Source organism: Globicephala melas, chromosome 3 (assembly GCF_963455315.2).
Source record: "Globicephala melas chromosome 3, mGloMel1.2, whole genome shotgun sequence".
Taxonomy (NCBI): Eukaryota; Metazoa; Chordata; class Mammalia; order Artiodactyla; family Delphinidae; genus Globicephala; species Globicephala melas.
Genome location: NC_083316.1, coordinates 53704487 through 53776575, shown reverse-complemented (window position 1 = coordinate 53776575; position 72089 = coordinate 53704487). Strand labels below are relative to the sequence as shown.

Below are 72089 nucleotides of genomic sequence, written 5' to 3'. Positions count from 1 at the left end.
ATTTCAATGTGCGATATACTTAAAAAAATTTAAAAGGAAGCATGTTTGAAATAAAACAAAGAAATTATATAGAAAATAATATACATACACCTACAGGCCCAAGATTAAAAGGATTCTATCATTTTAAAAATTTTATTTTCTATATTTGTAATAAATGTTTATAGTAAATGTTTTGGATATAGCCAGAGCTCTACCCCCACCTGTGTTTCCCCCATCCTTAGAGGAAACACCATAGTGAATTTGGTACACCATTCTTAATGCATGGATTTGTACTTTTTCTATACATATAGTAAACATAAAGAATCTAGTCTAATACTTTGGGTTTTAAGTTTCGTATGGAATATCACTATCTTTTGCTATGAGGACTTATCACTCCATATTGTTTTTGAGATTTATCCATGTTGAAATGCATAGATCAAATTTATTCATTTAGACACCTATATATAACTTTAGTGTATAGATAAGCCAATTTATTATTCATTCCCCTATACATTTGCTATTACAAACATTGCTGCAACAAACATCACTGTACATGTCTCTTTGTTCTCATGCTTGAGAGCTCCCCTTTAGGTGACACCTAGAAAGGAAAAGACAGGGTCCTAGGGCATACATATCTTCAACCTGAACACATATTGTCAGATTGCTCTCCAGAAGGGTATCGTAATGCAACTTCCAAGAGCACATTTCCCCACATTCTTGCCAGTACTTGGTATTATCAGGCTAGTTATTATGTTATGTTTTGGGGAGTTTAAAATGCTATCTCAATGTTGTTTTACTTCATCTGCTCCTGACTACTGGTGAGGTTGATCACATTTTCCTTATGTTCACTGGCCATTATTTTTTTCTCTTTGTGAATTGCATGCTAAAAATGAACCATTTTTTTCTATTGGGTTCATTGCATTTTTCTTACTGATTTTTAGAAGATTTTAAAATGTATTCTGTGGGAAGAAGTGAGAGAGTGGCATTGACATATATACACTACCAAATGTAAAATAGATAGCTAGTGGGAAGCAGCTGCATAGTACAGAGAGATCAGCTCGGTGCTCTGTGACCACCTAGAGGGGTGGGATAGGGAGGGTGGCAGGGAGATGCAAGTGGGAGGGGATATGGGGATATATGTATACATATAGTTGATTCACTTTGTTGTACAGCAGAAACTAACACAACATTGTAAAGCAATTATACTCCAATAAAGATGTTAAAAATAAAGATATGTAAAAAGCAAATAAAAATAAACATTATATTTGTTTTCCAAAAAAATGAAATAAAATGTATTCTGAAACTTTATTCTTTGCCTGATAAATGAGTTGCCAGTATCTTCTCCCAATATGTGACACATCTTTTTGTCACAATGAAGCTTTATTATTAAAAGTTTTTATTTATTATTAATGACAATGTAGTTCAAATTTGTCATTCTTAAATTTTTGTTTGTGTTTTTTTCTATCTTAATTAAGAAACAACTACTTATTCCAATGACATTACTTTTTATTCTAATAATTTAAAAGTTTTGTTTTTCAAATTTGAGTCTTCAATCCATCTGGAGTTGTTTATGTATAATATGAGGCACGTATGTAACTTAGTATTATATATAGAACATCACAGTAGTAGCAGAAGTTCCATCCTTTCCCCAGCTAACTGAAATGTCATCTCTGTTACAGGCCTATCTCAAATATGTATGTGTGTCTTTTTAGAATACGCACTGTGTTCATCCCTGAATGAAGGTCTCAGTGTCCATCTGGTATCATTTCTCACCAGCTTTATGGAATTCCTTTAATGTTTCATGTAGTGAAGCTGAAGCTGTGCCACTGACACATTCTTTCGCTCTTTTTTATACTAAAATGTCTTTATTTGCCTTTTTCTTAAAGGATATTTTCACTGGATATAGAATTCTAGGTTGATAGGTATTTTGTTTTATGTTTTTGTTTTTCCTTTCAGCACTTTTAAATGTTGTTCTTTTATCTTCTCTACATTATTTCTCTTGAGATGGTAGCAGGTTTTTTTTTTAAGATTATTTTTCTCTTCATTTTCCCTCTGCCTGCTTTTAAGATATTCTATTAATCTTTGCTTTTCAGCCACTTGATTATGATGTGCCTAGGTGTGGTTTTCTTTGTGTTTATTCTGCTAGAAATTTTAAAGACTTTCAGAAATGTGAGTTTAAAATTTTCATTGAATTTGGAAATTTTTTCTTTATTATTTTTTTCTAAAAAGAGATTTATTTATTTATTTTTGGCTGTGTTGGGTCTTCGTTGCTCTGTGCAAGCTTTCTCTAGTTGCAGTGAGCAGGGGCTACTCTTTGTTGTGGTGTGCCGGCTTCTCATTGCGGTGGCTTCTCTTATTGCGGAACACGGGCTCTAGGTGCAGGGGCTTCAGCAGTTGTGGCTCGTGGGCTCTAGAGTGCAGGCTCAGTAGTTGTGGCACACAGGCTTAGTTGCTCTGCAGCATGTGGGATCTTCCCGGACCAGGGCTCACACCTCTGTGCCCTGCATTGGCAGGTGGATTCTTGACCACTGTGCCACCACAGAAACGCCCGTTATTATTTCTTCAAAAATTTTTTTTCCACCCCACTCTCTCCTTTTTTTTTCTGTGTATCTAATGATACATATATTTTCTTCTTGTCCCATAGGTCACTAAGGCCTTGTTTATTATTTTCACTTTTTTCCCTCTGTATGTCTAAATTTGAATCGTTTCTATTGACCTATTTTCAGATTCACTAATATTTTCTTCCGTAGTTCTCAAGCTACTTTTAAGCCCAGCTAAGAATTTTTTAACACTTTAGAGACTATTATTTTAGTTTTAGAATTTCTGTGTGGCTCTTTTCTGTAGTCTTTGCTTTTCTGCTGAGCCTGCCTGCCCACCCTCTCATTATGGCCAGCTTTTCCTTTAAGTCCTTGAACATACTTCTAATCATTGTTTTAATGCCTTTGTGTGCTAATTGCAACAACTGCCTCATCTATGGCTGCTTTTATTGACTGTTTTCTATCCAAGTTTGGGTCACATTTTCTAGCTTCTTGATATATATGTCTAACAAATTTTTATCATATGGTCAACTTTATGGAGGCTCCATTGTGAGAGTTTGGCTTATATTGTCTTTCTTTAAGGAGTGTAGAATTTTATGGTGGATCAGCTTGATCCTACTGAAGCTTGATTTTAGACATTTTAGGAAGAGTCTAGATAGCCCTTACTGTGGGGCCAGAGCAGCTCTGCTAAAGGCAAAGTATTTTTGAAGCTTCAGTTGAATGCCTGGGTTGTTCATGAGGTCTCTCCACTCTGGCTTGTCAGAACACTAATGTTTTAATGTGTCACTCTTGGAATCCCTGATCTCTTCACTGTCTCCTAGAAACTGTTCTCTGCAGGCATCCTTGAGTCTTGCTTTGTGCATTCACAGCTTACTGTTCGGCTTAAGAGTCCAGAGGACCCTTATAGAGATTTTGGGGGTTCTTCCTCTGCACAACTCTATCCTCCTGGTACCCTACTCCCATAAATTCCAGCTCTCTCAGCAGTCCCAAACTCCATATTGCATTCTCCATCCAGGCCTATCATTGCTGTCTAACAGGTTTCTACTTCCTGTTTGAATGGAAAGTGTCCTAGTCTGGAAAGTGCCCTCAGGCAGAGAGCTGGGTGAATGTGGGCCTCACAGCATCCCTTCACTAGAGGATCAGAGCCCAGTGCTGCTTGTTATCCAATGTCTGGGAACAGCTTCTTCATATATTTTGTTTTATATGTATTTACAGTGGGAAGATGATTGTGATCCTCATTACTCCATTACTGCCAGAATCAAAGGTGTCTACTTATGAATTTTTACATCTATTATATCTAAATTCCAGTCCCTTCTTTTATTCTCAGCATTATAATTTGTGCTACCTCACCTTTTTTCTTCAGCAATTTAAGCAGAGTCTGCCCTTCAGACTCAGACTGGAGCTATACCATTGGCTCTCCTGGTCTCCAGCTGAAGATCCTGGGACATCTCAGTCTTCATAGCCCCATGAGCCAATTCCTTATAATAAGTCTATCTATCTATCTGTCTACCTACCTACCTACCTACCTACCTACCTACATACCTATCTATCTGTCGTGGTTTGTCTTTTCATTCTCTTAACCATGTCTTAGAGCAGAAGTGTTTTAATCATAATAAAATTCTGCTTATCAATTTTTTTTCTTTTATCAGTCATGGTTTTAGTGTTGTAGTTAAAAGTTCATCTCTAAACCAAAGTTCACAGATTTTTCTTCCATGTTTTCTTCTAGAAGCTTTATAGCTTTGCATTTTACATTTATCTCTATGACCCATCTTGAGTTATCTTTTGAGGAAGGTGTAAGGTCTTACCCAGGTTTTTACCATGCATGTCAATATCCAGTTGTTGACATACAGCACCATTTGTTGAGAAGACTATGCTTTCTCCACTGAATTGCCTTTTCTCCTTGGTCAAAGATCCATTGGATATATTTGTGTGGATCTCTTTCTGGGCTCTCTATTTTGGTTCATTAGCCTGTTTGTCTATTCTTTTATCAAGACCACATTACCTTGATTACTGTAGCTTTATAGTAAATCTCGAAATCAGGTATTGTGGGTCCTCCACCTGCGTTCTTTTTCATCAATGCTTTACTTCCTTTTTTTCCTCTCACCCTCCTTCTCTGTTCATCCCCTACCACATTCCAATTAGCATCGGAATCTTCGCCTTGTGTTCTACTTATGGAAGACCAATGTTATGGACTGAATGTTTTTGTCCCCACAAAAGTCATATATTGAAGCCCTAACCCCAGTGTGTCTGTATTTGGAGATAAGGCCTCTAAGGAAGTAATTAAGTTTAAATGAGGTCATGAGGGTAGAACTCTGATCCAACAGGATTAGTGCCCTTATGAGAAGAGACACCAGAGCCTTCTCTCTCTCTCCCTCTCCATGCATGCACCAATAAAAGTCCATGTGAAGATATAGCAAGAAGGCAGCCATCTACAACCCAGGAAGAAAAGTCTTAAAAGAAATAAAACCTGACAGCTTTTTAACCTTGGAGTTTCAGCCTCCAGAACTGTGAGAAAAGATATTTCTGTTGTTTAAGCCACCCAGTCTGCTATTTTGTTATGGCAGCCAGAACAGACTAATACAACAAGAACAAGACAAAGTACAACTTTTATAAATATCAAGTAGCTGGATTCTATTTCCTTAATCCAATCTGGTAATCCTTGTCTTTTAACTGATGAGGTTCATTCATTTAAAGTTATTCTATCCCTGATGGTTTTCATTTCTATCACTTTATTTTATGCTTTCTATATCACATATTTTTCTTTTTTTCCCTCTTTTCAAAACAAGTATTAGACTGATATATTCCTTAATTCATTCTTTCCTTTCATTGGTTAGGAAATTATACACTTAATCTTTATGATGTTATGGTTTATGGTTTGATTTTAAAAATGCATGCCTTCTGAACAAAGTTCAAAGTGGATCAAGAATTTTACCACATTTCCAAATATTACAAGGACTTTAGAAACTTTAACTCTGATGGCTCCCCTTCTCTTACATGTCATTTTCTCAGATTTTTATTTTGACTTTGTTTTTATGAATCTCACATTGTTCATAATTATTTTCATTTTTATATTGTTAACATGTGTTTAGGTTTACCCTATGTTTGCCAATTATTTTGCCCACTATTGCTTTTGGAAACCTCTCTTCCTTCTGGGTCCAATTTTCTTTTATCTGAGGTAAATACTTTAATAATTGCTTTAGCAAGGGTATGTGGGTGGTAAAGTCTCTATGTCATTTTGTTTAAAATTGCCTTTATTATGCTTTCACTCTTGATTGATAGTTTGTCTGATTTATAATTCTAGGTTGACAGCTATTTTTTTCAGCAATACGAAGATATTAGCCAATGGTACTCTGGCTCTATTGTTACCACAAGGGGGTCTATTGTCAGTAGTTTTTCCTTTATTTATCTTACTTAAAACTTTTTATTCTGGGACCTAAATATTCACGCTTTTCATCAATTTTATAAAATTCTCAGCCATCCTCTTGTTACTGTTTGACTCTTCATTATTCTTTTTCTTTTCCCTCTTGAACTTTTAGTAGACATATATTAGAACTTCTCATTCTCTCTTCATGTCACTGAATCTCACTTTCATATTTTTAATTTATCTTCCTCAATTGAGCTTTACTTAATTTCCTTAGATCTATCTTCTAGTTCAATATTTTTGCTTCAGCTGTTTCTAATATGCTCCATAAGCCAGTTGGTTATTGCTTAATTTTAAAAGTTCCATTTAATTTATTTTAATCTTCTTGATATTTGTTTCTTGTGTATTTCTTACAGTTTTGATTCTTTTCATTACCTTTAATTATTTGAACTCAATAATTTTATATTCTCCATTAGAATATGCTGTAACGTGAAAATATTGATCTTCTAACGCTGCTACCTGTTCCATCTTTAGTTTCTTACCCATCTTGGATTGTTTACTTGTGAAAGTTGAACTTGAGAAGCATTTCATCGGTGGGAGTCATGGCGCATGTATGCTTTGGAGTGATGGGGTCTCTGTGTCTGGCAAGTGCCCCAGAATTATCATTGGTACAGGGGCACATTGGCGTTCATTTCTCATTGTGAGGATTCCTAAACCTTGAGGACCTTGAGGGTAGTGTAAACTCAAACCCCACATCTATGCCTGCAGCAGACCCAAAATATAAATTGCCCAGGAACTCAGGCAGAGACAGATAAACTTTCCTGTTGCCTTCCTGTGTCACTGCGCACAGCATTTTCAGTCCTGTATTTTACTCAGGAACAGCCCTTTAAAGTTTCTAGTTCTCTCTTCATGGGCTTAAGGATTTATTCTGCAACCCTGAAGATCTTAAAATAAAAGCTCTTAGGGTGCTTGAACCAGCAAAGTCCTAACATCCTATTTCCCCCACACTCACTTCCACCTGGGGTTAACGGCCAAGGGAAGCCTCAGCTGTGCCTCATGGGATTGTGCTCTGCTTTTCAGATTACCTGCCACCTGAGAATTGTTCTTACTTTTCCTGTTATCTCAACTACACATTTCGAATAATGTTATACTTTGTGTACTTGGGGGAAGGGGTTCAGGTAAACGAATTCACATTATTTAGGGAACAAGAAGCCCTGAATTTGCTTCTTTAAATGTCTCAAATTTTGAAGTTTGATGAAAATTATATGCCAGATCTGAAGTTACTTTATTATTTTGCCCACCTAAATGACACTCAAGGAAAAGTAACATACATTTAGTTAATTATTATTCTGCTGTGTTGTAATGATCACAGAGTCAGGGCTTGATGTTTCCCTAGAGTCTATTTTGTAGGAAGTATTTTCCTATATTCAGTAACCCTGTTAGTAGCTTGAATCACTGCACAAACACTCATGTTTCATTGAAAACTCAAGTTTTCATGTATGTAAAGAAACTACATCCCAATTGAGGGTTCAAATTAACATGTGGAATACGTTAATTAAGTATATTTTATGTTCACTAACTGTATCATACATTAATTTGAATTTGTGCTTTTTACCCTGAGAATGTGAAACAAGATGGGGTTTCACAGCTGTTTAAATCTCCTTTAAAGAAGCAGAATTGTATTAATGAAACAAAAAGGAATATATTGGCAAGAGAAGACTCACCTTGAGTTGATAACACATGGATCAGATGCCTCTCTTTGTTGGTTTATGAGCGTCTTTAAGGCAGGCAAAGTGATGTACAAATTATCTTAGAACCTCTGAAGTAGAGCATCAAGCTTGCCACATGATAGGTGGTAAATAGCTGTGGAAAGAAGAGAGGAGAGAGAGTGTGAGGATGGCAGGAAAGGAGGAAAAGATGTAAGGAAGTAAAGAAGAAAGGGAGGAAGGGAGGCAGGGAGGGAAGAAGGAGGCAGCTTTTGCCCATGATACCTATACCATGATACTATGATACCTATAAAGAAAGAGGAAACCTAACCCACTTCTAGAACCTGGGTGTCTGGGGCATAAATGCAGATGTCCTTAAGTGTTACTTCAAATGTCTCAGTTCAGTGAAATCTTACATATTCCATCAACATGATTAAAGATTTTAGCTCCTTGCAGCACAGGTTACACAAGAATCTCTTAGGCTACATGCCTGAACCGGAATTTGTGTTTTCAGTGGCGTATGGCACTTGAAAGTCTCTGTGAAGTTGAGGAGCACGCAGCCCATGTCAGCAAGTCTTATCACTCCGATGAGTCAAATATTTCTGAGCTGCACCCATGTTTTGAGAGGACTGTTTCTTCCTTTCTTAATGAACTAAACTTCATTTTTATCCTGACCCATTTCTTAAAAACTCCCATGTCTTTTCTTTCAGCAAAAACTAAATTTCATAGACAGGATAGGATGGTAGAAAGCTCTTGTATCCTTCCTGCTCTTGCAGAGACCTCATCAACTCTGTAAATGTTTCTCTTCAAGGGGAGGAGGTATTGTGACTGAACTGTACCTTCAATAAACCTCTTTCCAGCTCAGGGGGGAAATTTCCTTGGCTTGGTCAGGGCAGTTTAGCCACACCCAGATGAAATAATGAATGTGAAAGCACTTAGAAAGTCAAGTGTCTTGTCAAGCTGTATTAACGTGGCGAGTGTTATACTCTGCACTAGGATATGGGGTGAGGATGGCCAGCCATGGGTAGACACACAGCCAAAAGCTAGTGCAGCACAAAAAGGTAGTATCCATTCTGCTCCAATTGTTCCCTCCATTAGTCCAGGCTGCCATAGAAAAATATCATAGATTGCATGGCTTATAAACGACAGAAATTTATTTCTCACAGTTCTGGTGGCTGGAAGTCTAAGATCAAGGCTCCAGCAGTTTTGGTGCCTGGTGAGAAATCACTTCCTGGTTCATAGATGGCTATCTTCTTGCTGTGTCCTCACATGGTAGAAGGGGGCAGGGAGCTCTCTAGGGTCTCTTTTATAAGGTAACTAATACCATTCGTGAGGGCTCTACCCTCATGACCTAATCACCCAAAAGGCCCCATTTCCAAACACCATCACATTGGGGATTGGATTTCAACATATGAATTTGGGGGAGACAATCTCTAGCCCTCCCAAATGTGCAAATCACTGCCCAAGAATTTCAATATGGGAGAACTACCAACAATAGAAAAGAAGAGGAATGTACCGTGTTCTGAGAGGAATCTCAAACAAGGAAAGATTGGGGCCATAGACCTGAGTGGACTTGGTTCTCCATTTCTTATGTTCCCTCTGGAGGAGAGGGTGGGAGGAGTAGGGTCCCCTGGTCATAGGACTCTGGTTGCTGTTGATGTCACTTCCTGCCTTGGCAAATTTGACTGGGAGAATGAGTGTATAAAAGAACATGCTCTCTATTTCCCTCCTCCCACCATTACTCTTTCTTTCCTCATTTGCCCTACTCATATTTCCTTTAAATATATTTAAAAAAATAATCTTTAATACAATTTTATTGGCTCCCCATTGAGGTAACAGTGTTTCTTCAAGTGTGATCCATAAACCTCTGGTGATTCCAGGGAATGTAGAGACAATTTGACAGTTTCAGAAGCTACAGCATTGATAATAAAATACTAATAATATAACAGCATAAAACGTTTAAGAGCTTATATAGTTGATAGCATACATTTTGCTTCATATTTGGCTAAAACCACTGATGTACAGAACTTGAATAATTTCTCAGCATAAGTGGAGCATATATGAAGAAGAAATGATCAACATATTTTTATTATGTTAATATTGAAAAGTCACGGTATAGAAAGATAACATTTTAAAATAGTTAGCAAAGAGTTAAATACAAAAAAAAAAGAGTTAAATACAATTCATGAGATAGGTGTATGGGGTCAGTACTAAAGGACACCATTTATATATGCTGCTGTGAACATTAAAGGAGACTAAAGTACTTGAGCATTAGAACCCTACTGTTTGCAAAGAGAACAGTTGGCAGAATATTTCCTGATCTTGATCTAATATTGAAATAAATGAGGAAAACTGAATACTACTATGTTCTAGCCAATAAGCATATATCTTTTTGGTTCATGAGCAAATACATAGGCATCTTGTATCAAAACCTTGCTTTTTTCCATTAAAGTATGAGGAAGCCAAGGGGAAATTTGTCATAAGAGTTTTTGAAATGAGGAAAGTGAAAACAATCATTTCTCCATGACACTAATGATGTCAATAAACACCATTTCAATGATTTCAAGGGTTTTTCTCAAGAGGGATATCTCAAAATACAGTCAATATCTTGAATAGCTGAAATTCATTACTTGTGAACTGAAATAGCATAATTTGTAAGGCTAAGTAAATGATACCAAGATTTCTGATACAGATCAAATTGAGCTAAATGTTTGACTCTCTACTGATACTTTTTTTTTTCAAGATAGGCCTGGTGTTGACTATATTATTATAATTATATTATAACATATATACAAATTATATATATAATATATAATATTTATATTATGGTAGACTGTTAGGGTCTTGATGATAACGTGATATTTTAGTTAAGACTTGAAGGAAGTCCAAGAGAAGAGCAAGCCATTTGGATGTCTGGGGAAGAAAACTACACTCAGAGGGAACAGCAAGTACAAACTTTCTGAAGCAGAAACATGCTTGGTGTCCTCAGGGGATATCAAGGAGGTCACTATAGATGAAGTACAGTGAGGAAGGGAGAGAGTAAGAGTGATAAAATCAGAGGTAGCAAAAGATTTGGATAAAGGGAGGACTTTGGATTTTACTCTGAGATGAGAAGTTATTGGAGAATTTTGAGCAGAGAAGTGTTTATCTCCTTTTTAATGAGTTCACTCTGACTGCTGTGTTGGGAATAGACTGAGGGAGGCAAAAGCAGAAGTAGGGAAATCAATTAGGAGGCTATTTCAGTAACTGAGGCAAGAGAACACAGTGGCTTATACCAGAGCAGAAGCAGTTGAGGTGGTAGGAAATGGCTGGATTCTGGGCATATTTCCAGTCACTTATTCAATAAATGCTTATGGAACATTTACATACCTGGTGCTATCTTGAGTACTGGAAATGCCATGCTGAGCCAAACAAACAAGCAAAAACGAACACAAACCACCATGGTCTCTATTCTCTTGAGTTATGGTCTATTTGGTGATGGGAGGTTGGGAGTAAAAACAGGCAATATAGATGTAAACAAATCAGCAAGAATACATACTGTGAAACAAGTAAACCAGTATAACGTGAAAGAGTGTCTGGGTGGGTGGGTGGACTTTGCTACTTTGAATTGTGTGTCCGGAAAAGGCCACTGAGGAAGCAGTGACCTATCCACTTGGACCTGAGTGAGGAGAAGGAGGAAATCAAGTGACGATCTGGAGGATGATCATCCAGGTACAATGAACTACAAGTTCACAATCAGAGAGCTTGCTCAACCAACAGACATACATTTGGTAGTGTGGCTGGAGCATAGTGAAAGAACAGGAAAATGATAGGAAGTGAGATTAGGGAGGAAAATTATGTAGAACCTTGAGGGCCATAAAAAGGAATTTGGATTTTTTAAAAAATTAATTAATTAATTAATTAATTTCTGGCTGTGTTGGGTCTTCGTTTCTGTGCGAGGGCTTTCTCCAGTTGCGGCAAGTGGGGGCCACTCTTCATCGCGGTGCGTGGGCCTCTCACTATCGCGGCCTCTCTTGTTGCGGAGCACAGGCTCCAGACGCACAGGCTCAGGAGTTGTGGCTCATGGGCCTAGTTGCTCCCCGGCATGTGGGATCTTCCCAGACCAGGGCTCGAACCCATGTCCCCTGCATCGGCAGGCAGATTCTCAGCCACTGCGCCACCAGGGAAGCCCAGGAATTTGGATTTTATTCTAAGTATTTTAGAAAGCCATTGGAAGCCTTTAAGTAAGAAAATGGCATGATCTACTTTACAGTTTTAGAAGATCCCTCTGGCAACTTTGCAGGGGATGGATTCTGTTGGAGACATACAAAGGCAGAGCTCAAGTAAGCAGTCGGAAGCATGAGTCTGAGGCTTAGGAGAGAAGTCAGGTTTGAAGGTACAAGTTGAGGAGTAATCAGTGTGTGGATGGCATTGAAAGGGAAGGATATAAGTGAAATGACTTCAAAGTGAGTGTGGGCGGTGAAGAGTCAGGACCCTGAGGACTGCCCGGGCTCTTTCAGAGACCACTCGTTCAACCGCTTCCTGTCACAGCAAGACTCTCTAGTTCTTACCTCCCACCCCCTCCTCAGTCCACTCGGACATCTCTCCCCACTGCTTTACTGCATCTGCCCCCGTGACGATCACCTTTCCCTCCCTGAAACACACAGCAGAAGGGTTTTAGTGAATGAATAACAAGCAGGAGAACCGGGGAGAATGAGAGCATTAGAGTGACAGGACGCCAACAGAGAAAGAGCAACGCCTCCAAAAACTGAGGAGTGACAAATTCAAGTGTTGAGGAGGGTCTCCACCATATCTGAGAGAAGATTCCTACCAGAAGCATTGTGGCTTGGGTCTGACCTCTCAAATTTCAACTGCTTGCCTGTGTTTCTGATCACCATCTGCTCCCGAATTTCCCAAGGCCAAGATTTACCACCCATCTCTGTGACTCCAAGTTGGGAGTGCCAGCCTGGCATGCCACCTGCTATCTGTTATCAGGCCTCTCCTGCTACATTATTCTGCCTGCTAGACTGAACTTCTCTCTCACACCTACTAGTACATGTCCCCTTCCCACCAACTCTTGTGTGGCTCTAGTCCTAATCCCTGATTTTGGTAGTCTGTGCATCTTGCAACAATTAATGAGGTCCTGATCAGCCATGTCTCTGAATGTGACATTTCCTATAACCATTCCAACTTAGTATCCTTTTACAGTATTCTTTAGGGTCTGGAAGATAGCTTACGATGCTGAGTTTTAAGTTCCTAACTTATTACGCCGTAAGAATTTGCAAACCTTAAAAGGTCTCTGGGCTCAGTTTAATACCTACGCTGTGATTAAGCTTGACTCCCAGTGAAGGCTGCCCCTTCCCTTTACAAAGCATGTACTCTCATATGTTTATCAAAATTAATAGAAACACGGAGGGAAACAGTGACTGAAATGAGGAGCACTTGGTAATAAGGTCTTTTTAATATCTTGTAATGGGAAAGGCTGGACCGAAATTCGGTGGACAGTAAGGGCTTTGCTGCAAATTATAACTCTTCTTTCTGCTGCTTGGTAAAGGAAGACACAAGAGTCCTGAGGGAGTTACTAGAAGTTGAAAAGCAAATGTCACACTAATCTTGAAGAATCAACTTACAATTTAATATCTGTTCATTGAATTACATAGTCTATTATTTATTTGAAGCTTGTTATGGGTTGAATTGTATCCCCTACAAGTTCATATGTTGAAATCCTAACCCTCAGGATCTCAGAATGGGAAAACAGGTTTGTTGCAGTTGTAATTAGTTAAGATGAGGTCATACTGGAGTAGGGTGGGCTCCTAATCCAATATGACTGGTACCTTAAAGGAGAAATTTGGACACACACACAGGGAGGGTGTCATGTGAAGATGAAGGTGGAGATCTTCAAGCCAAGGAACACCAAAGATTGGCAGCAAACCACCTGAAGCCAGGAGAGAAGAATGGAAAAGATTCTCCTTCAGAGCCCTCAGAAGGAGCCAACCTTGCCAACACCTTGATCTCAGACTTCCAGCCTCCAGAACTGTGAGACAATAAGCTTCTGTTGTTGAAGGCACCCGGTTTGAGGTACTTTGTTACGGCAACCCCAGCAAACTAATACAAAGCTTGAGCAGACATAAATTAGATTTTCTACAATATTTTGGTCACATTTTCCATCTTGCATTAATAAAAGTGCAGCACAGTTTGTCCGCACTCCAGAATTTTGCTAGCACAAACACTCACCTCATCACGATCACCACAGGGAGGAAGAAAAAACAAGCCAAGCCGAGGTGTGTGTGCAAACACGTGCTTGCTCTTCTGAAGAAACTGAAGGCACGTTTCTTAATTTAGGCATATTTCCAAAGAGGCTGAAGAAAGGAAATCACATTTAAAACAAACGTTTACCCCTGTTGCTAAGTAAATGCCTCACAACATTACTATAGTATCAGACATGAAAAATAAACCAGAATTATGCAGCTGGGTCTAATGCTGTCTATTCAGGCGCTAGTGACTGACAAAGAGAAACAGTTGCATTTTGTATGATAATTGGTTGGGGATGTGCAGCATGCATTTAAAAACTGTGTCAGAACACTTTTGCATATCAGAAAACAATCTCATTAACACATCTCATGAGACGCTTGTGTAGTCAAGGAATTTTAATAATTCCCGAGGCCTTGGACAAGGAATACAATTCAAACCATTTCAGTAATAGAAAAAAAAAAAATCGATAATCTTTATATTGCCATCGGTAATGTCAAACTCATAATTCCACCTTTATTAATATTTCATCGTTTTATCGGCATAATTACTACTTTGTAGTATAAGTAATATTATGTGCTTATGGAAACATGGACATGAGCCGCCTATTTCTTCCATTCAGCTGACACAGTAGAATCTACTGAAATCGAGACTAGGATGACAGAGCGTATGCAAGAAAAATGCTCACGTCTTATTTGTTGTTTTCAAATTTATACAAAACCCAAAGGGTAAAAACCAGCCCGAACGACAGGTAACCTCCCCAAGCCTGATCTGGTGGTTTGACTTCATGAAACTTGCACTAAACGAGACATTAGGCTTCGCACAGCTGACCAAGGACTCAGGAAATCACTGCTTCTATTCTGATGCCACATTCTTGATCTGCCCCACTCCCATCCCGCCTAGACACACAGGGCTCGAGACTCCTTCTGAGCAATTCAGACAGGACGGAGCAGCACATGGAATCCACCTAGCAGACCCTAACCAGCCTGGTTTCCAAAGCCTGTCTGTTAGAACTAAGGTAAGGGTGAGTCATGGGGCCCATGTTCACCACCCAACCTGTTTGGGAGCATTGCTCTGTCATTTTCCCAGCTAGACCTGCAGGCAACATGTGCTCTGTTATGATAGGGCAAGGAATGCTCAACTTATCAGGGACCTGATTGGGAGAGCAGCCTTAGTACTTATAACAGTTGTTAGAACTGTTTACAGAACACTGTTTTTTGCACCTCAGGGTAAATCATGTGGCGTGAAGCCATGCCCCATCCCATGTGGAGCTGGGGGCCAGTGGGAAACTTCAGTTTTCCCAGGAAGGGGGAGCCTCTCTCTTTACTCTAAGCACTACAGAGGAGGCACTAAATTTAAATGGAAACAAGAGAGATGTAGATGAGATCTGAAGAGCTTAGGCTCCTACAGGAAGAAGAATGGTTTGTCTTTCTAACAGAATTCAGAGTCTCCTTGGAGGGGTTTTAAACAATGACAAGGAAGATTTCTCTTTCACCCATTTTGGAATACCTATATTCCATGTACCTTGGAAGATATCGAAGAAATATGTCAGACAAAATGGTGCCTCATGGTTTTAAAGGACTAGGACTCTGTTCTTTTCTGTTGCTATGAAATCCCTTGGAACTATAGGAAAGAAATTAGTTTTTCCAACTCTTAATCAATGAACACCTCCCATTCCACCCACGGGTGCTCTTCTTTTAGGTGTCTTTGCTGCTAATCCTCTTTCTTCTCTATGTTTGGTCTTCCAAAACTGGCCCTGCATTATACATTCAGAGAGTCCTCCTGCGGAAAAAGAACTAAAATAAAAAATACAACGTGCTCTCAAAAACGGTTTAACGCTTTGTGCCTTCAAGCTTAGTATACTCACATACAGAGAAAGATCTAAGAACCCACTCATTGCTATACTTTACCTTGGTTTGTTGGACTTGTCAATGAAAGGAAGTATTTTCATGTTCAGACATACCCAGGGAATAGTGAAGGAAAAAGAAATGTGGATTTAAATAAAGGCTCCCTAAGAAGGAAACGTTAATGGATGGATGGAAAAATCAGCTTAGTATAGAAATAATGTTAGTCTCAAGTCCAAATTCAGATGGGTGATACAATGCTCTAATGATCTGGAAGTTAAGCTTTGAAATGCCTGAAGTCTCATGTTCCCGATAAGTTTCAGATTATTTCAGCTTGACTAAAAGTAGGGAGAAAGGGAAATGACATTTCTGCTCTCATTTTTCCCCTCTTTGTGAGTGTCAGTGATGAATCGTGGGTGAATGAGAGCAACTGGGGGTTTTGACCAATGGAAGAAAATTTGGAAACCTTGCTGCCATCTATATCCAGTTTTTAAATTATTTCACTCAATGGGCAAGATTCGGTGATGAGAGTTCAGAGAGACAATGCTTTTCCATCCCAGCTGTGCCAGTAGCTCCCACAAGCATAGTTTCCTTTATTTAAGTGCAATTATTAAATCATTCTTTCATTGGTTCAACAAAAATTTATTGAGCACATGCTATGTGCCAGATATCATTCTAGATCCAGGGTTACAGCCATGAAATATCTGATAGATGTTCCTACCTTCAGTGAGATGGAGGAAGTGGACATTAGACAAGTAAGTGAAACTGTAGGGTATCCGATGGCTGAAAAGGCTATGGAGGAAAATAAAGCAAGGAAGGGCAATGGGGACTAACGGGGATTGAGTTGAGTACTCAAGTTCAAAGTAGGGAAGGCAGGCAAGACTTGGCTGAGAAGAAAATATCTGAGCAAAGATCTGAAGAAGTGGGAGGACCACATGTGGATATTTGTAGGAAGAGCATTCCAGGCAGAGAGAATAGCAAATACAAAAGCCTGAACATGCACCAGACAGAACATTTGTCAACGCATGCCATATCCCTTTTCCTACCAAAGTAAATGTCACATAGAATGTAACTCTGCTCTAACAAAGGTAGCCAACAGCATGTGAATTCTGCATTCATAGTATAGTGTATTCTGATCAGTAAGATTATTACATCAATTTGATGAAGTGCCTTGGGACTTGGTCCATGTGTTACATCCATCTTATGTAGCTTTCTATTTGTTTTTGTCTTATACTGGGAATACATAAATACTAAATTATTGAAAAGATAGAAACAAAACAGACCTTTATACAGTGAAATGTGACAGTTCCCTCATCCCACTTCCTCTGTTCTAGTACCCATCCACCTACTGACCTCCTCATCCCAGAAGAAACTACTGTTAATAGTTTGATATATGTTCATATAGTAACTTCATGGTTAACCTTTTAAGAAACTATCAGACTGTTTTCCAAAGTGGCTGTGCCATTTTAAAATCCTACCAGCAGGGCTTCCCTGGTGGTGCAGTGGTTGAGAGTCCGCCTGCCGATGCAGGGGACATGGGTTCGTGCCCCGGCCCGGGAGGATCCCACATGCCGCAGAGCGGCTGGGCCCGTGGGCCATGGCCGCTGAGCCTGCACGTCCAGAGCCTGTCCTCCGCGCGGGAGAGGCCACAGCAGTGAGAGGCCTGCATACCGCAAAAAAAAAAAAAAAAAAAAAAAAAAAATCTTACCAGCAGTGTCTGAGGTATCCATTCTTTCTACCTCCTTACCAACACTTGTTATTATCTTTTTGATTAGAGTCATCCTAGTGGGTGTCAAGTGGCATCTCATAATATGATTTGCATTTCCCTAAAGAAAATGATGTTAAGCACCCTTTCCTGTGTTTGTTAGACATTTGTATATATTCTTTGGGTAAATTTCTATTCAGATCCTTTGCCTATTTTTAATCATTATATTATTGATTTGTGAGAGTTCTTTATATATTTTAGATATAAATTCCTTGTTAGATACATGATTTAAAATATCTTCTCCCATTCAGTCTTTCCACTTTCTCTGTGGTGACCTTGAAGCACAAAAGTTTTTAATTTTGATGAAATCTAGTTTAACTATTTTCTCTTTCACTTTTGCTTTTAACATTATATATAAGAAGCCATTGCCAAAGCCAAGGTCATGAAAATTTACCTCCATGTTTTCCTCTAACAGTTTATAATTTTGACTTACATTTAGATTTCTGATCCATTTTGAGTTAATTTTTGTATATAGGGTAAGGTAGAGGTCCAACTTCATTCTTTTGCATGTGAATTTCCAGTTGTCCTAGCACCATTTGCTGAAAAGACTCTTCATTCTCCATTCAATTGTTTTGGCACCCTCTTCAAAAATCAATTTACTGTAAATGTGGGGATTTGTTTCTGGATTCTATATTCTAGTCCACTGATCTATCCTTAATCACTATGACATGGTATTGCTTACATTTGCTTAGCAGTAAGTCTTGCAGTCAGGAAGTGTAAATCCTTCAACTTAGTTCCTTTCCAATACAGTTTTGCAATTTTGGGTCCCTTGTATATTCATACAAATTTTAGGATCAGCTTGTCATTTTCTGCAAAGAAGCCAGCTGGGATTTTGACAGAGATTGTACTGAGTATGTAGATCAATGGGGAGAGTATTGCTATCTTAATAATACTGCCTTCTAATCCATGGACATAGGATGTCTTTTCATTTACTTACATCCTTTAAATTCTATTCCAACAATATGTTTTCAATGTACAAGTCTTGTACTTCTTTTGTTATAGTTATTCATAAGTATTATTCTTTTTTGATATTATTGTAAATGAAGTTGTTTTCTTAATTTTATTTTTGGATTGTAAGTATATAGAAAAACAATTGATTTTGTATATTGATCTTGTATCCTGAAAAATTGCTGAACTTGTTTATTACCTCTAAGTATTTTGGGGGATTCTTTTATATTTTCTAGCTACAAGATCATGTCAACTATAAATAAGTATAATGTTAGTTGTAGGGATTTTTGTAAATAGCATTTATCAGGATGAGGAAGTGACCTTCTATTCCTAGTTTTTTGAATATTTTTACATGAAGCGGTGTTGGATTTTTGTCAAATGCCTCTTCTGCATCTATCGAGAAGACCACGTTGTTTTTGTCCTTTATTCTATTGATATAGTATATTACATTAATTGATTTCAGGTGTTAAACTGACCTTCTATTCCTGAGATAAATCCCACTTGGCCATGGTGTATATCCTTTTAATATGTTGGTAGATTCAGTTTGCTACTATTTTTTGCGTGTGTGGGGAATTTTGTGTTTATATTTATGAGAGATACTGGGCTGTAGAATCCTGGGTTTTTGTTGGGTTTTTTTTGGTGATGTCTTTGGTTTTGACATCAGAGTAATACTGGATTCAGAGAATGATTTGGAAAGTGTTCCCTCCTCTTCCATTTTTTGGAAGAATCTGTGAATAATTACTAATAATTCTTTAAATATTTGGTAGAATTCATCAGTAAAGCTGTTTTGGCCTGGGTTTTTCCTTGTGAGGAGTTTTTTGATTACTCATTCAATCTCTTTTGTTATGATCTATTTAGATTGTCTATTTCTTCTTGATTATTTAGCTGGTTGTGTTTTTCTGGGAATTCATCCATTACATTTAAGTTTTCCAATTTATAGTATAGTATTTATGGTATTTTCATAGTATTCTTTTAGGACCCTTTTTATTTCTGTAAAGTTGGTAATAATATCATCTCATTTATTTCTGACTTTAGTAATTTGAGTTTTCTCTCTGCTGTTTTTTTGGTCAGTCTAGGTATAGGTTTGTCAATTTTGTTGATCTTTTCAAAGAATCAAACTTTTATTTTGTTGATTTTCTCTATTGTTTGTGATTCTCTATTTCATAATTTCCACTCTACTCTTTATTATTTCCTTCATTCCACTTGTTTTAGGTTTAGTTTGTTCTTTTTCCATTGTCTTATGGTAGGTGTTTAGGTTATTGATTTGAGATATTTCTTATTTTTTAATATAGGTATTTACAGCTATAAATTTCCCTCTTAAGTATTTTTTTAACAGCATTTTATAAATTTTTGTTTTGTGTCTTCATTTTCATTCTTTTCAGTCTATTTTCTATTACTTTTTCTGATTTCTTCATTGATTAATTTGTTATTTAGGAATATGTTGTTTAATTTCCACATGGTCATGAATTTCTCACATTCCTTTCTGTGTTTTGATTTCTACTTTCATTCTATTGTGGCTGGGGAGAATACTTTGTATAATTTCAATCCTTTTAAATTTTTTGAGGCTTTATATGAGATTTTTAGAAATATTTTTAATAGATATTGTCAAATAGTCCTCCCAAACCAGTACATATCTTCCCACTATGTGATTGATTAAAATATTCAAAGGATTTGTCAAAAACCAGAGTGAAAATAAAATCTTTTGTAATTCCCTTTCTGAATTTATTTAGTTAATCACTAAAATTAGCTGAAATTATGTTACTCTTCAGGAGATAACAGAATGATAATTAAAGTGCCCACTTAACACTATCGTTCGCGCTAATGCTGCATATTTAAAATACATTATCTGTAATCTTCACTATAAAATAGGTATTAATATTCCCATATTACAAATGAAGAAACTGAGTGCCAGATCATTTAAGTAACTTGTCCAAAATCACATAGAAAATGAAGAAGTATTGGAATTAAGACTCAAATTTATTTCTACCATCATACTCTTCTTCTAAGGCCAAGGAAAAATGATCACACAGAGATCATGCTTTTCCCTCATCTTTCCTTGTTTCTGAAATACCCTAAGACCTATCAGGAGTCATGTTCCGACTATTCTCAGCAGCCACAAATCTACATTTTCCATTTTTACTTTTACCTTTTTCCTATTCCAGAGGTCAACTGCATCTTATAATTGGACAACATGCTTATTGGCTTCTTCCCAACTGAATTAGATCTGCATAGTGGATTTTGCATTTTAAAATACTGAATCATTCATAACTTTAGATGGGGCATGAGCTCTCCAGTAATCTACTGTGCTCACAGCCTTATTCTAACTGGTATTGGCCTAAGCAAAAATGTGTGTTATCTGCCTGGTCCTTGCAGATCTCTGAATATGTGAGTATTGATGTAGAACCTTGGCTTTTATTTTTTTTTTAACTCAATCTATGGTAGGAAATGTATTTTACATTTTGATCCAGTACACACTCATTTCCTACATATGTATGTAAAAGAACACACCCTTACTACTGATACATTCTATTATTTAAAAAACTCTGGTCATGATTCAATAAGTTTATTTCATGAGATAATAATGGGCTATAACCTATAACTTAAAAATAACTTATAGTTTGAGAACCCAGAGAAAAGGCTAAACTAGGCCAGTTGTTCATTGTGCACTAAATAATAATTACTCATCATTAAGAATAAAGACACATCTTTCTTCCCACCCCACCTCCCAAATTCCAAGGTCATACCTTCTATAATTACTGTCCTCGACAGCCAAGTCCCCAAATGCTTGACTACTTTGACCCCTAGAAAGCCACAGTAAATGATAAGCAGAGACTAGACAAATTACACTACTCAACTGCACGTAACCTTTTTGAAGGCTCCTTTGACTGGATTTCCAGCACTCCCACATTCGTATTGCAAGACCAAGTTTAGAAGAAGGTAAAATAAGGAAAATGGAAGGCTTGGCAGGAGGGGAGGAACCATACAATGAGCTACTTGGTTGGGGCTTTGGGCCAGCAGGCCCTGCCCAGTAAAGGAGTTCATTCTATAGCTTCTAAAAGGACCAGCCTGAGCTTCCCTGGAAGCTGAAGTAGAGGCAAAGGCATGGATGGTGACATGAGTGAGGTGGGTCTAAAGTCCAGAGACAAAGACTTTGTGAGAGGCGACAGGGCCCAGATGTCCATCAAGGGTTACTTTCAGGCAATGCCAAGGCAAAAATCAGCCTGTGATTCCCTCTTTGGGAGAGGCCATAATGATCGACTTCCACTATGAGGATGTGGACACCTTTTTCATATATCTGCCCCCCTGCATTCTCCTGCCACCCCACCCACCCCCCTATGATTGCATTATTTAATGGGATTAAGAAGGTTGATCTAACAATGAGGCATCATTCAACATACTCTACTCTGAATAAAAATTTAAAAGAACAATATTTGGAAGGGACACTTTCTGGGCAGCTTTAAACAAACAAAATTACTTAATAACCCTTGTGGAAAAAATTACAGTAGGTTACAAGAGGGGAGGAAGCCATGGTAATTTGAAAAAATGTGTGCTCCTTTGGAACGACTTAACTAATAGAAGACACTTGGTTTTGTTAGTAATAATTGCAACAGATTTCTATGATGAAGTAGGTGAAATGCTCCCATGCTTGGAATTTAGTAGAGAATTGTTTTAACATGTTGCCTTTTCCTTTGCTGGCATTCTAGAGTCAAAACACAGAGCTTCTCTATAACCCTAGCAATACTTGTATGGAATTCGGGATTGTTGAGGCTAACTTAGATCTTTTCCCAAAGAGTCAGTTACTGCAAGTATCAGAAGGATCTTGATACACAGTCACATCCATGGCACAGCAATACATCCTCCAGAAAAAATGGTTTCTATCAGTTTCTGCTTAGCTGACTATACACACACATACACACACACACGCACACACAATCTCAGAGTTTTCCCTGGAACATGCATGAGTTCCTACTTGACCTATTTATATGGCTATAGCAATCTGTTCAATTAGGCTCTCTGGAAGCTTTCCTTGGTTTTCTGAAGTTAAGTCCATCTGTTTTCCTGCAATTTAGTGCATTAGTATGACTTGGAAATATAAGTTCAAAACCCAGTCTAGTTGTCCCACTTATATCCAGGGGCACATACCCTTTTTGTGGCTTTGTCATAACCCTCCTATAGGTGATGTGCTTTGCTGAATACAGCTTGAGACTTACCCATCATTGTTCTCAGGCAATTTCTGTGCCTCATTAGTCAGGATAATTGAGAATCAGCTGGATTTGTCAAACAAAGTCTACTGGCTTAGCTTCAAATTCTTCTTGCTTTTGTCCTACACTAGATGACATTAGGAAAATAGTGTTGGTAGCAGATCAACTCTTGTACCCAATCTTGTACCTAATGGCTTAGCTGCTTGACATAATAATATATATGACTCTGCAGTGATGTCTACTGGCATGGGGTGAGACAAAATGCTGTCTGGCTGGGACAGATAGGGTCCCCATTCCTGGAAAATAAACATATTTGCTGGGTTATTCTTGGAAGAGCTGTTTGAAAATTCTTAAAGCAAGGGGTAGAGAGTGGTGATGAATTCCAGACATAATGCCAAATGAGTCCCCACCTCCCCAGCTCATAATTCCCACAATTGGCTACAGATGAAAGTCCATAGGGATAGAAGCAGAGATTAAAAGTGCTGGCAGCTTGGACCACCCCTTCCTGTGAGCTCATTCTATGCATAAAGTGAGAGAAAACCTTATGTAAACCCCAGACTTTGAGAACCTCAGCAACCTGGACATTCAGAGTCAAGGATGACCTGCACCTAGGACCACAGCTGTACTTCACAAACCTCCCATTCATTCCCCCAACCTTCTCAGCCACAGAATAGAACATCCTATAGAGAGCAGTAGCTAGAGATGTGAAGCCAGAACCCATGAGAGACCATGACTACTGACAGGCAGATTCTTCATGTCCAAAGTCAGAGGGCGAGCACCTATGCCAAGTCCAGCACAGCCATCTTACTAAGCCTCTGCCTGGCTGCACCCCCCCTCTCCTGCACTTCTAGGTCTCTAGCCCTTGTTTAGACTCTCCTTGTTGAGCCTGCTCAGCTACTCTCTTTCTCTCTCTTATTGCACATTAATACTACTCTTTGAGTGGCTGCTGCTGACTTATAACTTCAATCTTTCTTCAGCTTCTAGCACAAACCATGAGTATAGAATTCATGGGTTTTGTAATGAGGCAGATCTGGATTTGATTTTTAGCTTTTTTTTTTTTTTTTTTGGCCTATTTGCAGTGGCACCTTGAGCAAGATGCTTAACTTCCCATCTGTAATCCCTGCAGGATGGCTGGAAGAATTAACTCGCCCTTTCATTCAGCAAATGTTCATTAAACATCCTAAAATAGGAAAAGCAGAAAGCACAGCGCCTGGCATATAATAAGTTCATGATAAAGAATAATTATGCTTAGTGTGATGAAAATAATAATAGAGACAGAAGTAATATTAAGCACCAATCTGACCTCGTCCCACATCCTTAGCTACTTCAATCTGAGATCAGTAAATATTGATCCATTGCCCATAGTTTCTATGGCTTTGGTTGGGCCTCTAACTTCTAGTTCATTATCACTATACATAGCATTTCTTTCTTGGCTTGGCTCTTGCAAAGCTCTCAGGTTGTAGTCTTGCCTTTTTATCTGGATAATATAATCATCTACGAGAATTTGAACTCCTTCACAAGCTTCGTGTACCAAGTGACGCTCACTAGAAGAGTTCCTGTGCGGAGGAGCCGTTGGATGGCATCCTGAGATATCTCCACCTGCCATATGGTGTGGCAAATGTCATGATGTAATTGCTTCCTTCATTCCAGGCCAGCTTGCCAGGAACCTGATGCTACCCCTGTAACACATGATACCAGTGGCTTAACTGTTCTAAGGCCTTCAAAAGCAACTACTTTGCATGTTCTAACCCCATGGATTCCCTAAAGTCTCCACCATCCTACAGAGCTGCGTTTTCTGAGTTCCTCCTCCTAAGAACAGCTCTCTAGTTTTATGTTAATTGTGCTTGTTCCTACTACTCATTCCTGGAATTGATCTAAGTTAATAAGAGTGTTCTAAATACAATTACCAAGTGACTGCTCCCTTAGAATTTATGGTTCATACGCCCCAGCTAATAATCTCGTAACTTGAAAGAACTTGTTTGTAATTGTTCATGAATGTTCTATTTTATTTTCTTTACTTAGAACAAAATACTAATTATGTTTTTTTCTTGTTCTACAGCTTGTTTATGTCATTATATGACATCTACAACATGGGTGTCTAGAGGGCATTGTCTTTCTTTAGGTGAACATATTGTCTAATTTATTAAACACATGTAATGGATAATGATCAAATTAGTGACTTTACATAAGAGGCCTTGTACAACAAGGTTTTTATTTAGTTATTTCTCTTGGTCACATCCTTAGGCTTCGGTAAGCAACAACATAATTCATCCTTAACTTCTTGCAACCTGTGTTTACTAATTGCCTTGTTAGCTGTTTTGATATTTTTTCTTAGGGTTGCATTCAAGTCTCTCAATAGAGTGAAAAGGGCACATGGGAGAGAGCTGGAAAGAAATGGGGAAGCCATGGTTCATATAGGCAAGCTCAGTGTTGCTGAGGTTTCTGATTTTTCAGAATATTAATAGATACTAGAAACCAAAAGAAAAATCAGTGGATCAGACTTAATTGATGGAATGGCAGTTTACAACCCCTGATTTACTATCCTTGGGTTCTTGCTTCCTTGAGTATTCTTCACATAATAAAGGCCAAGGTACTTAACAATGAGATCTATGCTGTCAGAGGCTGAGGACATTACATTATGCTAAGAATAGTAATTATTCTTAGGATTTAAAACATATTTTAGAGGTTTTTGGCTGTCAGTGGTTGATCTGTCAACTTTTCAATTGATTCTGGAGAATATGTGTATGTATGTTTGTGTGTGTGTGTGTGTGTGTGTGTAAAAGAAATGACCCTCCTCAGTTCTACATCTAGGTATTTTCTTATTAGCATAAGGTACTGTAGGACTTTGTTTCTACATTCATATAATGTCTCAGAGGGTTTTCTCCCACCGTAAAGTCATGGAGATACAATTCAGATTTTTCTCTCAAATCTTCAAGAATTTGGCAAAAGAAGCATCTAACCAACATTTTGGTTGATAGACCCAGAGGTGAGTTGCTGAGTGTTCGATAGGGCTTTCTCCTATGGTTGGCATATCATGTTCCCTGGACTTTCGTAGAGTGTGAAAATGTTAGTAAAATCTAAATTCTCAACTTCCTTAATCATCTGTTTAAGGAACTACTTAAAGCCCACGCCACAACTACTGAAGTCCGCATGCCTAGAGCCTGTGCTCCACAACAAGAGAAGCCACCGCAATGAGAAGGCTGCGCACCACAACAAAGAGTAGCCCCCGCTCGCCGCAACTAGAGAAAGCCCACGCGCAGCAACCAAGACCCAATGCAGCCAAAAATTTTAAAAAATAAATAAAATAAATTTAAATAAGTAAATAAAGTTTATTTATTTATTTAAATGAATAAATTTAAAGTTTATTATTTATTCCTTATAATTTCTTGATAGGCTCTTAATTTTTCTGTGTCCACCCTAGAAAGCATCTTAATAGACTCACACAGAGATAAATGCTGATGGAGCAGGGAGAACTGAAGGGGAAAGCAGAAGCGAAGGGAAAAGAAGATTTCATCATTCAAAGAAACTTTATACCTTTGACAAGTACAACTGGAACTTCTGTTGAAGAATAACTAGAGGAGTGCACAATTAACCCCCCAAAATCTCTAGCACTTTCTAGTAGCCTTTACCCTCACAGCCTGCAGATAGTTTATTTAATATTTCAAACACATGCTTCCCTTTTCAAAAGCCTGGGATAATTCTTAGATAAAACAGAAGAAATGTGACTTATCCCTAAACAAAGATTTTGCTTATACTGTCCCAGCAGGATATTTTCTTGCTCCATTAGATTTCTGGTTCTTTGTCTTTCACTGATTGTTTTTTTTTTTTTTTTTTTTGCGGTACGCAGGCCTCTCACTGCTGTGGCCTCTCCCGTTGTGGAGCACAGGCTCTGGACACGCAGGCTCAGCGGCCATGGCTCACGGGCCCAGCCGCTCTGCGGCACATGGGATCCTCCTGGACCAGGGCACGAACCCGTGTCCCCCGCATCGGCAGGCGGACTCTCAACCACTGCGCCACCAGGGAAGCCCTGTCTTTCGGTGATTTTTAAAATAAATTTTGCAATCTTAAAATGCAACAGAAGACTAAAATTGCAGTAGCATTCATTGGGATCTTTATAGTTGGATCACGATGTAGTGTATACTGTCCTGTACCATTCAGATGCCCTCTTCAGGACCAAGGTACTCATCACCTCAGTTGCCAGAAATGTTGGCTGCTGATGGCTCGCAGCTGTCTCAGCTCCATACAGTATTTGCTTGTGGACAAAGCGACCTGACTCACCCAAGTTAACATACCTTCCCTGGAGGCGGCCAGAATCCAGTGACTGGTTCTGGCGACCTCCTAGCCTGAATTTGGGAAATCCCTGACATATCATCACAGTGCCATAGATCCCAGAGAGACCTGCTAAGTCCTCTATTGCAACTACATTGGAGTTCAATTTCTCCTTCTCACAGTCTTACTTCTCTCATTTCCCCTGCAAACTTCTTGCATACAAATCTTTATCTCTGAGTCTATTTTCTGGGGAATTGACAAAAGAGAGTTGATACCAAAAGTGGTCCTAGGAAGCAGCCTCTAAACTGGAATTTTTGAGCTAGATTATTTGCCAGCCAGCTGCCAATGAGAACCCCATCACTAGTGACAGGCTGAGGACTCAGAGCCCCCAGTGTGTGTGGGTAGTACTGGTGCAGTTATTAATGCTATTACCAGTGGCAAACTGGAATGAGATACCAGCTAAAAAGAGTGCACTGGTTGGTGCAAGATCTGAGGAGAGTTTGAGAAGTATGGGGGAAGTAGAAATCATGGAGATTATGAAATTGGATGGCTGCTCTTGTGCTATGTATTAGGATAAAGACAGCAAATTGCTGAGGAAGATTAATCCCCAACATAAGACAAAATGTGAAAGTCAGAGGGTCTTACTGGCAGCATAGAAAGAGACTCATTTCTAATAACTGAGGACAGAAAAATCCGAGAACCAGGCCCAGAACTTAATTATCAGGATAGTAGAGCTCAGAGAAGGTTGAATACTCAATCCCAATCAGTCTGCTTCACCAACATCAATTTCTAAACTTGGGCCTATATCTCAGATTTGAACTCACTGACAGAAATGGAAGCCATGTTCTGATCAGAAAGGACCCTGCAGTATCAATAGCAAGAGTGTACAGGAATGAGTCTCCCAACTGGAATGGAACAACATCTACCTTGGGTAACAACACACTGAGGAAAGGGGATAACCAGACATTCTGAGAACTCCTTGGGAAATGTTCTGTGTTACTGTTGCTAGCCTAGGACTTAAAGCATCATCATAGTCCCTGTTAGAGAGCTGGCATCTGACTGCCAGGTAATAAACGGGATCATGTCCCATGTTTGGCTCAGAGGGTCCAGTTGGTGGACCCTTCAGCATGGATGGTCATGCTTAGAAGTTGGCAGAAACCCTACATTGGTTCCTTGGCCTGTGGTGAAATAGCTATTATAGTGGGTGAGGCAAAGTAGAAGTTTATGAAACTGCCCCTTCCTCTATCCAAGAGAGTGAATCAAAAAGAGTTTTGCATCCTGAGTAGATTGTAAGAGGTTAGTGTTACCCTTAAAGACCTAGAGGATGGTCACCTTCGCTTCTCCATTGAATTTACCAGTCTGGCCTCTACAAAAAGCAGATGGATTCCCACTGATGATACTGGACTTCCACTAATTCAGCCAAGCATTAGCCCTAACTGAAGATGCTATGTCAGTTGTGGTATTTCTACTCAAACAGATCGACATATCCTCAGGAACATAATTGGGCAGATGACTTCTTTTCCAACCTTATCAAAGAAGGAGGATCAGAAGCAATTCCCATTCATGCAGGAACGACAATATTTAAGATCTTGCCTCAGGGCTCCATCAATTCTCTAACCCTCTGTCATAGTGTGGTATGAAGGGACCAGAACCATCTGGATATTCCACAGAATATCACGTTGGTTCACTGAATACATGGCATGTTAATTGGACTTGAAGGCTATTGCAAAATACCTTTGTTCCTGAGAGTGCGAGGTAAACTCTATAAAGATTTGAGTTTCCTCTACATCAGTGAGGTTTTTAAGTGTCCAGAGGTCCAGGGCATGCTTAGACATTCCTCTAAGGGACAGATTGTTCCATCTTGCTTCTTCTGTCACTATGAAGGAAACACAGGTTCCAGAGGCAGCATATTTCACACCTGGGAATACTGCTCCAATCCATTTACTAAGTGACACTAAGGCTGAGAGCATTAACTGGAAAATAAAGTAGCAAATGCAGTCCATGGGATAATCATCCCTGTACCCTGGACCACAAAATCCAGCAGATGCTATGGTACTAGAGGCACTGGTATCAAAAAGAAATATTCTGTGGAGCTCATCGCCAGCCCTTACAGGGAAATCACAATGTAGACCATTACGGTTCTGGAGCAAGGCCCTGCCATCTAAAGTCTAGAACCACATACACCATTCAAAATACAGCTCCTGCTATGCTACCGGGCCCTGGTAAAGACTGAGCTTCTAACCAGACCATGAAGTGACTATGAAGCCACAGCTGTCCGTTATAGATAGGTTTTGCTTACCAAGCCATAGATCATGCAGTCTCAAAAGCAATCGTAAGATGGAAATGGTACATCTAGGATCAGAGATGAGCAAGGCCACAGAGACAAGTAAGCTGCACAATCAACTGGTCAAGATTGCCATGTCATCAACCACTATTTAACTGGCTTCTCTCTCTCAGCTTACATCTATGACCACATGGGAGTCCTTCAGACCAGCTGAAGGAGGAAGAAAAAGACTGAGATTATTCAGAGATGAGTCAGTTCAAATGTGGGCACACATGAAAATGGACTGTTATTGTAGTACAGTCTTACTCAGGGATGATCCAGGGAAAGGACAGTGAGGAAAAATCCTGCTAGTGGGCAGAGTTTGGGGCAATGCACCTGGTCATCCACTTTGTGTGGAAAGGGAAATGGTTGAGGGAAAAATAGACATGGATACTTGGGCAGTAGTGAATGGTTTCACTGGTGGTTCAGGGGTCGCGAGGAATAATATTGAAAGATAAAGAAGACAGAGGGCAAAACGTGGTGATGGGCACAAAGGGTGAAGACCTTTATTTTGCCTGTCAACACTCCCCAGAGAGCATCCACCCAGGAGAGTGCTTGCCAGGGTTCTAGGCAGAGAGTAAGTCCTCAACAAAGATGCATTAACTGGGAAATAACAGGTAATGGTAGTTGTCCCCAGGAGAATGCAATGGATAAAACTAAATATTTGCATCATACAGAGGAACAAAAACCCAAAAAATTCTCGGTTGAGATAGGTTTTTAAATATGAATAACTAGAAGCAAAAATGAATAACAAAGCAACATCAAGTGACACTTAAATCTTACATTGTTCTGATGAAGAGGATGTTTTAACTTGGAGTCAATGAATGGGCCTCAGCATTTCAAGGGAGATTTTTGTGAAGCTGAGTGGATGTTTGTGTGTAGGTATATTAAATGGGAAGTGTTTCACTACCTTAAACACTGGCTAGTTCAAAGAGCAGTGGTTGAAGAGTCAAAGGACCTGCATTCAAGCCTCCTCTTTCTACAAACAAGCTTTAAGACTTGAATCTTTCTAGACCTCGATTTCTGCATCTATAAATAAGGGGGGGCAGCCTAGATCAGAAGCTTTTTAAATTTTTCCTGCTGTAGCATGTACGTGTCTTTGTGCAACCCAGGATCATACGTGATACCTAGACATGTACACTCGGACTTTGACCATAGGCAGCAGCCCCGATAAACTGACCACTTTAGAAATGCCCATGCCTCAACCACTACAAATAGGAGAAATCTTGGTCAATAATGTATTTAAATTACTGTTCAATTATGAAGTTCTATCTTTTTTATATAGCTTCTAGAAATAGAAATTGTTATGTAAGAGGCAAACACTAGGCTTTTTTTTTGGGGGGGAGTCTCTTTTCTTGAGCTTCTAGAATACTCCAGGACCCACACATTTGTTTTTCAATTGCCAGTCACCTTTTAGTAAGTGTGTCTTCATCTTGGCCCAAAAACACAAATAGGAATTTAAAAAAGAAATTTATAATGTTCTAATGCCACTTTTATGCACTCTATGCTTTTCCTGTGAACACATGAAACATTTCCTATGTGACTACAAGTCTACAGAAAAACAAAAAGAGCAAATAAAAGTGAATTTGAAAATATTCATTCCATAGGGAGGGTGTTAAGTAATTAAGAAGACGTCTCAAGTGGCTTAAATACATGAATTAGATTAGAATAAACTGCAAAATATGACCCCACCCCATAAAAGGGCATTTTGGCCCATAAAAGTATTTTTCTAAAAAAAATTACTTCTGGCTACACTTTAGCAAAATTAAACAGTAATAAAAGATTAGCCATCAGGAAAATGCAAATCAAAATAACAATGTAATACCACTGTATACCTACTGGGATGGCTATAATAAAAAAGATAGATCATAGGTTTTGATGAGGATGTGGAGAAACTGGAAATCTTATACACTGCTGGTGGGATTTTTACATGATATAGCCACTTTGCAAAACAGTGACAGTTCCTTAAAGATTAAACATAGATATACCCAGACTTACCATATGCTCCACCAATCCTACTCCTAGGTATATACCCAAGAAAAATGAAAATATATGTTCACACAAAAGCTTGTACATGAATATTCATAGTAACGTTATCCATAATAGGCAAAAAAGTGGAAACAACTCAAATTTCTATCAACCGATGAACGGATAAATAAAATATGGTATATCTATATAATAGGATATTATTTGGCAATAAAAAATTGTGAAGTATTGATACATGCTACAACATGGATGAACCTTGAAAACATTGTCAAGTGAAAGATACCAGATGCAAAAAGTCACAAAGTGTATGATTCTATTCAAATCAAATATGCAAAATAAGCAAATATATAGAGACAGAATATAGATTAGTGGTTACCTAGGGCTGGGGTGGGGGGTGGGTGGGAAGAAATGGGGAATGACTACTAATGGGTATGAAGTTTCTTTTGTGGTGATGAAAATCTTCTAAAATTGATTGTGGTGATGGTTGCATCATGTGACCATATGACCATAATATGTGACCATATATGTGACCATAATAAACATCATTGAATGGGTGAATTGTATGATATGTGAATTATATATCAATGAAACTGTTGTAAAACATGATAGAAGAAAGACAGACATTCAGAACATAAGATATAGCACACAGTGCAATGAAGAAGTGAATGCAAGAAATCCTACTATGACAGCTAGGCAGCTGACTCACAGAAGTTGATACATATTAGAGCAAACAAGGCTACAGGAAGAATATCTTCAATAAGAAAACAAGTGTCATTACACACTTATACAATTTAGAAGTACAATAGAGTATTGATAAAGTAAAGACATACATGTCTTCTGATAAATAAGAACAAAGAAAGGCAATTAGAAGAAATACATACACAAAAATCACCCAAACACAGCATGAGATTTAGCAAATGATGTCCAAGGAAAAGTACTGTCTGAAACACTAAGCTACAACCCCGCAGGCTGAGTAATTCAGGAGTGAGGAGATGACCAATGTCACTCAGAATTCATAGGTAATGTACTTGGGCCAATAGCAAAACAGCTAGAATTATTTTGTTGTGATGAATTTGTATTTTTCCTGAAAGTGAGTTGTCACTTTGACAGCATATTTGTTCACAGAACATTCTTTCCCTTTTAATCATTTATGGAAAATCATTCAAAAATATGTTTGCATCTTAAAATTTGTTTTTCTTTTATAAAAATAAAAGGGCTTACATAAAGGATATTTTCGGATTTTTACTTGTGAATATTTTTTAGAAACGACTAAATTTTATCTTCTGGAAAATTTAAACTTATTCCCATGTAAGAAACATGTAGCTTAAAAAAATAACCCCAATATCTTAAAGATTTCATAACCTCTTTTTAATTTATAATGAATTTTTAGGAACCAACAGTTCTAGTTTTGCTCTAGCTTCAGAGAACTTTTGGCTGAAGTTTAGCAGCTTTTAAAATTTCAACTCAATTTCTTTTCTTTCTATGTAATTCAAATATAACTACCAGATTATTCCTATTTAAAAAGTAAAATAATTACTTATAGCTTATGTAATTTATAATAATTATAATTTTCTACTTTTTTTGTTTTTTCAAAGTCTTTCTAACATGGCCATATGTTACTTTTAAAATAAGAAAAGTGTTATTTAAAAATTTAAGCTTGTCTTGTTCTAGTTCTAGTTCTAGTTCTAGTTCTTCCTGGTTCAATCTTGGGAGATTGTACCTTTCTAAGAATTTGTCCATTTCTTCTAGGTTGTCCATTTTATTGGCATATAGTTTCCTGTAGTAGTCTCTTATTATGGTCCTTTGTATTTCTGTGGTGTTGGGTGTAACTTTTTCATTTCTAATTATGTTGATTTGAACCCTCTCCCTTTCATTCTTGATGAGTTTGGCTAAAGGCTTATCAATTTTGTTTATCTTTTCAAAGAACAAGCTTTTAGTTTCATTGATCTTTTCAATTGTTTCCTTAGTCTTTATTTTATTTATTTCTGCTCTGATCTTTATGATTTCTTTCCTTCTACTAACTGTGGGCTTTGTTCTTTTTTCTCTAGTTGATTTAGGTGTAATATTATGTTGTTTATTTGAGATTTTCCTTGTTTCCTGAGGTAAGCTTGTATCGCTATAAACTTCCCTCTTAGAACTGCTTTTGCTGTGTCCCATAGGTTTTGGATTGTTGTGTTTTCCTGTTAATTTGTCTCTAGGTATTTTCTGATTTCCTCTTTGATTTCTTCAGTGATCCATTGGTTGTTTAATAGCATACTGTTTAGCCATATTGTTTGTATTTTTTGCAGCTGTTTTCTTGGGTTGATTTCTAATCTCATAGTGTTGTGGTTGGAAAAGATGCTTGATATGATTTCAATTTTCTTTTCTTTTTTTAAAAATTTTAATTTTTTTTAAAGTCTTTATTGAATTTGTTACAATATTGCTTCTGTTTTACGTTTTGGTTTTTTGGCCACAAGGCATGTGGGATCTTAGCTCCCCTACAGGGACTGAACCCACACCACCTGCATTGGAAGGCAAAGTCTTAACCACTGGACCCCCAGGGAAGCCCCAATTTCAATTTTTTTTAATTTACCAAGTCTTGCTTTGTGGCACAGCATGAGATCTATCCTGGATAGATAGATGTTTCATGTGCACTTGAAAAGAATGTGTATTCTGCTGCTTTCAGATGGAATGCTCTATAAATAGCAATTAAGTCCATCTGATCTAATGTGTCATTTAAGTCCTGCATTTCCATATGATTCTATGATTCCTTATGATCTATGACTTTCTGTCTGGATGATCCGTCCGTTGATGTAAGTGGAGTGTTAAAGTCCCCCACTATTACTGTGTTACTGTCAATTTCTCCTTTATGTCTGTTAACATTTGCCTTATGTATTGAGGTGCTCCTATGTTGGGTGCATATATATTTACAATTGTTCTATCTTATTCTTGGATTGATCCCTTGATCATTATATAGTGTCCTTCTTTGTCTCTTGTAATAGTCTTTATTTTAAAGTCTATTTTGTCTGATATGAGTATTGCTATTCCAGCTTTCTTTTGATTTCCATGTGCATTGAATACCTTGTTGCAGCCCTTTACTTTCAGTCTGTATGTGTCTCTAGATCGGAAGTGGGTCTCTTGTAAACAGCATATATACAGGTCTTGTTTTGGTATCCATTCAGTCAGTCTCTGTATTTTGGTTGGAGCATTTAATCTGTTTACATTTAGGGTAATTATCGATATATATATGTTCTTATTGCCATTTTGTTAATTGTTTTGGATTTGTTTTTGTAGGTCTTTTTTTCCCTTTTTTTTTCTTTTGTTCTCTTCTCATGTAATTTGATGACTATCTTTAGTGTTACGTTTAGATTCTCTTTTCTTTTTTTGTGAATATTTATATAGATATTTGGTTTGCAGTTACCATGACATTTTGATATGGCAGTTTATATAGACAGGTAATTGTTTTAAGTTGATGATCACTTAATTTCAAATACATTTCAAATATCCTTACTCTCCTCCTCTTATGATTATTGGTTTAGAGGTCATATTTGTGTGTGGATGATTTCTTGCCTTTAGAAATATGAACAGACTAATTACAAGTACTGAAATTGAATGTGTGATTTAAAAAAACCCAACAAACAAAAGTCCAGGACCAGATGGCTTCATAGGTGAATTCTACCAAACATTTAGAGAAGATTTAACACCTATCTTTCTGAAACTATTACAAAAAATTGCAGAGGAAGAAACACTTCCAAATTCATTCTATGAAACCATCATCACCCTGATACCAAAACTGGACAAAGATACCACAAAAAAGGAAAATTACAGGCCAATATTGCTGATGAACATAGATGCAAAAGTCCTCAACAAAATATTAGCAAACCAAATCCAACAATACATTAAAAGGATTATACACCATGATCAAGTGGGATTTATCCCAGGGATGCAAGGAATTTTCAAATATCCACAAATCAATCAGTGTGATACACCACATTAACAGACTGGAGAATAAAAACCATATGATCATCTCAACAGATGCAGGAAAAGCTTTTGATAAAATTCAACATCCATATATGGGAAGAACTCTCTAGAAAGTGGGCATAGAGGGGACATACCTCAACATAATAAAGGCCACATATGACAAACCTACAGCTAACACTCAATGGTGAAAAAAGCTGAAAGCATTTCCTCTAAGGTCAGGAACAGGACAAGGATGTCCACTTTTACCACTTCTATACAACATAGTTTTGGAAGTCCTAGCCACAGCAATCAGAGAAGAAAAAATAAAAGTTAAAGGGATCCAAATTGGAAAAGAAGAAGTAAAACTATCACTTTTTGCAGATAACATGATACTATACATAGAAAATCCTAAAGATGCTACCAGGAAACTACTGGAGATCATTAATGAATTTGGTAAAGTTTCAGGATACAACATTAATACACAGAAATCAGTCGCATTTCTACACACGAACAATGACAGATCAGGAAGAGAATTAAGGAAACAATCCCACTTACCGTCACATCAAAAAGAATAAAATATCTAGGAATAAATGTACCTAAGGAGGCAAAAGAACTGTACTCTAAAAACTATAAGAAAGACACTGATGAAAGAAATCAAAGATGATACAAACAGATGGAGAGATATACCATGTTCTTATATTGGAAGAATCAGTATTGACAAAATGACTATACTACCCAAGGCAATTTATAGATTCAATGCAATCCCTATCAAACTACCACTGGCATTTTTCACAGTATTAGAACAAAATTTTTTTCAATTTGTATGGAAACACAAAAGACCCTGAATAGCCAAAGCAATCTTGAGAAAGAAAAACAGAGCTGGAGGAATCAGGCTCCCTGACTTCAGACTATATTACAAAGCTATGGTCATCAAAAGAGTACGGTACTGACACAAAAACAGAAATAAAGATCAATGGAACAGGATAGAAAGCCCAGAAATAAACCCACACAACTATGGTCAATTAAATCTATGACAAAGCAGGCAAGAATATACAATGGAGGAAAAACAGTCTCTTCAATAAGTGGTGCTGGGAAAACTGGACAGCTACATGTAAAAGAGTGAAATTTGAACATTCCCTAACACAATACACAAAAATAAACTCAAAATGTATTAAAGACCTAAATTAAGACCAGATATCATAAAACTAGAGGAAAACAAAGGCAGAACATTCTTTGACATAAATCGCAGCAATACTTTTTGAGTAATGGAAATAAAAACAAAAATAAACAAATGGGACTTAATTAAACTTAAAAGCTTTTGCACAGCAAAGGAAACCATAAATCAACATAAAGACAACATACAGAATGGGAGAAAATATTTGCAAATGATGCAACCAACAGGGGATTAATCTCCAAATATATAAACAGCCAATACAGCTCAATATCAAAAAAACAAACAACCCAATCCAAAAATGGGCAGAAGATCTAAATAGACATTTCTCCAAAGAAGACATACAAATGGTCAAAAGGCACATAAAAAGATGCTCAACATCGCTAATTATTAGAGAAATGCAAATCAAAACTACAATGAGGTATCACCTCACACCAGTCAGAACGGCCATCATTGAAAAAATCTACAGGCAATGCTGGAGAGGGTGTGGAGAAAAAGCGACCCTCTTACACTGTTGGTGGGAATGTAAACTGGTACAGCCACTATAGAGAACAGTATGGAGGTTCCTTAAAAAAACTAAAAATAGAGTTACCATATGATCCTGCAATCCTACTGCTAGGCATATATCTGGAGAAAGCTATAATTTGAAAAGATACATGCACTCCAATGTTCACTGCAGGACTATTTACAATAGCCAAGACATGGAGACAACCTAGATGTCCATCAACAGATGAATGGTTAAAGAAGATGTGGTGTATTTATACAATGGAGTATTAGTCATAAAAAAGAATGAAATAATGCCATTTACAGCAACATGGATGGACCTAGAGATTATCATACTAAGTGAATTAAACTAGACAGAGAAAGGCAAATATCATATGATACTGCTTATATGTGGAACATTAAAAAAAAATTAATACAAATGAATTTATATACCAGAAAAAAACAGACCCACAGACATAGAAAACTTACGGTTACCAACGGGGAAAGGAGGTGGGTGGAAGGGAAAAATTAGGAGTTGTTTGGGATTAACATAAACACATTACTATATATAACGTAGATAACCAACGAGAACCTACTATATAGCACAGGGAACTATAATCAATATTTTGTAATAACCTATAAGGGAAAAGAATCTGAAAGATATACATAAATATGTATAACTGAATCACTTTGCTGTATGCCTGAAACTAACACAACATTGTAAATCGACTACAATTAAACAAAGAAACAAAAATTAAACTCATCAAAATTATCTTTGAAAATGTTAACTTATAATGTTATATTATTCAATAAATACTATCAGGCTGACTGGCTAATTAAAAAAATAATAATTTTCTCTTCATCATACCATACCTCAAAATATATTAAAGATAGATTAACAGCACACGTCAAAAAAAACCCTTACAGTAAGAAAAAAAAAAAAACCACAAACACTTGTTTATTATATACTAGTATATACTGGAAGAGGGAAGTTTTTAAAAGCCTCACATTCAAGGCAAAGCCAAAGAAGGAAAAATAATAGATTGGCCAACATAAAAATTATGTTTGTACATAAAGGCATACCTCAGAGATACTGCAAGCTCAGTTCCAAACCACTGCAGTAAAGCAGATATCAGGAAAAAGTCACAGGAATTTTTTGGTTTCATAGTGTATACATAATTTATGTTTACAGTATGCTGTAGTCCATTCTGTGCAATAGCATTCTGTCTTTAAATTGTACATACCTTAATTAAAAAATACTTTCGTTGGGGGCTTCCCTGGTGGTGCAGTGGTTGAGAGTCCGCCTGCCGATGCAGGGGACACGGGTTGGTGCCCCGGTCCGGGAAGATCCCACATGCTGCAGAGCGGCTGGATCCGTGAGCCATGGCCGCTGAGCCTGCACATCCAGAGCCTGTGCTCCACAACGGAGGAGGCCACAGCAGTGAGAGGCCCGCGTACCGCAAAAAAAAAAAAAAAAAAAAAAAAATTTCATGCTAAAACAAATGCTAACCATCATCTGACAATGCAGGGTTGCCACAAACCTTCAATTTGTAAAAAATGCAGTATCTGTGAAGCATGAGAAAACAAAGTCCAATAAAACAAGGTATGCCTGTACATGCGAAATGACGTTAGGATAAATGAAAGACAAAAAGAAAACAAAAAGGGCATATTTATAACATGTAACATAAAATGAAGTTATTTTTTTACTTAAAAAATGAGATGTCGGGCTTCCCTGGTGGCAAAGTGGTTAAGAATCTGCCTGGCAATGCAGGGACACGGGTTTGATCCCTGGTCCAGGAAGAGCCTACATGCCATGGAACTAAGCCCACGAGCCACAACTACTGAGCCTGCGTGCCACAACTACTGAAGCCTGCGCACCTAGAGCCTGTGCTCCACAGTAAGAGAAGCCACTGCAGAGAGAAGCCCGTGCACCACAATGAAGAGTAGCCCCCGCTCGCCGTAACTAGAGAAAACCCGCATGCAGCAACAAAGACCCAACGGAGCCAAAAGAAAAAAAAAAAAAAGAGAGATGGCAATAAAAATTAAAGGGCAAAAAAACCAATAAATTCAAAAAAGAAGAATTACAAAGGGACAATAAAATATTAACTCTCACTAGTAACCAAGGAATGCAAAGTAAATCACAAATGAGATACTCTTTTTCCTGAGCAAAGGAATGAAGATATTTTATAACAGTAGAAGTTTTATATATAATGTAACAATATATGACATAATATAAAATTTTGTATATTAGCAGGCCATGAATTTGCTGAAAGAAAAGATCTTTGTATGAAAATAAAGAATGAAAAGCTCTTACCTCTTTTTCTAAATTAAAAATTCTTTTTAGAATATGTTCTGGGGATGTAATGTACGGCATGATGATTATAGTTAATAATACCATATTACATACTTGAAAGTTGCTAAGAGAATAGATCTTAAATGTGTCCATCAGAAAAAAGAAATGATAATTATGTGATGTGATGGTGGTAATCATTTTGCAATATATAACTGTATCAAATCAACCTGTGTACACCTTAAACTTACACAGTGTTATATATCAATTATAAACTCAATAAAGCTAGAGAATAAATAAACTTTTTAATTAGGGACTTTCTTTCATGTATCATTGAAAAACTATCCATCTTCCTGTCACTGAACTTAAAAATCTAACACAGTGGCTGGCAACTAAACAGTTAATATTTATCTGAATGAATTCATAATGATATATCAGTTTAATGAAACAGTTTTCCCAGAGTTCTTTTTTGTGCATGGCTGAGTCTTCACCCACAGAGCCTCATGAGGCTGCTGATCCTGCAGAAGTGGTGGGTGGAGCTCTTTGGACAGCCTACAGGGCCCCAAGGAAATAAGGCTCCATTGTGTCCATTGTGTCCAGTCCAGGAAGGAGCAGCAATTCCTTAGGCAGGCAGGTCTCAGCAAGCCCAACCACAGGGAAACCATTCAGGTCAGCTATCTACAGGCTCATCTGTTGAGCATGTCACCCATGAATAATTAAAAACTAATGCTAAAAGATTTTCCATTTTTACATTCTAACAAAAAATAATGTTGGAAGCTAAATTTAAGCTCCTATATTATAATTTACTTTTGTCAGTCAGCTTATTTAAAGCCTACAGGTTTCCACTTATTTAAAAATGAGGTTGCATTTGTTTAGGGGCCTGGCCCCCTAAACAGGATTGTCCCAGAGACTGCTACCAAAACATCTAAGAAATTAATATTTAATAAGAGCTAACATTTATTAAGCACATACTAAATTCCAAGTGTTGTTCTAAGTATTCTACATATTTTAATTCGTTTAGTCCAATGAGAACAGTTGAGGAAAATGAGGCTCACACAAAAGATAACTGACTTGCCCAAGGTCACACAACTACAAATGGCAAGGCCAGAATTTAAACTCTGGTGACAGCGTGCCTGAGACTCTGTTCTTAACTACCAAGATATCTGACAAAGATAAAAGAGAAAAAAGGACTGACTATGGGAGAATAGTTGGCTATTTTTCTAATTATAAATTGTTCTAGCAAATATAGAGTTGGAAATTTATGATGTGACTAAAGAAACAAAATTACTATCTCAAAATTTAAAGGAGAACAAAAAGGTTTCAAAGGCAGGTAGCGCTGGCTGGGATGGTGGGTTAAACATGGAACTGTGGTTGCCAGCGATTTGCGTCTTTTAACGTGTACCAAGCCAACACATTAAGCCTCATTACCTCAGTCATATTGAATTACATTTTATAGTTTAATAAAATGTGAAGTTAGACCATGAAGTGCAGTCATCAGCTCAAAGTGCTGATGTGTTCTCTGGCAAAGGATCAACTGGACAGACCTGATTCCCAATCTTCCCCACTGATGCAGGTGATCAGATCATGATACTTCGGCCAAAGCGCCAAATGCTTCTTTTTCTGCATCTTTTCTCAAGGTGGTTATGTTAGAATTAAAATAGACAAATTATATTTTTACCTTTTATCATTATTTCTCTTTTCCTTTTGATAAGAAGGCCATGAGTAGAGAGACTGCTGGAAAAGTGTAGCCCAAGATTGTGAAGAGACACAGCCTTGCTTAGATTGACTCCAGTGTCAATAGAGTAGAGACCATTAAGCGTGCTCTTGGGGATTTTAGAAAGATCCTGGTACTTTGGTAATTAGATCCTATTAGCTGAGCTGCAGGAAGAACTTGCCTCATGCCCAAGTTGTTTTGTTTGTTTTGTTTTTTAATCTTTATTTTTATACAGGAAGAGGAGGGTGTTACAGTGAGGTTTCAGAGCACGTATGTTGAACTGATGCTGTAAAGGTCCCTCAAAGTAAAATAAAGATAGAATGTCAGAAGAGAGGAGGAGGTAAGAATGGCTTATGCCCTCGAGTCTCTTTCTATTTTGTCTCTAGTCAGTTACTCCATGAATAAACAGAAAGAGTCAGCAGGCTTCTCTTACAGCAGTGGTTCACAGAATGTGGTCCTTGGTCTATCAACATCAGCAACACCTGGAAGTTTGTCAGAACTGCAAATTCTCAGGTCTACTAAATCAGAAACTCTGGGGGTGGGTCCCAGCAATCTGTGGTTCAACAAGCCCTCCAGGTGATTCTGATGCACATGCTAATTTGAGAGCCAGTAGCTCAGGTTACTCCTAAGTGTTTCCCATCTGTTGAAAATTAATAGTCAACAATTAGTATTTTGGAAGCAAATAACTGATGTTAACCCAAATGCACAAAAATAGAAGATTTTGTCATTAGGAGTTGTCTCCTGATTCATGGAGCTGTGTCAGATCCTCACCTTAAGTCCAATTTAATGACCTAACTCAGGTATCACATCCAGAGTTGGGAGTGACAGGAAATAAAAGCCAATATTTCCTCACCTAAAAAGACCATTTGAAAAATAAATATTTTTACAGATGGTATTTGTACCCTTGTCCAATTATTTACTTAAAACATACTCTTAGAAATGGACTTTCTGAGATGAAGACCACAATTATTTAAAATTGTAATCTGTTTTGCTAAATCCCCCTTGAGAATATTGTGATAATCTACACCCTCATCTCATGGGTGCAACATCATTGCTTGGTACAATTTTTCCTATTTTTCCCAATTTAATTGGCCAAAAAATACAGTATTTTAAATTTGTTTCCGTCTGATTATCAGTGAGATTAATTTATCAGATGGATTTACTTGTCACCCGTATTTCTTCTCTGAATAGCTTTTCTTTATTCTTTTTTTTGCTTTCTCACTTAGCGTCTTAGAATACATTGATACTGATAGATTTCCTATTGTATCCCAGGGATAAATACCAGCTAGGCATGATACATATGCACGCGAACACACACATTCACACACTCACATGCACACGCTGGATTCAATTGACTAGTGTTTTTAGTATTTTTTATCTACCTTCATAAGGGTAATGGGACTAGGTATTTTTTTCTTAAATTTGTCTCATCTGATTTTGAAAGCAAGATTATACTACCCTTACAAAATTAGTTGGGCATTTTTCCTTTTTTTTTAATGCTCTTAACAACTTTTATAGTATTTGGATTATCTATTTCTTTACGTTTTGTAAAAGTTGCCTGAAAATTTGTCTGGGTAGGTGGGTGTTTTTTGTGAGAAAACTATTTTTGCTATAATTTCAAACTGAGATTGTCTACTTATTCTTGAGTCAATTTTGATAATTCATATTTGCTAGAAGAATATTTTATAAATATAGATGCAAAAACATGAATAAAATCTGATTAATTACAATAGAGAAATTCAAAGGCTACTGAGGTCTCCACAACTTAATAGTCTGATTTTTAAAAAATCTTTTTATTTTGAAATAATTTTAGACTTATAGAATAGTTGCAAAAATAGTACAGAATTCCCATCTTTCTCTAGTGTTAACATCCTATGTAACCACAGTAACATTACAAAAACCAGGAAATTAACATTGCTGTAATACTATTAACTAAACTATAGACTTCATTCAGATTTCACCAGTTTTTTCACTAATCCTGTTCCAGGATCCAATTCAGGATCCTGATCATTGTACTTAATTGTCATGTTTCTTCCAGTTTGTGATAGTTCCTTGGTTTCTCCTTGTCTTGTATGAACTTGACACTTTTGCAGAGTACTGGACAGGTATCTTATAGAATAGCCTTCAGTTTGGCTTTCTCTGACATTTTCTCAGAATGGATTAAGGTTATGTATTGGGTTGGCCAAAAAGGTCATTTGGGTTTATCATAAGATGTTATGGAAAAACCCGAATGACCTTTTTGGGCAACCCAACATATTGGGAAGAACACCCGAGAGATTTGCCCTTCACAGGGTATCCTATCAGGATTTAAATGATGTCAGTAAGTCTTACTATTGATGATGTTAACTGTTCTCATTTGGTTAAGGTATTATTTGCCAGGTTTCTCCACTGTATCTTGAGGGAGGTGATACTTTGAGGTTATACAATGTCCTGTTACTCTTAAACTTTTACTCACTAATTTTAGCAATCATTGGTGGATCGTACCTGTAACAATTACTATGGTATTCTATGGTGATTTTCTGTTTTCCTCATTTCTTCTATATTTATTAATTGGACTTCTTTGGCAAGGAAGAGTAGTCCTTTCTTCATCCTTATTCATTCAATTATTTATTTATACCATCACAAACTTACAGATATTTAATTATCCTTTCCTAATTCTGAAATCAACCACTTCTCCAAGTAGCCTTGGTTACTTTTATTGGAAATGGTATTTTGAAACTAAGATCTGAGCATGGATATTTTAATCTTATTTTATATTATCTGTCTTTTAGAAAGTGAGTTAAATTCATTTATATTTTGTTATGGAGACTGACATATTTAGAGTAACTTCTATCACCTTTTTAAAAATAAGTTTCTGTTTACTATGCATTTTCTTTCATTTTTTTACATCTGTCCTACCTTCTATTAACTTGATGAAATTTACTTTATTCTCTATGTTTTTTCTTCCACTGACTTGGAAGCTGCAGAGTGTATTATGTATTTAGTTATGACCATTAAATTTTTATTGTAAGTATTTATCTAAACATTTTTCTAGCAAAGTCCAATGTTATTCAGTATTCCTAGGCCCCTCCTATACAAGGCATCTATCCATGGCATCTATACACTGAATCCTCTTCATCTCTAATAACTGCTCTAATTTTACTTCAACATTTAAAAAACTTTTTATTTGAGTATACATATAACATGTGTACAATTGGATTAATTTTCCTAAAATGGACAATTAAACACACTGTATAAAATGCATGCAGATCAAGAAACAGAATATTATCAGTACTCACAGAAGTCCTCACTAATCCGCTCATCCTGGAATCACAGCCTCCCCCAACCCCTTCTGCATAACCATTACGTGACTTTTAGCAGTATAGATTTGTTTTACCTTATTTTGTACTTTTATGTAAATGAGTTTTTGTAGCATTTACTCTTTCATTTTTAGCTTCTTTCATTCAATATTATTTTTGTGAGATTATATTTTTGCATATAGTAAGTAGTTTAGTCTTACTGCTATATACTATTTTGTTGTGTGAATATAAAACTTATTTATACATTCTCCCGTTAATAGGCATTTGAATAGTTTCCAGTCTTGGGCTACTTCTGCTGCCTTTGCATGAACATGTACAGAAGTCTGAAGCCTGCATGACTTTTTCTCCCATTTTAGGTGATCTGTGACTTCTGTCTCAATCCTTTTAGAACTATTTGCCTTTGAATTTCAAAATGTCATAAGAAATTGTTGACAGCATTCCAATAATTTCACCTAGTAATTATTTTTACTCTGCACAGTTTAATTCAATTACAGTTTTTTCTTTTGTATTTTTAACTTATTTTTAAGTACTTCATTCACACTCATTATTCATATGCAGGATCTCTGTTTTTGCATTTTATGTCTATTACTTTCTCTTTTATTATTTCCAGCTTTCTGCCCTTCCCCTCTGCATGCTTTAGAATTTCCTCCTATTCATCTTTCAGGCTACGGATTTATCTTTCTGCATTTTTGATTCTCTTCTCTATATCTAGATCTCTGTCTCTTTGACTTACACTACCATTAAAAATTTGAAATAACTTATTTGTTTTTATAACAAAGCTGGTACTTTTTAATTTCCAGTCTCTTATTTCATCTCTTCTCTTTTTTTCTTAGTTCATGTTTTTCTCTTTTTTTTATATTTCCTTTAAAATGAAAATATTTATTACCTACTTTTTTTTCAGTTTCCCAGAATAAATATTTTCTAAAACGATGTTCTTTCTCGGAATGTAGTATTTATTTTCCTTTTTTATTACAGATGTTTTTCAGAAGTCTCGTTTATCCCTTTGCTTGAGTTAAAGAGACAAGGCTATCTATAACAGTCATTTTTAAATAAACAAACAATAAATGGTATAGATGGAGTCTTGTATTTCCTCTCATTGTACTTGGGTGAATTTCCTGTCTCTCCTTTGAATCTAGGCTGAATGCCTGACTGGACAAACTAATGTCATCTGTTCAGCCATTTAAGTCATTCAGAAGTCTTCTGTTGAGCAGATAGTTGGGATTATGAATGCTTACAATTAAAAAAATGTTTAATTACAAGCTTTTCCTACATATGTTTGAAACTAGTTCATCAAGTTCCAGTTCCACTGACTTGGGAGAATATTCTGGTTTATTCAGTAGGCTCTAGTTACTAGCCATACTGGTTCAAATTCAACATCAAGAAATTCCCACTACTATGTCCTTTTTGTTTGGTGAAAGGGCATATGTTTTTTTCTTCATCACCAGTTTCCTCCCTTCACATACTATCATCCACTTTATATGTACAGCAGAAATAGCTCCAAGTGAGGTGAGTTCCATCTCTTCAATGATCCATATTCTAGACACTACTTCTCCAGATTACCACTGCTAATAAACTTCTGAGTCAAAGAAGCCCCAGGGAAAAGATCCCTTGCTTTCCTCAAGGGATCTATGACTTCTAAACACAGCACACAGATGGTTTCCAACTTCAGTGGTTTCTCCCAACTCTTTCAGTCTTTGTCCTTTCAAACTAAGGGATATTTAGAAGAATGTTCCAGAAAGATCTATTCTTATTTGTTGCAATTCATACTCCCCCATCATTCTCTCAGTTGTGTGGTAGCTCACTGAATCATTTTCTGCTATGTTTCAAAGGTCATTTTTTTCTCTTAGAAATGTCAGAAATTTTAGAGTACCAGATTGACGCTATTACAAAGATTAAATGCTGGTATAATTTTTTTATATTTCCCTCTTCGTAGTCTTTGAGTCAGTTTTGATGATTAGAAGGGAAGGCCTGTTAAAATTGCTTTCACTTCCATCTTCTACTAAACCCTTGTATTTTCAGTATTAGATGTTGTATATCTTTTCTGTTTTTCTTAATGAATCCTGTATGGACCTAAGCCTTATAGGGTATAATATCTTGGGACAATTCACCACTTTCTTTATCTGTTTAATAAGTGTGGCTTTTCATAAATTAGGTTTAATACATATGGAGCTTAACTGTGGTTATGGCAACATACTTCCCAATTTGCTCACTTTTTTCTTTCCCTCTTTGATTTTTAATGAGGCAATTATACTCTTTTTCACATATGCAGAATTCTTCTGCTGGGAATAATATTGCGACTTACTTTGCCAATAAAATTTCTGTTGCAGCAATATGGCAGGAAGTAAAGTGTTTTTTCCATAAGAATTCAGTTTTAGTTCATTTCTTGAAGGTTTCCACTGCATAAATCGAATACACTGTAATCTATATATGAATAAGAAAGCTTCTGAAATCCAATCGCAAAAGATGATGAGAGCTACTTTAACAGTGCTTTCATACAATCACTTTGTTTTAAAAATTCCTTTGCATGGTAGAGTGGTATGGGGCTAGGGGAAATGCACAGGTGAAGTAAGTTATTAAAAATAGCATTTGTGATCTATAAACCTCTCGTTTCCACCCCTTCCACTTTCTTTTAAGATCAGATATGAATTGAGGGCTCTCAGTGCTCAGCATCATAAAGAAAAGAATACAGAAGCAGTGGGGCTGCTCTACAGTATGTCCTTCTGCAAGGGTATCATCTCTTTGAATTACTAAATCTCTTATAAAAGTTTGTGAATATGGTCTTATAAAAGAATCTATTGTGTAGTAAGTCAAGACTGGATTAGGAATCAGGTGATATGGGTCTAGTACTGCCCTTGCCCTAAGCCAGTTGTGTGACCTTGGGTGAGTCACTTTACTTCTCCAAGCATCTGCTCTTCAATCTGTAAAATAAGGGGGTAACATTAGGGGTCCCCAAGCTTCCTTCCTATTCTCAGACTCTGAAACACAAAGAGCCTCAGGTGTGCAATTACAAATGAGGGGTCTGCTGAAGCTCCTGAGCAGTCAAGCAGGCAGGGAGATAGAAATAGTTTCAGTAGCCGCTAGGATATGCTTAGATATTGCCCAACTAAATATTGTGGGAAAACACTTTGATCACTATGCAAATCACTAGAAACTCATTTAGTTAAATACGAGAATAGGCTTGACAATTTAAAATCAATTGTGACGGCAGTACTGCTGCCTCAGACACATGGCAGATATCACTCATCATGTCTGAGCATTGGCACTGAGCCCGTTCCTCCCACTCCCCCTCTCAACAGAGCATTCCAGAAACTGCCCCTGTCAGTGAGGGTCAGCATGTAAGATGTCACTGCTCTGCCATCCTAAACCCTAAAGAGTTACTCAATATCCACAGTAAGTTCCATTTTCAGAAACCTGAGGGAACTTGCAGTGCCCTACACTGCTTGCCAATTATTTACTGAGAAATGCCCTGCCATCTTCCTTGAAGAAACTTCACAACTGAAAATACTTGGAGAAAAACTTTGAGAAGAAATTTCTATGAAATATTCTTGGCTTATGGAATTTAATTTATCTCTACTTTAGTTTCAGTTATAATTGATCCATTGTAAGAACATGATATTAATTCCTTCTCATGCGGATAAAGCTTGAAAAAAGTGAGCAAAGAGCTTTAGAATCTTGCCCTCTGGTAGAAGCGCCGCTAGAAACTTTCTACAGAGGTTTCCTGACCTGGAGCATCTCATTACAGTGAGAACATACAGAGTGACCTAATTTCAGGACTCACTAGCATACTCCCAGCAAAAGTACACTACGAGATCCTTAGAGAAAGAGTGCATTCTTAATTGCCATTTTCCATTTATATAACAAACAAATATTCAATGTCAAAAACTAAGAGAGGGAGGGAGGGAGGGAGGGAGGGAGAGAGAGAGAAGTCTAAAGTGAAAGTTAAAATTGCCTATTATCCCACTACTTTTGAAAAACTGCCATTAAAAGCATTGATATGTAGGTATTTTTTTAAACAAATCAATAATCGGAACATCTACCTGCTAAAAAGGCCCATTTTTTCTTAGCATTTCTCTGCTCTCAAGCACATTTCATGTGTTGGCTAAAGTTTTTTGAGGTAGAGAAGATTCTTTCTCACCTAACTGAATCCCTCAAACCATAAAACTGAGACACAGTTTTTAACACTCAGGTTTGTGTCCTTTGAATTGTCCATTAGAAACAAAGATATATTTTTATTGGGAATGGGACCCAGAAATTCGAACCAGAACTAAGGAAGCGTCCAGATTCATCAGTCTCCAGTTTCCTTTTTAAGCATTGCCATCTGATTCTCTCCCTTCTCCACCCATCGCTTTGTATAGGATGAACACTGTTTCAGTATTTCTCTGAAGCAGAATTATGCCATTGCCTGGAGCCCAGTGACAGTGACCTGATGTTTAAATCAGCGTTGTTATAACAGTGAGCATGGAAGTGGAGGAGAATGAAGAAATAGACTGCACTTTACTACGTTTTCTAGTGCTTTTTAGCCTATTGGCCCACCTGCAGGAAGGATGGAACTTGAGGAATTATGCTTGTTTACGTTAAGCAACTTTTCTAACTCATCAGCGGAGGAACATTTGGAAAGGTTCTCCTTTCCTTTGGAATGTTGGCCAGTCCTGCATCCTTCCCTCCACATGGTACGAAATGTGAACTGCTCACTAACTAGGATTTTTAGTATCCATGTGTTTTCTGAGGAGTGGCAATGTTCTTCTTACCTGTCAGGGATCTAAAACCATGTGACTGATATTCAAAGAGAACCAGAGGAAATTCCTCTTTTAGGAGAACACAACTGTCAGTGAGATAGTTAAAGAAGAAGGAACAGGGTGAGTAACATCCACTAATGGATGACCACATGCAGCCAGGACACATGTCCCATGTGAATGGGCAGAAGACTGCAGCAAGGTGCTTCTTTTCTCGCTTAAAACCCAATGACAAGGATGATGGGAGGACAGTTCTGGCAATGTTTCTACAAGAGCATGTGAAACCCCGAAACACCAGACCCAAATAAAAGAACTGCCAAACCCTAGAAAAAACCATAAGCACAGGGACTCCTAAAGCTTTCAGCAGGGCCAAAAAAGAAAAAGACTAAATCCACCAACTTGATTAAATGAGCTATTCATCTTATGGACTGTGGTTCATAATTGTCATCCTATTACTTGGGAATCAAGGATGGATCCTGGTAGTGACCCAGTTAAAGTTGAGGGGATAGAAAATTAAATTGTTGTGTCTGGTTTATCTTTTTTTTAAGTGAACACTGAAACAACTGCAAGTCATATACTGCATACTTCATGTCTTGGATCAACAAGGGAGCTATGCCAAATGTCAGATTAAATATTCCACAGCTGAAGTGTTTGCATAACTTTTTGGTGGCTACCATTTAAAGAAAGAAAAACAGTGATGGGCCTTTAAAAAAAAATATTCCCTTAACTTAACATGCTCATGGTGTCCTGCCAGCAATTGCTCTCAACTTGGAAGGCGAGGCCACGCATATCTTGTCCCTCGAGGGACAGTGCCAGCTGGCAAGTGTGTCCCTGGGTTTCCATTTGCCCCAGGAGCGTGAAGCCCCACTGTGCGCCCTGAAGGCCACAGCTGCACTGCTGTACTGTTTAACCATCTCTGTTTTGGCTAAGAAGCAAGGCATTTCCAGAAAGAATCTCCTGGTTCCTGAAGTGTCCGTCATGTTTCAACAATGCGTTTGCAATGGCCACGTGCGTTTTCAGTCTGGGCTGGCTCTGTGGACCTGCCCAGGAAAGTGGAGGCAGGTCTCCTATTGAAACAAAATAATAAGTCTGGACAAATCAGCTTTATTGTCATTGGCTCTGGCATGGCCTGGATTAATTTTAGCTTTAAGTTTCTAAAGGATCGCTCAAGAGGTAACACTCTTCAATCTCAGGTTATTTGAGGGAAGAGAGGGAACTGACATATTTTAAGTGCCTACTAAGTGTCAAGGGCTTTGCATGTATGATCTCAATGACTTTTCCTAACCACCTAAGGAAGTAGTTGTTCCTCTATTCATTTTACCAATGAGGAAATGGAGGCACTGAGAGGGTCATTCCCTTGCCCAAGGTCACGTAGTTAAGAGCACAGGCTGTGAAGTCCAATTGCTTTGTTTTATTCCAGACCTGCCACTTACTCTCTGTGACCTGGGGCAAGTCACTTCACCTCTATTCTCCAACTTTCTCCTCTGGAAAATGAGAATACTAATAGGAATCCTCCATCGAGGACTAAATAATGTGTGTAAAGTGATCAATACCTAAGCTGGTCAATACATTCAGCCCTTGTTACATGACAGTGCAGAGATTTCAACTCGCTGCAGCTCCCTTCCATGCTGGTGCTAATGCCACCTGCTCACCAGTTCTGCTGACCAATGCCACTCTTCTCCATGGGGAAGGCTTAAGTCAACACTGATATTCAAGACCCAAAGCTGAAGGCAAATTTAACGTCCTTGTTTTAAAATTATTTTCTCTATTGAGGCAAACAAGGTCTGCAGCTCTGGCTCAGGCTCAGGCTCCTATAAGAGAAGCTCTTTCTGAAAAGGAACCAGAAAGAGAGGAGAAATGGTGGGAAGTATAGAGGCTGGAGGGCTCTATTGTCTCATTGTCCAGGCCAGGGGCTTGGATTCAGAACTAAAAGCTGAAAAATTACCATGTGATATGTTTTCTCATGACAGCTGATGTCTAGTGTATTCACTGCAGCCAAAATCAGAGCTAAACTGGTGATGCTAACTGATATCAACCATCACAGGGCCTGTCAGCCTGGCCCTCAAGCCCTGCCTGGGAGCTTCCTGGGTGCCAGGCTCTTTGCTGGGCCTTGGGACGCAAAGATGCGTAAGACATGGTCCCTGTCCTTGCAGACAGGGACCTGGGAGCTTCCTGGGTGCCAGGCTCTTTGCTGGGTCTTGGGACGCAAAGATGCGTAAGACATGGTCCCTGTCCTTGCAGAGCTCAGAGCCTAAACAACACAGGGACCTTGCTTTCCAGCAAGGCTGTTTAAAATCTAGATCCTCTGAAATCCGTTCAGAAAGAAACACATACTTCACCAGAAATTTCTGGAGCTTTGTGAAGAAGCTTAGGTAACTTTCTTTAATAATCCTCAGTGAAAAATCAAAATCCACAAGTAGGAGGGAGGCCCATAATGCAACCAACTCAGTTAATCACTTGGAAGTTTTTCCGTCTTGCGAGAATTTCTTGGGCACCAGTTGCCCCAATAACTACCCCCAGGGACTTGGAATCAGAAGACCTAAATATAAGTTCCGGTCTCACCACTCACAAGCTGTATGATTTTAGCCAAAATCACTCAACCTATCTGAGTCATATATTTTTATCTGTAAAATGGGGAAGATAAATAATATTCAGACTACAGGTTTATTATCAGAGAGTAAATAGATTAATGTCTTTGAAAGCCTTCTTATGCAGTAAAAACTTGTAAATACTTGTTCTTGTTACTTCCATTCATACTTTCTCTTGCATTCATCTTGGAATCATTTGTATCGTATGACTTTTAGATTCTAAGTTTCTTGCTTTATAGTTTGATGTTTGTGAATATTTCAATAAAGAAAAGGTGGGAAAGAATAGCATCAGTGAGCAATTTTTCAATACCACCTCCATGAAGGACAATAGGTAAAAAGAGGGCATCTCCCACTATTTTATTTTTAAACAATTATTTGTGAATTATTTACTTTATGTCAGGTATTGTGTTAAATACTGTGTGTGTGTATGTGTATGTAAAATCCCACAACATTCTCATTCTCACAACAAACTCCTCAGGATATCATCATTTCCATTTTACAAATAAAGAAACTATGGTTTCAAAAGCCTAAGCAATATCCTCAAGGTCAGAAATCTAGAACCAATTGAACTGGGATGTGAATTTCTATCTGCCTAACTCCAAAGTATGGGTTCTAAACTATCCTATATCTGAAGTGATGATAATAATAATCTGAAATGGGAAAGGGATGACTAATAACGATGTCCACTTATTATGTTTATAGGAAACTGAAATGTGATCATTTACGACTATCTTTGTGGGTTGGATAATGATTATAAATATGTACCCGTGGATAGAAATTTATGAGTTATGATCTAAGCAAAAGATGGGTGAAAAATATAAAAGACTATGTAAATATGTGGTACTTTTATACAAGCCTCTTCTTTAGCAGGACCTCTATTTTCCCTGAACTGATCTTGAGGGTCTTATATCATTATCGACTCTCTTAGCTAGAAATAATCTCATCAACTCTGAATTCCCAGAGCCTGTTAGAATATTTTTTATGACTAACATTCCTGCCTCTGGACATCTGCACTTGCTGTTTTCCCTGCCTTCAACATTATCCTCCAAGAAACCTGTTAAGCTCATCTGCTCACTTCATGGAAGTGTCTGTTCAAATGTCCCTTATGAGACTGACCCTCCAGTCACATGACTTGACTAGGTCTCTTCTCATCACATTGTACAAAATAGCCAAGTCTCCCTCACCACGATTTTTCCATTGCCTTACTTTATTTTTCTTCAAAGCACTTCCTACCACTGAATATATTATTTAATATTTACGTATTTGTTTTTTGACTGCTTCCACGACTCACATAAAAGCTCTGTAAGAACAGGGAATTTTTTGTTTGTTTATTGCTGCCCCAAATCTAGCACTTGGCACATAGCAGATGCTGAATATATGTCTATTAAACAAATGAATGAATGACTGAAGAATGAATGAATATGGCCCTTTCTCTTTTGTATCATAGTTGGTAATACATGAGTCTTACCTCACCTAGGAAACTGAACTTTTTGAGGTCAAGGTCAGTACCTGGCTCATTTTTACATCTCTCTAGTTCCTAACACAGTACTCATAATTTGTTTAGTGATCGAAAATTTGCAGAGATTTTATATATGTCTCATTTGTGATCTAAGGACTCTATAATATAGGTTGGTATTTTTATCCCCATCTGTTTTAGTCAGCTTGGCCTGCTTTAACAAAATACCACAGACTAGGTGGCTTAAAAAATATACATTTATATCTCACAGTTCTGGAGGCTGGGAAGTCCAAGAATAAGATGGCAGCTGATTTGGTTTCTGCTTAGACCCCTTTTCCTGGCTTGCAGACAGCCACCTTCTCACTGAGTTCTTACATGGTGGGGTGGGGGGAGGGAGGGAGGGAGGGAGGGAGGGAGAGAGAGAGAGAGAGAGAGCGCCCTTGTCTCTTCTTTTTATAAGGGCACTAATCCCATTCATGAGGGCTCCACCCTTATCACCTCATCTAAACTTACCTACCAAATCCCCACCTCCAAATATCATCATATTGGGGTTAGAGCTTCAACATACGAATTTGGGGAGGACACCAACATTTGGTCTAAAACACCATCTTACAGATGAAAAACCATAAGTCAGAGAAATGTAATGATTTTTCCAAGGTCGGAGATAATGGATAAGTCAGATCTCAAGCCCAGTTCTTTTCTCTACAAGTCTAGGACTCTCTCTTTGAAGGGCCACTGCCTCTCCCTGTGTTAGGCTCATAAACAACTACTGAACCAGGAAGGAATAAATGGATACTGAAGCAGTGGTCCCTTAGAGGTACAGAGGAGACAGGAACTGTAAAAACATTTCATACAGTCAATGTAAACATAGATTTCTACTTTCAGGTTTTCTTGAATATTATTTTTTAATCAAACATGGCTTTAAATTTTTATTTTGTGATAGGAAATCTATCCTCACACTGTTACCCCCTCTGCTTTCAGGTTGAAGGAGTAAAGGCTCTGTGAGATAGAATAATTTGAATAGGCCACATAGCAACTAAGTTGAGAGAGACAGGATTTGAACTCAAGCCAGGCTGTCTCTTTTTATACCTACAAGGGAGCTCAGTTCTTAATATGGCCATTGAGAAAACACTGTGTGTCCTATTTGGTTTGCTTGCTCTGGTGGGCATGGTTTAGAATAGAGTTCTCTTCTCCCACAGAAGTAGAAAAGACATAAGCCTCTGAAAACTTGAAGTTTTGGTTATTAATTCTTCCCTAAGTGCGTGTGCGTGTGTGTGTGTGTGTGTGTGTGTGTGTGTATACACACAAACACATATATTTGGGGGGACATCCTTAAAGGACATGCATTTTTTTCCTGGATTTGATGAGCTCTTTAATCTCCAAATACTTGTGTAATCTGTCACTAAGCCCCAGAATTCCTGGAACCCTTATATAAAGTCAACCCAGATTCCAAACTTAATGAGATTTATCCACCACTAATCTCCATATCTATTTTTAACAGAAATATCTTACTTGTTTTCAAGACAGAACATGTCTCTATAAAATGCCATTGCAGCACATTCTACATCCTTGTAGATCAGAGTATAAGACAGAATACAGGGTTAGATCTCAACCCAGAGAATGCTTTATCTTTTATGTTTTAGGTTGCACTACAGATAGAAGGAAGAACTGTGAGATTTAGACATTAAGCAGACTAATTCAAACTCAAAGCAACATTTAAATTTGTTTGCCTGGGAATGCCTGATTATGTAATTCCATTCTCTGTTCTACCCTACCATGGGCCAAAACAAACCAAAACAAAATCCTGCCTTGTTTGATGCCAATAATAAATTCACATGAAAAGCTGCCTTTCCCCGGTACCCACTATACATAAAAAATTGTGACCTAAGCCAAGAACCTTCAGAGGAGCCACTTCAGAAGGTCTCCATCTCTGAAGCCAACAATGCCACTCCTTCTTCGGAACTGTTCATTGGAAGTGGATCCATCTTTTAAGGTTAGCTTGGGAAGAGAAACAGAAATGCTTGGAAGGCAAAACAAAGATGCCCATTCTACTTTTTGCACCTACAGTATGAAGGATTTTGCCTGATTAAGAGGGTGCTAAGGACCATTAAAGCTCCAATATTCTCTGGTGATCTGATTTTCCCCATATAACACGCTGTTCTGCCAATCCCAATCTTATTTTCTTTCTTCACAGAAATCCAAACAACTTGACATGGAGTAGGCAGTTTAATATGATTTCCCTGTGAGTAAAATATAATGAATTTTCTGAGGATGGAAACTGATTCACAGCAAATCAGTGCTGGAACAATCATTTTCTTCCTTGGCCTCTTATTCTGGATTCACAAGCCACACGGCACATGACACAGACAATTAGCTGTTTATTCTACTTCTGGCTGGCTTCAGAAAGTGTCAAAGTCTGTGCTAGAATAATGAAGAGAACACAGGTGTGCAGCATTTCCAGCAAATCCAGAGTTCCTGGGAAATAAATGTTTTCAAACTTTAAAAATCTACTAAAACAGCTTCTTATTTAAAGTGTTGACACGGTAAAGGATCCTTTTCTTTAGCAGTCACTTTGCCAGCTTTTCTATTTGGCAAGTCTAAATTTTTATAAGTGGGATTTATTTAAAGTGAGCACACCTGTGAGTAAACAGAGACCATTAGCCTCAGGACAGTGACATAATTCCTGGTGGACGGGCTGGAGCTGGTGTTTGGAGCCTGTGGCAGCAAGGCCATGAGGGTTCCTCACTGTCATTGCATTTAGAAGCTAAGAATCTTGGACGTGACATTTCTTAAAAGCACATATTTATTGACCCCATCTGTATATGACTACTTCCAGAGTATTTTCATCATGATACCTAAGCAAAGTAAATAGAAAATACTTTTAAAATGAAGTCTTCCCAAGAGTCATTCTTGAATGTAAGTAAAAATAAAGTGTCAAAATAGCAATTCATAAAAAGAGGATGGCTGCAAAATGTTAAGATGCAGGCATGTACTCCGAATATTTTCTGAAGTAGACAGAGACCTTTCTCTCTTCTCCATGTGCACTCTGTATTTCCAAGCCTTCATTTAACTAAGCAGGGAATGGTTGAAATAAGCTGCTTTGAATATGAAACTAATTTGGGGAGGCTACAAAAGAGTCATTTTATAATAGCACTGGATCTGATAAAATTTTAACCTCCAAGTTTTCCTGAGGGACACTGTGAGGAAGATTTTTATTAAAACCCCCAGTTTCCAAGGCTTCAAGAGACACCACTGGCAGTGTAGGGCTGTCATCAGCATCACTTTTCACTTGATAGGATGTGCGGGGTGCTTTCTGAGCCTATGCAGAACCATAATGTTAGAGACTGAATGTTTGTCCCCCCAGAATTCACATGTTAGAAAACCTAACCCCCAATGTGATGGTATTAGGAGGTGGAGCCTTCGCAAGGTGATTTCATGAGGGTAGAGCCCTCATGAGTGGGACTAGTCCCTTTAGGAAAGAGACCCAGAGAGCTCTGTTGTCCCTTCTACCATGTGAGGACACAGCAAAAAGACAGCCATCTATGAACCAGGAAGCGGGCTCCAACCAGAAAACAAATCTCCTGGAGCCCTGAATTTGGACTTCAGCCTCCATAACTGTGAGGAATAAATGTCTGTTGTTTAAGCCCCCCAGTCTATTACAGCCTTTTGTTATAGCAGCCTGCACAAAGACACATAGTAAGCCCTGATACTGCCTGACTGCACTGCTAAGAAGCAAACTTTATAAACTTCCCCTTCCTTCTTATAAACTCCAGCATTTTACCCGCAGCACCTTGGAAGCCCATACAAATCCCTGTCACATGTTGCTTAGTTTCTTTAAAGCTATTTATAGCTCAGGTTATATCCTCCTCCGACTCCTCTTTTTTTCTCCTCATTTCATAAACTGAGTGTCATGTTTCAACTTGTGAGGCTTGTTTTAATTGTTCCCTCCATCATTCCCCATGTTAGGGATAATTTGCAGTGGTTAGAGAAAAAAATTATGCATCTGCCTAACATTCAGTGAACAGCTACATGCAAAACACTGTGCAGCATCCAAAGTTGAATCAGGGTCAGAACCAACTCTCACATAGTTTCAATTTATAGGAAAGATAAAACATAAAAAAGTATGTTACACGAAAAGGACGGAAGAAGCTGTTAGATGTTAGTAGCAAGTTCCAAGGAAAATGACATTTGGTCTCCCCTGGAGATCAGGAAGAGTCTCATGGAAGTCATTTTTGGACTGAGCCTTGAAATATTCTTTTTAATTTTATATGAAGCAATATATTTAATTTTTCTGACATCACAGCCCCAGCAAGTGGTTTTGTACCGAATTTAATGGAAGTTCTGTAGAACACTTTGTGTGTGGGAGCAGGAAGAAAGGGAAGTAACCACAAAATTTCAAAAAACAAAAACAAAATCCTGGATAACTATTAGCATCTGTTCCATCCCACATTAATAAAATTCACCTGGAAATTCCGCAGAAAAGGAGACCAGAAAACAAGAGTGGAGGCAAAAGAGGGCATATTGGCAAAGAAAAAGTCACCCGGGAGGAGAAAGCCACAGAGCATTCCAGGGACAGACCTCACTCTCCCTCCCAAAACCAGGAGGATGCTCAGCAGGGATGCTGAGGCTTTACTAGATCTATCTCCCCTAAATAATGCTGAGTACGCAGCACCCAAGGGAAAAGAAGGGGGGAAGGCAGGGTGAGCGGGCTGGGGGTGGGCATGAGGGAAAGAAGCACACTTAATGAAGGAGATGGTGAAGGGTGAAAGAGGTGGATGTGTATATCGAGAGAGACAGACAGTGATGAGGCGCACTTAAACTGAAAAGCAATGTCCTAAGTTTCATAATTAAACAAAAAGTAGATTTTCTTACTATTCCTACCCTACACTGAACTTAGTAACAGTTAGCTTTTTAAAAATTAATTGTGTGTCTGTGTGTGTGTTTCATTAAAATTTTGCTCTTGCCTGAGAGAGGCCAGTGATCGTATTGGGTTGAGGCTTGGTATGGTTACACCTGTACCCGGAAGGATGCCCAGAGTTTCCACAAACCCGGGACCTCCCAAGCCAGGCAAAGCTAGTACATTCAGGGGGCTGGTTTGCCCATCATCCCCTGTGCAAAAACCCAGGTCTAGGACCCCAGGGCTGTTTATGGCCTGGGACTTCCCCTCATGGAACCATTTCAGTGTCTGGCTGGGCTTCTCAGGTGGAGTGTAGAGGACAGGTCCAACTCAGGTATGACTTCCTGCAGATCTGGGTCCGAAAAGACTGAAGACAGGCTATTCCCCAGCACAGTGATGGAGTCAGGACCCCTTCGGCCCCCAGGCTTTTAAAGTGCTGAATTCTAAATTGGGTGTTAGAATGGCCAAATGTGCCTTCTCCTGGGACACCCACGTCTTCAGGAAGTTGCTCTGCCTCCATTGGGGCCATGGCAAGAAAATGATACCTGCTGCGGAAGAGACTCATCTTGGAGGGAACTCCTGCAAAAACCCATCTGTCCTTGAGATGCCATCTCAGGCTCCTGGGACCCAAGACCCATCATAGGATTGTGTGACATCAAATCAGACCCCACTGAAACACCATGAGGAAGTATGTTGGTTCCCATGGTAACCAAGGAGGGCATCTGGTTATAGTGAGGAGTGGTTGGGTCATTCCCATGGGGTTGAGTGTTGGCATCAGAACGTGAATTTCGAGGATTTTTATGTATTAATGCCCATTTCTGGCAGGTTATTCATTGATTAGAAGTTGAGTGAAGGAGCTGGAGGGGAGCCTGTCATCTGAGTCGATTGCCATCTTGATGGCATAATGGAATAATCAGGTAGAACTGGACATTGCAAACTTGAACATTTAAGACACCACAATGGAGAGCAGGCTTGGGGAAGGATAGGCTCTGGAGGCGAGTTGTACTAGAGAGAAGACATCTGGATATTCACAGAAGCAGATCACCCACAGAGCAGCAGCAAACACTAAGAAGGCTGTTTAATGAAGGCAGCAGCATCTGGGCCTGCCATCAGGCCTACCATGTACAATGGAATCTGGAGGCACTTGAGGTTTCCTGAGGGTGAGCCCAGCATTGATGACTGGACAGTACATGGTGGGAGGTTGCAGAGGGTTCAGACCAGGAGAATGCAGAGGGCTTTTGCCCCAGGCCATTTTAAACTGGAGGAGCTGTGTTGAGGCTAATGGGGTTTCTAGAGGGTTGAGATGTATTGGTGGCTATGACAGAGCTGGCCATTAGTCCTTCTGGTGAGTCCGATTGTTTCTCTGAGATTCTGCAAACCACCGTTGCTTCCTGGACCTTGAGACACGGAAAGTATGGCCTAAAGCCCAGGACATACTCCTGCTGAGGACGCTCACCAGATGGCAGGGGAGCCAGCTTCTGCTCAGCAGGCAGCATCTCGGAGCCACCTGAGTGCACGTCATCATCTCCCCAGGGCACACTGAGCCTCTCATCTTTTGAGGTGTCATCTGAAAGTTGGATCCCTTGTTGATATTTAAGTTGACATTTCCTTTCATGACATTAAGGACCATCCCAAACTCAAATTCCCAACCAGGGCTCATTGGTGGGGAATCGTTTTTGGAAAGTTATCCTGGCAGGACTGCAGGAAAATGGGAATGTTCACTGAGAGCCTGGGATCATGCTAGTCATCTCCATGTTGGACCTTATTCCTGTTATGCTTATCCCAGGGAGACCACCTTGAAATTTCTCTGCAAGCTGCTGTTGAAGCATCTCTGCAGAGAATCTTTGGGGGTTTTGGAAGCAATCCCATCAATCAAAAAGACCCCCTGGCCAGGAAAGATGTTTCAATTATTTGGAATTTTTGACATGTTGTCTGGCCAACTGACTCCAGAAAGACGTGGTCTGGATGCAGGGTTGGAGACATTTGCCCTTCCATTTCAGATTATCATTCCTGCAAATCCAGGAAGGCATATCTGATCCCTGGTATGTTGCAGTCGAGGGCCGTGTGCCTAAGAGCAGAGAACATGGTGCAGTCATACTATCAGAAGATGGTTCTGCTTGCCCAGGTGCCCAGCCTTCACTAGGGGTCATCTGGTATCTAGGGAGAGGCCCTTAGAGAAATTCTAAGGTCCGTGCAGATAAACCTTTGTAACCTGGAGGGAGTGCTAGGGTACAGCCACTTTTCCCTGATACCTCTTCTTCTGTTTATTAAAAACTCCTGCTATAATTTCAGCCAAACTATCTGCTCAGGAGTCATACGATCTGGGTGGTTGGGTCTTAGGGGCCCAGACAGGGAGTTCATGGAAGGTGGAATCACTTCATCTGGACAAAAGGGCACGTCTCTGTATCCTGGAAGGACAAGTGGAGCCTCCACAGCTGTCTGGGACCCAGGTCCCTTACCTAAGCTTTGTTACTAAGCCACTCTGGCCTGTATCAACCCTTCTGGTTTCTTTGGAGGTTCATTTAACACTCCAGCATTCTGCATCCCTTGTGCTGCTATGAATGTCTTCTCATCAGGGGAAAGCATGCGCTAGATTTGAGAGTGTGTAAGGAGTGCTCCTGATGCTGAAGCTGCTCATGACGTAGTCCATCTGGGGTTTCTCTCAGGGTGGGGGGATCTCCACTGGACACTAGTGGAGGGAGGTGGGGAAGGAGTACACTGGGATCTGCCAGAGCCATTGTCCCTGTAGGAGACAGAGGTAACTGCTTGGTTTGGGGGCATCAGGCCACCATGTCGGAGCAGTGGAGTAGAGCTGGCAGGGCTGCCTGCAGAAGGAATCAGTTTGTTTTCTACCCCAGGCTTATCTCAGGGGACATATGGGAGCAGCAGGTGTGGGTGCTGGTGCCAGAACACACAGAGTTGGCTGCGGTGTGGTATTCGGGGAAGAATTCCAACCCTGGTTGGCTGGAGCTGGGAGAGGTTTCAGGTCATTCCAAAGGCACATATCTGCCTGTTCACAGAGGTATGCTTCTCTCTGTCTTGCTGCTAGGGATGTCATGGATGTGAAAAGGGGCAGCAGTTTCAACTTGACCCTTAGTGCAGAATCTGCAGCTTGAAAACATACACACTATTTGGTCTAATGTCTTCGGAGCAGGTGTGGGCTTTGGATAATAGTCTGGCTGTGGAAAGGTCTGGAAGAGCTGTGGGTCGCGTAATATGATGGGGTCATCAGTGGGTTGTGCACTGGGAATCCTGGGACTTTAGTGGTCAGCAGAATTCCATTCTTCAGTCCCAGGAGCTCTGACCAGAGCGGTGAGGTGGCGGGGGACGGGGAATACCTTGCTCCCTTGGCACCATCTGCAGCCCCATTCTTCAGGTCCAGGCTCCCACCAGGCCAAAGGAGTGCTTACAGTGTATGGTTCCCACTCTTGGAGTCATTAAGAGGGGGGACTAGGATTGACTGGCCAGCCCCCTTGTTTTCTCTGCCTGGAGAATTTGAAAGGCAGGTGGGGATTCCCAGATGCGGGTCATCACTGTAAGGGAAGGCCATCATCTCCTGCTTTGACTTGGACTTTGACTCTTTTTTTTTTTAACATCTTTATCGGAGTACAGTTGCTTCACAATGGTGTGCTAGTTTCTGCTCTATAACAAAGTGAATCAGCTTTACATATACATATATCCGCGTATCTTGTCCCTCTAACGTCTCCCTCCTACCCTCACTGTCCCACCCCTCTAGATGGACAAAAGCACAGAGCTGATCTCCCTGTGCTATGCAGCTGCTTCCCACTAGCTATCTATTTTACATTTGGTAGTGTATGTATGTCCATGCCACTCTCTCACTTTGTCCCAGCTTACCCTTCCCCCTCCCTGTGTCCTCAAGTCCATTCTCTACGTCTGTGTCTTTATTCCTGACCTGCCCCTAGGTTCTTCAGAACCATTTTTTTGTTTGTTTTTTTAGATTCCATATATATGTGTTAACATATGGTATTTGTTTTTCTCTTTCTGATTTACTTCACTCTGTATGACAGACTCTAGGTCCATCCACCTCACTACAAGTAACTCAATTTTGTTTCTTCTTATGGCTGAGAATATTCCATTGTATATATGTGCCACATCTTCTTTATCCATTCATCTGTTGATGGACGCATAGGTTGGTTCCATGTCCTGGCTATTGTAAAAAGAGCTGCAATGAAAAGATACTTGATACGATTTCAATTTTCTTAAATTTACCAAGGCTTGATTTGTGACCCAAGATATGATCTATCCTGGAGAATGTTCCATGAGCACTTGAGAAGAAAGTGTATTCTGTTGTTTTTGGATGGAATGTCCTCTAAATATCAATTAAGTCCGTCTTGTTTAATGTATCATTTAAAGTTTGTGTTTCCTTATTTATTTTCATTTTGGATGGTTTGTCCATTGGTGAAAATGGGGTGTTAAAGTCCCCTATGATTGTATTACTGTTGATTTCCCCTTTTATGGTTGTTAGCATTTCCCTTATGTATTGAGGTGCTCCTATGTTGGGTGCATAAATATTTACAATTGTTATATCTTCTTCCTGGATCGATCCCTTGATCATTACGTAGTGTCCTTCTTTGTCTCTTCTGATAGTCTTTATTTTAAAGTCTATTTTGTCTGATATGAGAATTGCTACTCCAGCTTTCTTTTGATTTCCATTTGCATGGAATATCTTTTTCTATCCCCTCACTTTCAGTCTGTATGTGTCCCTAGGTCTGAAGTAGGTCTCTTGTAGACAGCATATATATGGGTCTTATTTTTGTATCCATTCAGCCAGTCTCTGTCTTTTACTTGGAGCATTTAATTCATTTACATTTAAGGTAATTATCAATATGTATGTTCCTATTACTATTTTCTTAATTGTTTTGGGTTTCTTATTGTAGGTCTTTTCCTTCTCTTTTATTTCCTGCCTAGAGAAGTTCCTTTAGCATTTGTTGTAAAGCTGGTTTGGTGGTGCTGAATTCTCTTAGCTTTTGCTTGTCTGTAAAGGTTTTAATTTCTCCATCGAATCTGAATGAGATCCTTGCTGGGTAGTGTAATCTTGGTTGTAGGTTTTTCTCTTTCATCACTTTAAATATGTACTGCTGCTCCCTTCTGGCTTGTAGAGTTTCTGCTGAAAGATCAGCTGTTAAGCTTATGGGTATTCCCTTGTATGTTATTTGTTGTTTTTCCCTTGCTGCTTTTAATATTTTTTCTTTGTATTTAATTTTTGATAGTTTGATTAATATGTGTCTTGGCATGTTTCTCCTTGGATTTATCCTGTATGGGACTCTGTGCTTCCTGGACTTAACTATTTCCTTTCCCATATTAGGGAAGTTTTCAACTATAATCTCTTCAAATATTTTCTCAGTCCCTTTCTTTTTCTCTTCTTCTTCTGGGACCCCTATAATTTGAATGCTGGTGCATTTAATGTTGTCCCAGAGGTCTCTGAGAGTGTCCTCCATTGTTTTCATTCTTTATTCTTCTCAGTGGTAGTTATTTCCACTATTTTATCTTCCAGGTCACTTATCCGTTCTTCTGCCTCAGTTATTCTGCTATTGGTTCCTTCTAGAGAATTTTTAATTTCATTTATTGTGTTGTTCATCATTGTTTTTTGGACTTTGACTCTTTCATGGTGGAGTTCCTCCCTTTAGGGTTACTGGACTGCACTGGTTGAATGACTGAGCCTGCAGTCACAGACAGGGACAGGCTCTCTGAGTTCTTCTTGGACCACAGCAGAAGCAATTGCGGAGTCAGTGACAGTGGCTTGCTGCTTGCTGGGTGCGTTCCTGCATGTTGGCTGCTGGTATACCTTGTTCCTCTTTGTTTTTCTGTGCTCTGGAAGCGGGTTTTGCAGCTTCAGCATTCTCAGAGTGTGCTTCCTGCTGCCAGAGGAGAAACTTGCATGTTGAGGGCACACAATACACAAGGGCCACCATGCTGCCGTGCTGATCCTGGAGCTCTGGGGCCTAGGAGCCATGTTCTCAAAGGCAACTCCCACCTTTCGGGAGTTCAATTTGCTCTTTAATCTACATTGGGACACAAAAGAACTTTGCAAAGATGATCTCTGCCACCTAAACTGAAGTGACTTTCTAGGTGAAAACTGGGCTGACACCAGCTAGTTCCACATTTAGTCCCTGGAGGCAGGGTGGTGGCAGGGAATGGGGAGTGGGCTTGGGTCCAGGTCCCAGCCAACTGTTTAGCTGGGTGGCAGCCTCCCCTCTTCTGTCTCCCCACTGCAGCTCTTAGAGTGTTTTAACCACTGGAAGGACCAGGTAAAGAAAGCATATAATAAATAAGCTTGGAAAGGTTAGTTGGCACAGATTGTAGGAAAGTCTTAAATGCTAGATAATAAATTTGGAGGGTTTCTTTGGTAGGGAGTGGGGAACTACTGAAGATTTCTGAACGTGGGAGCCACATGATCTTGACTTGGCTTTAGAATGATTCACTCTCCTATTACTGTTTAGAGGAAAAAGAGTCAAGATACTTCCAGATGCAAGTAAGAGAATACCAAACCAAGATGGTTTGGATGATAGAGATTTATTACCTCATATAATAAGAAGTCCCGTAACTATAAAGAGAGATTCAGTTGTTTTTCCCAGAGCAATGATGATATTTGAAACCAAGAGACTGACTGAGGGTGTCAAGAAAGGACACAGAAACAACAGCAACAAAAATTGACCAATAACAGAAATCTGTAGAACGTCAAGGAGGAAAACTGGGAAGCAGAAAAACAACAAAATAAATTCCTTATTATCTAATTTTTGCTACTTCTAGTTTAGTATGAGAGCTCACCTCTACCCCCCAAATGATTATTTTTAAATGAAAATAGTTCAATATGAATACTCATTCTCTCAGGAATATTACATTCTCATTTCAGAAAACCAATTTAGCCAAGCATAAGGATAACTGAAAGAGCCCTTTCTCTATAGACAAGACCTCTGATCCATATCAAAATAATTTTATTTACTGTCACCAAAAGTAATTAGAGCATTCATTCCTAGTGGCCACTGGTCATCTTATGAGAAGTTTCCACATTCATATAGGGAGCACCCCTGAAATCTGTAAAGAAACTCAGGAACACACAGAGCACTGTTTCCTCCCTGGAAACAGGAGCAGGAAGCTGCTACAGCTGTCTGTAACCAGGCAAGGTGCTCATCAAGAATTTCAGAATGCCCAGGTCAGGGGCACCTCTTCACATGTCTTGGCACAGTGTCCTCCAAGATCTTACTGTGATCACCATGAGATCCTATTTTGTACAGCAGGATAAAGGGATGTAGATTTGAAACTGAAAAATGAAAACACTATTCTCCATCTTTTACTTTTGACTGAGCATAGTTAACACATCACCTCTATCATTCTTCTGAGCACTCCGGGTGCGAGTGGCAATACCCAGCCAAGGCAGGTGTCACTCAGTGCTCTGTCACATAATTGTTTTTTTTTTGCCAATAGACCAAAATGACACAGTCACAAGAAATGTGCAATAATGATTCTGCAAAGAAACCAAAGGAGATGTTGGACCTTTGTAGATGATGAAGTTGATGTCAGACAACCTGCCCTTGCAGATTGATTCTACTGCCCACACCTCAGGACTCAACTCCTTGCCCTTGGGGTGATGTGCTTTTGCCACAGACAATAATGATAAGGTCTAAATTGAAACTGACAGTGCTACATTCTGTACAATTATACCAGAGCTTTTAATTTAAAAAGCTCAATTGTATAATTTTTAGGTTGATCCCTCAGATACCATGTATTTCTTCAGTGGATTTGAATGAATGAAAAAATAAGTAAATATCTATAGATGTATAGATACAGGTATAGACAGTTAATATTTACTGGGTACTTAGTATGTGCCAATATGTTTACATATATTAAATCATTTAAACCTTATGAGGAAGATACTGTTATCATTATATTCTTTTCATAGATGAGAAACAACAGGAATAGAAAAAGACATTGATAGATGGGTTACAATGAATTCCAAAATGAAAGTAACAAGTAGAATGTCAACAATGACATTTGCATATCCCCAATTTATACATACTTATTTTGTCTTTTTTTTTTTTTTTCCTTTCTCCCAGCTTCACCACACAAAACAGTTTTGAACCTGGATAGGCTGAGCAACCATCCTCAGGACTGTAAGGGAAAGCTGCTGTTAATTAGAAGCTCTTAATTAGCAGTTTTCCGGAAGACAATGTTCCATTCTCCTCTGGAACAATGTGTCCATGGACATTTGCCTCCAAGAGGTAGCTGGTAAAGAGCTCGTGGTGGCTCTTCTAATCCAGTCTTCATATTTTGCAGTTACAACATGCACTCAATTCAATGCGTTAAGTAATTAGTTCTCAGCATCTGTGAACTGAGGACCTATTTCCAGAATGATTTAGTGCAGTTTCCTCTGAAGTCCCTGATAACAGAGGAAATAATTAGGCTCAGAAGGGTTTTTCTTAAAACCTTGTGTCTCTACTTATATAAAATGACTGTGCTAATTAAGCCTCTCATAAATTTCCCTGCCATGCTTCACTCTGAGGACTTGGGTCTTCACCTCAGGTTTTCCCTCAGGGTCTGGCATAGTGCTGGGAACACCCTGAGGTGGGAGCCGCTCAGATTGGAATCCCTAGAGACATGTAATTCACTTTGGGACACAGGCTCTTCTCTTGTACGGCCGGCCGTACATTCAAATGTGATTTTGTTTTGTTTTTTTTCTGTAATCATATTTAAGTCAGTCGGCTTGAGGTTAAAAAAAATACTGGTCTAATCAGGGCTACATCAAGTGTGGTTTACAGACCACCTGATGGTCTGTGGATTGTTACTGGCCATTTCATGGAACAATAAGTATAAAACATGGGAGCAAGCATGTAGAAACTTTTATAGCAATTTGACAGAATAATTTCTTTTATTTCCATTAAATTTACTAATTTTTAAAAAATGGGTCTTATATTTTTGTCATTTTTTGTTTCATTTTTATATAATTCATCTTCTAACAGGTGAGTTTTTTCCCTTCATAAAGATCCTATTTCCTGCTTTTTTGCATACCAGGTAATTTTTTTTTAATTGGATTGGGGACTGTGTAAATTTTCACTACTGGGTACTGAATTTTGCTGTATTCCTTTATGTAGCTGTGGTCTTCGTTCTGGCATGCAGTTATGTTACCAGGGCTCAGTTTGATCCTCTCGAGTGTGCTTGTAGGCTGCCTCTAAGCAATAAGCTGAGGTGACAGGTCTCACCTTGTTTATTTCTTTCCTCTGAAGGGATCACACTCCTAATGCGACTTTTGTTCAATATCTGAAAACCATTGTTTCATATATTATTCTGGTTTCCTAACTGTTTAAGGTAGAAGAGTGAATCAATCCCTTTTACTTCATTATGGCTAGAAACAGATGTACTAGGACTTCATCTTAACATCCTTCATCTTGATATCCAGTAATTCACTGGTGGTAATTTTACTGTATTTTATAAAAGTATCAATCTATAATGGAAGAGAAGTTAAACAACAAAATAAAGCAAAAAAGGGACTTCCCTGGTGGCACAGTGGTTGAGAGTCTGCCTGCCGGGGCGGGGGACACAGGCTCGAGCCCTGGTCTGGGAAGGTCCCACATGCCATGGAGCAGCTAGGCCCATGTGCCACAGCTACTGAGCCTGCGCTCTGGATCCCACGAGCCACAACTACCGAGCCCGCGTGCCACAGCTACTGGAGCCTGCGCGCCTAGAGCCTGTGCTCTGCAACAAGAGAAGCCATCACAATGAGAAGCCTGCGCACCGCGAGTAAGAGTAGCCCTGCTCAAGGCAACTAGAGAAAGCCCGTGTGCAGCAATGAAGACCCAACACAGTCAAAAATAAATAAATAAATAAAAATTAAAAAAAAATAAAATAAAGCAAAAAAGAACAAAAAAAAACAAACAACTCAATTAAAAAATGAACATACAATTTGAAAAGACATTTCACCAAATAAGATTTATAAATGGCCAATAAGCACATGAAAAGATACTCAAAATCACTAATCATTAGGGAAATGCAAATCAAAACCACAATAAGATACCACATTATATCCATTAGAATGGCTATTTTAAACAACAACAAGAAGCTCCAGAAAATAGCAAGTCTTGGTGAGGGAGAAATTGAAACGCTTGTCCATCACGAATGGAAATATAAAATGGTGCAGCCTCTGTAGCAAACAATATGGCAGTTCCTCAGAAGATTAAGAATAGAATTACCCTATGATCTAGCAATTTCACTTCAGGATATACACTCAAAAGAACTGAAAGCAGAGACACAGATACATGTACACCATATTCATAGCCGTCTTATTCACAATAGCCAAAAGGTGAAAGCAACTCAAGTATTTATAGGATGAATAGATTTTTAAAATGTGATATATCCATACAATAGAATACTATTCAGCCCTAAAAATGAAGGAAATCATGACATATTCTACAACACAAACGAACCCTGAAGACATTGTAAGTGAAATAAGCCAGACAGCAAAGGACAAATACTGTATGATTTCACTTACATGAGGTCCCTGGAATAGTCAAATTGATAGAGTCAAAAAGTAGAAGAGTGGTTGCCAGGGGCTGGGGAGAGATCGGAATGGGGAGTTATTGTTCAATGGGTATAGAGTTTCAGTTTGGGAAAATGAAAAGTTTTAGAGATGGGCACTGGTGGTTGCACAGCAACATGAATGTACTTAATGCCGCTGAACTGCACGCTTACAAATGGCAAAATGGTAAACTTTATGTTATGTGTATTTTACCACAGAAAAAGAATACTTAAAAAAGCAACTTCATCTCCCCTCCAGATAGCTTGAGAATCACTGGATTTCAGAGGCTGAAGGTAGGAAAAGGCCTAAGTGAGGGGGAGTTTGATAAACTTTCTACCAGGGTTAAAAGATGACAAACAATACCCTTTCAGGCCACCCAGGCACTCTGGCCAGGGAACCAGGAAGGTCTGTCAAATCTTACAGAACATGCCACAATGGCCATTTTTGTATTATCTGTTTTCCTACTCAATTACCAGTGAAATCTTTAACAATGGTCTGTGAGGTGGGCTTCATGGACAGTGAGGAAAGCAGAATCTGGGGATGTTGTATTGTCTTCTGCAGTATGTATTAGGGAGACACCTCAAGAAATTGGTGAGGTGATGGCTGCTCTGAAAAGGAAAAAAAAAGCAGTTAAGTCCCTGTGGCCTGAAGGGAGGAAGAGAGACAATACCAACCCAGGGCATACTGTTTATCCTGAAAAAAGAGAATACTATTAAGTAATATGTATAACATGATGCCATTCCCAAATATTAGGAAAGTAAATATATATTTCTATGTATTTATGCATAGAAGAAAATCCCCTGGAAGAATATAAGCCAAAATAACACTATAGTAATATCTTATGCATGCCCATATGTATGTATATGTTGGCTTATATGTGTATGTATATATAGAGAGATATATATGTATAGTCAATTTGTAAATTAAAATATCTCTATGGAAAACAACAACAACAACGAACAGATATAACATGGTTATATCTGTGTGGTCAAATCATAGGTGGTTTTTATTTTCTCTTTGTAAGTATTTTTTGATTATCTGTTGTTTTCACAATGGGTAGGTAAAACTTTTATATCAGGGCAAGAAAGCAATTTTTATGTAAAAAGTAGGAAAGGATTGTTAGGAGATGTCATGTGGTCCAGGCTTGAGATACCTTTAATTGTTTTTGGAGATTTATGCATAAATTAGTCTATGTTGCATTATCTCTCATTCCGTTTTTGTTTTTAACATTAGAGATCAAACCAGCAGCTTACACATTATAAGGTAACAATGCCTACCATTTTACGTGGAAATGCATTTCATTCATTTAGGTCAGATAAGATTAGAGTAATTAAGGTCACTGGACTTTGCCATTTAACAAATCCTTAAATCCAATTCTAATCTCATTCATTAATGCCACAAACAAAAGGGTTAATTGCTAACATATAATGTTTCAGACCCACCCTGGCACAAATGTTATAATATTAGATGGTATTAATGCCTTGCTGTGTAACTTTAGAGAAGGGCTGATGTATTCAGTATTCAAAGAGTTACAGATTCATTGGTTCTGAAGAGGTTATCCCTAGGGTAACTCATTATCACTTGTACAATCATGGAATGTTCTGTGACAGGAGAATGTCTAAAATGAAACAAGCCAATTAATCAAGATGGGGCAAGCATGTGGTGACTCTGCAGTACGAGCAGATGCTGTCAGCTCCTGAATTGTCACTATGCAGCCTCGTGGCTGAGGCAAGGCCCCAGCCAGAACAGGTTGGCCGCTGATGTGGGGATCCTGATAGTCTGTTGTCACATCAGACTTATGCTCAATTGCCTCACTTCAGCTCTGACCCAGCTGGAAAGGACAATCCTGTTGTCTTATGATTCTCCCGCACCAAACCTTTCACCACTTCAAAAAGGAGAGAAACTGATTTGAATTTTAATCTCTCTCCTTTCTTCTTTTTCCAATTCTGACAAAGGTATTAAGGGGAAGCGAAAATTCCTAAAGGTGTTCTTGAAAGATCAGTCTCCAACCAGATGTGTTATCTCAATGTCTGGAATCCTCAGCAGCCATTAAAAATGATGTTGCTAAAGGTTCTTAAAGACATGGGGGTGGGCCGGGGCCTGGGGTCTTGCCCTAAGGCAGCAGGTTTTGTTTTGTTAGCATTTCCCGGCTGAAGCCCGCCTGACAATGAGAGCACCTCTGGAGCTCAAGTTTATCCTGAAAATACTTCAAGTTCTACCTGTCCTCACTTATCTCTGGATTTCTGTGTGACCAGGTATAAGGAAACCTTTCTCTCAAACTAATTATGACTTACAGTAATTTGCTAAATTATACCTTTGTAAGCAGAATTGAAACATTTATTTTGGGGGGGGACCTTCAAGATGGTGGAGGAGTAAGACGCGTAGATCACTTTCCTCCCCACAGATACATCAAAAATACATCTACATGTGGAACAACACCTACAGAACACCTATTGAATGCTGCCAGAAGACCTCAGACTTCCCAAAAGCCAAGAAACTCCCCACATACCTGGGTAAGGCAAAAGAAAAAAGAATAAACAGACAAAAGGATAGGGACGGGACCTGCACCAGTGGGAGGGAGCTGTGAAGGAGGAAAGGTTTCCACACACTAGGAAGCCCCTTCACGGGCGGAGACTGCGAGTGGCGGAGCGGGGAAGGCTTCGGAGCCACGGAGGAGAGCACAGAAACAGGGGTGCAGAGGGCAAAGTGGACAGATTCCTGCACAGAGGATCGGTGACGACCAGCACTCACCAGCCTGAGCAGCACCAGTCTGCTCACCCGCTGGGGTGGGCGGGGCAGGGAGTTGAGGCTGGGGATTCGGTGGGATCCCAGGGAGAGAACTGGGGTTGGCTGCGTGAACAAAGCCTGAAGGGGGCTAGTGCACCACAGCTGGCCAGGAGGGAGTCCAAGAAAAGCTCTGGAACTGCCTAGGAGGCAGGAGATGATTGTTTCAGGGTACACAAGGAGAGGGGATGCAGAACACCGCCTAAAAGAGCTCCAGAGAAGGGCGCAAGCCGCGGCTATCAGCACGGACCCCAGAGACAGGCATGAAATGCTAAGGCTGCAGCTGCAGCCACCAAGAAGCGTGTGTGCAAGCACAGGTCACTATCCACACCTCCCCTCCCAGGAGCCTGTGCAGCCCGCCACTGCCAGGGTCCCATGATCCAGGGACAACTTCCTCGGGAGAACACACGGCATACCTCAGGCTGGTGCAATGTCACACCAGCCTCTGCCACTGCAGGCTCATCCTGCATTCCAAGTATAACTACTGTAAACCTCCCTCCTCCTGGCCTGAGTGAGCCAGAGACCCCTAATCAGCCACTGCTTTAACCTTGTCTTGTCTGGGCAGGAGCAGAAGCCTGAGGGCAATGTACATACAGAGGCAAGGCCAAATCCAAAGCTGAACCCCAAGAGCTGTGTGAACAAAGAAGAGAAAGGGAAATCTCTCCCAGCAGCCTCAGGAGCAGCGGATTAAATCTCCACAATCAATTTGATGTACCCTGCATCTGTGGAATACCTGAACAGACGATGCATCAACCCAAAATGGAGGTGGTGGACTTTGGGAGCAACTGTAGACTTGGGGTTTGCTGTCTGCAACTGACTTGTTTCTGATTTTTATGTTTATCTTAGTATAGTTTTTAGCACTTGTTATCATTGGTGAATTTCTTTATTGGTTTTGTTGCTCTCTTCTTTTTTTATTACTTTTTAATTTTTTATTTTAATAACTTAAAAAAATTATTTTATTTTATTTATTTAATTTTTAATTTTTTTCTTTCTTTTTTCCTCCCTTTTATTCTGAGCCGGGTGGCTGACAGGGTATTGGTGCTCCAGCCTGGTGTC

The 72089-nt window shown here is 38.8% G+C and overlaps 2 pseudogenes; both read right to left on the bottom strand.

Moving 5' to 3' along the window:
- Positions 1 to 26693: 26693 nt before the first annotated feature.
- Positions 26694 to 58723, bottom strand: LOC138842298 (B-cell CLL/lymphoma 9 protein-like; annotated as a pseudogene).
- A 60-nt stretch (positions 58724 to 58783) lies between these two features.
- LOC115848408 (B-cell CLL/lymphoma 9 protein pseudogene) lies at positions 58784 to 63651 on the bottom strand (annotated as a pseudogene).
- Positions 63652 to 72089: the final 8438 nt, after the last annotated feature.